We start from the raw sequence: 72,089 nt of genomic DNA on the forward strand, positions 1-72,089 counted from the left end.
ATAATTCGGATAAACTATGCATGAATGCATCGAATTTCGAGCCTAAATCCAAACTATGTTTGTAAGAATTAAATAAACATAACCAGTTCATCAATATAGAATATGCAAAATATTTCGAGCCAAGAAATGTAAAGCATATAAAAGAATAGTTAAAGAAATTGTGTCAGCCCGGTGGGCACAAATTTAAATAACTACAGAAATAAGGGGATGCAGCCTCGATAACTGATTTCTCCGAGATCGGATTTAAGGAAGAAGAGTATCCTCGGCCTTCTCGGCATCAACATCACCAGACCCTTCAGGACGAATAGCATGACTATCCTGCTGGGCCGCCTCTCGAGCAGCTACACTTGCCAAAAGGCGGGCATTCCACCGCTCAACATATGTGGCTTCGAGAGGACCCAGGAAGCTGGTGTCAAGCTCGGCATTGTCGGTCCAAAGCTTGTACATGGCCTGGTCGACCGCTTTCTCCCTCTGCTCCTTAGACTCATTCAGGAGGCGGGTCTTCTCGCTCTCCATGAAATCGAGGGTGGCAGACTTCTCCTCTTCGAGCTTGGCATTGGCCTTCTCGAGCTCAGCGTTTGACTTTTCAAGCTCCTTGAGACGGGTCTTCAATTTTTCAAGTTCAGACTTCGAGTCTTTGAGCTCGTCAGCCATCTTCAGCTCGAGATCCTTCGACTTCTGAGCCAGAGATAAGCTCGTTTGCACCTCGTTGGTCAGCTTGTAGTTGAGTTGTGCTGAAACAACAAGGGCCTGAAACACAAAGAACGAATCAGAATTGTAAATTGAGACATAAATACTCTAAAATAGAGTTGAGAAGGCTACCACGGTGGAGAGTTCGATACTCTTCTCATAAAGAGTGTTGCAGTCCGAGGCCTTGCGCACGAGGTCCCAGTGGTCGGCGCCAAAGCCAGAAAAGCTCTGACCCACCCGAGAAAGGACGTCCGAGCTGAGTATAGCCCCTTCTGTCCCAGCGGCGCCATCAAGTACATACTCTTCAGTATGAGTTCGGGCCGTTGGCAGCTGAACCATTGAGGTAGAAGGTTTCTTCGGGGGCCGAACAACTGTTAATCGGGTTTCGGTGGGAGGCTGCGAGATGAATGCAGTAGGGCCTGACCCATCAACCTGGGTAGTCGGTTCCTTGGAGGTGTTCGCAGTGATCTGGGCCGTGGGAGTCGTCTTGTGGTGTTTAGGTACCTTGGACTGTCGGTCGGGCCTCTTTGGTATCCTCGGGCGTTTGCTCTTCTGGGCGCCAGCTCCCCCATCACTAAAGAGCACAGCGTCGAGGTCGGGATTCATGGCACCTGCATAATGACAGTGAGTTAAACAATGATAATAACTTTGGGAAAATATGTAAACCAGTTGAAGAAAAAACCTAACTGAGACTCTCCCCCGAGCTCGAGCTTGGGGACCATGAAATTCCCCCGTCTTCAGAAGAGGCGGGGGGAGTGCCTTCCCTATAAGTTGGTGATAACCTCGAAAGGTCCCTATAATCATTGGTCCCATACTGCACAGCTATCCCATTCCACACCTCGTCCGTGGTGTACATAGTGTCGTATTTCCCGAGCCCACTATCAAACCTATGGACGCAGTCATCTACCCAACTCCATATGTAGAAGTGGTATCTATCCTGTGGGCACGAGACTAGTCTATTGGGCCTGTGTTTTAATAAAGTGGGGGACCACATTCGCGAAGTAGGAAGGGTTTTACCTCCACCAGAGTCCGAACTCGAGGCTTCGTCATTGGCCTCATTTCCCGACCGCGGACTTCTCGAGCGAATTGGGAGAGATGCTTTCCTTTCTCTCCTCGGAGGAAGGATACCTGTGGGCAGTGGCACTTCCTCCCAGCGTTCATATTTTTTACTGGACCAGTCAGAGGTTGACTGGCCCTGTCCCAACAACCCACAAGCTCGTAGCTTGTCCTCATGTAATAGAAATGAGAGAGACCTCCTGCCGTAGGGGAGTCGGAGCAGGGCTTCTCTGTGCTCCTTCATTGTTTCGTCAGGGGTGGGACGCTGAAAGTTAGCTGAAAAACGAGGTACACTTCAACTAAATATAGATTTTAGGGCTAAAATTCCGAGCTTAAAAATAGAAAGTAACGAGAACACTTACGAATCCGCCTGAACGAACGGTGTCGAGATGGGGACAGACCGTCTGTCCAGAAAAAAGCCTTCTTGAAGTCAGGAGGGTGGTTCGGAAGATCTTCAAAGATCTTTGTCTCTTTGGGGTAGCTCGAAAGATAGTAAAAACCATCTCCTCCCCGAGCTCGGGAGGGATTACTCTTCAAACAAAAGAGATATAAAATCTCTTGGGGTGAAGGCCCTGTCCACCCCAGCTCGTGGAACAAGGACCTCAGAACAGACAGCACCCTGTATGAGTTGGTGTTGAGTTGGAATGGAGCCAACCCAACGAAATCAATGAAGTCTCTAAAAAAGGACTTCAGGGGCAGCAAAGCTCCTGCCCTTATATGCTCCTGGCTCCAGGCCGCGTATTTCACACTGGAATCGCGGCCCCCAGGAGCGAAACAGCTCCATTCATGCCTTGTCGGAGCTCGACACTTCAGTGTGTCCAACGAACTAAGGCCATGGAGGGCCAAGATATCAGTTATTTGGTCGGTGGTGGTAACCGAGCTCTGGTAGAATTCGGCTTCAAACATCTCCCTCCTAGGCTGCGAAGACGAAGGCTCCGCCATTAAGGAAAACTGGAGTTCCTCTGGGTGGTATGCAACCGTGACTTTTAACGCTGGGTCGAGGGGAATTGGCCTAGGTCCAGGGTTGGGCTCCGGATAGATGGCTTCCCGAAGAACTCTTCTCTTCTTTTCAATGACCTCGTCTATCTGACGACGATAGTGGGCTCGAATGTCCTCCTGCTCACGCGCAAGCTCGTATTCTTTTATCCGACGTTGGTTCCGGGCAAAGACCGATTCCGGGCTCGGAGATTTGGGCTCGTAAGGGATTGCTCGTAATGACCCCCACCGTCTTTCCGGATTCTGTGACATCTAACGAGAAAGAAAAAATGGTGAGGGCCATGCATGCAAGAATCACGAGCTCGATGGGATGAGCTCGGAGATCTAAGGACAAGAAACTAAGTATTAAGACCCTCACTAAAGAGTCAGAGCGCGTGTTCCACAGGAAAGAAAAAAGAGCGTGGATGATTTTTTGAAAATCCCGAAATTCAAGGGAAAGAAAGGTGGCGGTTAGCCAGGAAAGGGCATTTTTGAGTTTCACGCAATTGTCAAGAACGAGGGTTTCTTACCCAAAAACTTATTGTACAAGAAACATGGCCTAGAATTTTCAAAACCCTGAAAGTTGAAACTTCGTTCAAAGGACAAAAACTGGGTATAAACCAGAGGCGAACATCCAGAAAGAAAATCCAGAAAACATAAAAGCCTCTCGATTCAAAACCTCCTATCGTATCATTCTAATAACGCAAACTAGCATACGCAACAAGTACGACATGGATGAAAAAAAAAAAAAAAGAGCTAAAAACAAAATGGCATACTTACACAGTGATGGTGATTGCAGCGAAATCGTCGAGTGGAGAAGAGGTTGCAAGAAAGAACTCACTGACTCGAACAAACCAGGATTCCTTTGTTTCTTCGGCCTAGAAAACATGCACTGAGTGTAAACTGTGATAAGAAGTTTAGGGAGTGTTTTTCTTTTTTCTGGCTTGTGATGAACAAATGTGAAGAAGACGAAGAGGGGGTCTTGTATATATAGGTGGGAAAACTAAATTAATCAGGAGCGTTGATTAAAATCCTCAACAGATCGAATGGATGGGGATAGGTGACAAGATGGCACCGAAAAGTTGTCAGACGGACGATCGTGGGCGTGTTCCCAAGGTACTCAAGTACCTAAAGTGAGCAATACCCATCTGGCACGTGTCCATTTTCAAGAGTGTGATGGTATGGTTCCCAGAAAGAGTAGTTCAAAAGTTTCCTTCTCTTAGGATTCGAACAAATACTTTTGAGGGGGCAAGATGTTATACCCAGATTTCGAGCCATAGTAAATATGACCTCGAAAGCTGAGTTCGCAACAAATGGTCTCGTGAGGATTAGAGTGATCTAGGATTGTAAGTCGAGCCTGTAAAGTATGATATATGATCTCGAATGCGGTGATCTCGAAATGAATTCGATCTCGAAAGGTAGCTCTGAGAACACCTTCATCTTCAGGAACTACGGAGCATGGGTCTTGAGCTCGATATCCCATCTCGAAAGCAACGTTAGCTCGGGAGATGTCAGTGGCTCGCACAATGACATGAAACCTGAAATGCTGGAGCCTTGAAGATACGTTATAACCACCTTGAATATCTACAAGTATTATAACTATGAGATGTAACCCTCATTAATTGATGTAAATCCCCAAGAATTGTGGGATATTATTTATTCAGTTATACGCCCCCTGATCTTTGGGGGACGTTTCCTTTTATATCTGATTATTGGCATTTAAAGCCATTTATTTTTATTCACAAAAGAGTAACTACCCAAAATATGTGGGATAGTATTCTGCATCCTTCTCTATAAATAGAGAAGCCATGGACCATTGTAAAGGACCGAAATTCTGATCCTTAAGAGAAAACTCTGGAGAATTCAGGCTAAAGAATTGTTCAGAGATAATCTTGAGGTTAATAACCGAGACTCGTGGACTAGGCAGATTTAACTGCTGAACCACGTAAAAAATCGTGTGTTTGATTCGTTTGTGTCTATTGGCCATTGTCTTTAATTGTTTACGTGCTCTCTTCTTTTATCTGTTGACGAAAAACGGCGTCAACAGGATTTCATAAAGCCATTATAAAATATGGCTGTTGGAGATATGATTTTAACCCCAATAATGTATTTTTGGAGTTACAAAGTCATTTGGGAGGGTTTGGAGCCGTTTGGAAAAACAACACATTTTCAAGTGCTGAAAATGGGCTGTGGCCGCGGCCTGGGGGACAGAAAGCAGTGGCCGCAGCCACTGATGTCCCTGGTCGCGGCCACAGGTGCATTTCAGGCAAAATTTTCAGTTTTTTCCAAATATGTTGAATGGTTCTAAAAACCCAAATAACTCCCAAATCTCAAATTTAATTCCATATTAATCCAATTAAACATTGGTAACAGCCATGGGGGTTGGTGGAATTTGAAATCCAAAGGGTATCTCAAACTCTATAAATAGGAGCTAATTCTCACTTGTAAGACACACCATTTTTCATCCACAAAGCACTTGGCTGAAAAATACACCTTGAGGCTTGATTATTTCAGAGAGCTATTTCCTTGAGAGATCCCTTAGTGCTTAGAGAATAGGGGGAAATAAGCTTTTGGACAAAGCTTTTGAACATTGTTCAAGTTGGTGATCCCTACTACTCTACACTTTGGTTGAGTGTGAGTTTGTGTTTTTCATTGATCTTTTCATTCAGTTGTTCTTCTTGTATTATTATTGTATTGAGTTTGTAATCCTCTTCTTCTATTTCTATTTACATATTTATTGGTATCTGTTGTTTTAGAATTTTAGTTCTAATAATTCCATTCTTTCTCTCTTTTCTACATTTACTTGTATTGTTGGTCATTGAGTTGTAAATCTATTTATCTATCATCTTGTCCATTGTATTTTTTGCATAGAGTTGTAATATTTCTTACCATTTCCATTGAAATAGAATATATTCTCCAACACAATTTACTCTACATCAACAGAGAAGGAAGCAAAAAGCACCATGGATTCATAACTTCCTTCAGCTTTGCGTCACTAATCACCGAGTTGTCTGAATCATAAACAGTGAGAGTCCAACTTGAAATAGAAGCTTCAATGGCAAACCAATGTTGTTGTTCATAGTTCTGGCACCAATATACATCCTCAAATCCTCCCCAAGATGCCAGAAATTGCTACTCGATGCCGGTCAACATGGACAGAGCGTCAGAATCCCACATGAACTTTTTTTTTGTCGGCAATTTTCTTGTACTGATCATATCTGGCAGGTATCACTTGTGAGAAATAAAAATGTTCATCACAACTGCATTTTGTTGATATGTATTGGAAAAATACTTGCGACGCATACGAAGCATGTGTTCTGCCACATCAATATGCTACAAAGAGAGTACAATATCAGAAGTTAGCAAAGACCATGATAGATGGCTAAAAAATGATGCATAAATAAATTGAGTTCTCATCAAGCACTATCAAGCTTATATCAAACTAAACATCGATCTCATAGAGTCCATATTGAGCCCCATCGAGCTCATATCGAGCTATTCTCAGACGGTAAATAGCACCCCTATCGATCTATTATCGAGCTCCATCGAGCTCACATCGAGCTAATCTCAAACAGTAAGCAATAGTTCAACACTCTTATCGATCTACTATCAAGTTACATCGAGCTAGTCTCAAACAGTAAACAAACAAAACTTATGTAGCCTATCGAGCACCTATCGAGCTCATATCGAGAAAATTTAAAACAATAAACAACAACGCTAGTTCAACACCCTATCGATCTACTATCGAGCTCACATTGAGCTAATCTCAATCAGTAAACAACAAAATTTATGTAGCCAATCAAGCTTCTATCGAGCTCATATCGATCTAGGTAACCCCCCATCGAGCTCCTATCGACCTATCATCGAGCTCATATCGAGCCAATAAAACAGAACTTGTAAATTTGAAAACAAAACATAATTTCTACCACTATCGAGTCATTAGGTATAAATGGTTTACCCCATCATTGAGCCACGACCGGGGTGTCTTCCACGTCAAAAACCATGCTGGACCGTGATTCCCAGTCTTTACATCCTTCGGGGTCTTGTTGGGGATTTCTCCAAGCAGCCACTTGGACATTATCCTATACTGTTTGCGATCTGGCTTCTTGAGAGCGTCCAGCACCTGTGTAGCCTCCTATGTAGCCTCCTCTTCTGGTGCAGTTATATCAGTGCGAGGTCTTTTCCTCGTGGGATCGGTATAGTCCTCAAACCAATCTGACTTGTATCTTTGGCATCTAGTCCTACGAAACCAAACCCTAGCAACATCCTCAGGGTGGACAATCATGACTCCCGGAGTCGTAGCATCAGGTGTCACAATGATGGTCAGAGGCATGGTTGGATCATCAACATAGTCCAAAGGAATACCCAGTGACTCTGAGTCTGAATCTTCCTTGGAGTCCCTCGATTTCTCCTTAATTAACGTCAGGATCTGACTGACTGCGTCCAAGATCACTGACTGGTTCTTCAGTAGGGTCTCTTGTCGACCCTCGACTCTGTCCAACCACTCAATCAAGTTGTGCGAGCTCAGGGGCTGTGGCTGGGGCTGGGGTTGGGGTTGAGGCTGAGGTTGGGGCTAGTGCTGGGGCTGAGGCTAAGGCTGGGGCAACAGGAGGGGTAGGACCTGCAATCTCCTCCTCTAGGGAAGCATCATCAAATAACTTGGCTGCCTGAGAAACTATCTCCGTGATTTTCTCAAAAGTCGCATCCTCCTCCTCATCAGCCTCCGAGGGATCCTAGCCAAGCCCAGGATAAAGGGGAAGATCTCCCTCTGTCAACGACAAATAATAGTCTTTTTCTGCTGGTCGAGGCTTCAACATCGGAAGGACGATCAACTGTAAACAACATAAAGCATTTGGTTAACTCAAATAATCATAAAAAATAAGCATATATATAAAATAATTATTTAATGTCTATCAAATATAACTTACATTCTTCATCGATAACATCGGTGAGATGACGAACTTGGTGAAATCCTTGTTCCTCCGATGCGACCAACTAAGCATCCTCAGGACCATGTTTTCCAAGCTCACAACAAACTTAGTCGCAAGCTGCTGGATAGCCTCATATGCCCAATACTATAAGGCCGGGGCATAACCATACATACTATAATTGGACTCTTGCTGCACCTTGACATCCTTCTTGTTGTCATAGTTGGCCTTTTGCTTCACCATGTCCTTCTTACAAGACTGCAATAGCCTTCTATAAGAGTAATTCCCCCATGGATAGCTGAAGAAGTACTCTACGTCCTCAATAATTTTCAGAATATCTCGCCATATGTGCAACTTTCCCTCTATGGCATTCATAACTCTCTCAACCAACAAATATAGACCAAGCGTGTGCACATCTTCCACAACATTACAAGTCTTGAAAGCATGGTCCACCTGTGAGAGCTTTACTTTCTTAGCATCGTTGAAATACTCCTTTATAAACTGGTTGCTGAGATTATGCTCTTCCAACTCTTCTGGTGACGGGATGGTACTGAAATTCAACCTTGTCACCAGGGAAAACTCTCCCATGCCGAATATACTTCGACCCCAAGAAGAAATGCACCTCATCTTCGTTGTTGCTGGCGATTTTCCTCAACAGCAGTTGATGCACCAAGACTCCGGAGAAATTAAACTCCGAACCCAAGAAGAACTGCTTGAAAGGGGATTCCTTAGCCCTTTCAAGCAACCCGAGCTCCACAAACCTAGTCTTAATGTGATTTAAAGTGCTACTACCCCGATATGTCACTCGACCAGGAAAGTGATCACTGAACGGAACAAGCAACTTAGGCATCTACAACAACACATGAAAAAAAATTGGTAAGAAAACTGAATACAAAAAAATTTTAAAAAATCATAAAAAAACTGAAATAAGTTGTCATCGAGCTCTATCGAGCTATAAACGAGCTGCAACATACCCTATCGAGCAACTATTGAACCTATCGAGCAATATCAACAACCTAAATCTATAGAGACTATCGAGCCAGTGTCGAGCCTATCGAGCTAAGCAAAATCTGTCTACATAAATAACCATCGAGCTACAATCAAGTCTAATATCGAACCTATCGACCTATTTATCTAATACCACAGATCCATCGAGCTCCTATCAATCCACCATCGAACCGTTCAAACTACCCTATCGAGCCTACTATCGAAACATAATCGAGCCTATCGAGCTAGTTTCATATATTTCCATAGATCAATCGAGCTTCTATCGAACCTTCATCGAACCTATCGAGCTACTAGTTCAAACCCATAAAAAATGACAGACCTAAGAACTGCCATACCCATTCCACACCACCAGATTCAAAGGGATAAAAACAACAATAATGAGAATATGGGTTCAAGAATTTACCTTAATGAGAATATGGGTTCGACGGGTTTGATGGGTTCGAACTTGGTTCGACAGGTTTGACGAGCTCGGCGAGTTTGGGTGGCCGACTTCGGAGAAGAGAAAGAGAGAGGGTGAGATCGATTCTGGGTTTTGTTTTTTGAGGTTTACCTTCGGTTTGGGTTTGGGTTTCGGGGAGGAAGGGATTGAGAGCAACAAAGAGATAGAGAAAGTGTGAGAGAGTTTGTGGGGGGAAAATTTTGGGTGGGAAAAAATGAGAGGGGTATTTTTGGTACTTGGTGAAAGTTTAACATTAATTTGAAAAACTAATTAGTGCTGGTATTATTTAGTAATTATACACAATATTATGCATAAATAGTGAAATTTCCCTTTCGAAATTTCCTTTAAATTAATTATGATTACTTTTTATTTTTAGAAATATGGAAATAATTAAATATTAATATTTTTAAAAAGGTAATAAATATATTTATAATAAATATTACCTTAATTCACCACAACATTTTATACTTTATATTACATTGACAAATGACATTTTTTAAGAAGTGTTATTGATAAATATCTCATACGACATACTGGTTGTTTTTACATCATTAAACTAATAGGAAATTACATTTTATATGAGATTTTTAATAGAGTGTGCAAAAATATGGTTTTTTTTTTCAAAAAAAAGTTAATCTATGGCTTTTTTTAAGAATTTTCACTTTTATGGGTTTATTTTTCCATATTTTTGTATAAAAGTTGGTTTATGCCATAGTTTTACTCTTAGTCAAGTTTTATTAATTTGGAAGGTTATGTTTGTAATTTGATTATTGTTTTTTTTAGCTTATTTGTTTTTTTATATTGTTTTTATATTAATTTTTTTTGGTTGTTTTGCATTTTTTTTTTTGTAATATGAATTTTTTTTAAAATTATTTTTTATTTATTATAAACATGTTTTTTTTTTTCAAATCCTGGGCAAGGTAACCAGTTACTTGATTGATTTTTGACAGTTATGTAAAAAAAAAAAAATCCTAGAGCTAGGTTAAATAATATGCACCAGGAGGGGTAACTAGTTATCCTAAGATGAGTAATTTTCTACCATAAGAGGAGTAACCAGTTACCTAAGAGGGGTAGCGAGTTACTCATATTAAATATGAAAAGAAACATCACATTTGAAGAAAAAAGTAGAAGAACACTTCATTGAAAAAGGAAGAAGAAGTAACTATGATTTTAGTAACATAGGTAACCAGTTACCATAAAGAAATCATAAATATACACACACCAGAACGTGAAGGTAACAACTTACCCTCAGAAATATACACACAAAGAGTGTGAGGGTAATCAGTTACCCATTCACATTTTCATATTTTTATTAGTTTTCTTTCTAAATTTTGGTATTCCTATAAGTGTTACAGTAAAAAGAAAATGCTGAAAAAATTTGATTTGAATTTTTTATACATATAGTGGAAAAAACTATAAAAAAAAATTACAATAATAAATAAAAAATAGTAAAATAATTATGTAATGTTAAAATATATGTGTGAAAAAAATGAAAATGGAATGAGAAAAGAATAAGTACAAAAATGAAAAAAAAAATATGAAAAAAAACAAAAGAAATGATGAATGAAAAATATTAGATGAATAAATAAAAATGAAAAGAAGAAGAAGAAAAATAATGGAAAAATGAAAAGAAAAAAAATATGAATGAAAAAATTGGTAGAAAAAAATGAAAAAAAAAAGAAATGGAAGAAGAAAAAAAGCTCATATGTGTGTGTTATCCATAAAATTAGCATTGGTGACGTGGCAAGTGATCCCTGGACACGTGGCTGACACCTGGAAACGTTCTGCTAGAGTATCGACCAGAGGACACATTAGAAGCAGTGCAAGCCTGTCTTACCTGCGACCAGTCTGGTCGATAGTTCCGTGTACAAGGCGACATTAATGGGAAGATCTTTATGAATCCCGAATTTATCTCACACAATCTCCTGAGTATCCGATTATTCAGGAAAGAATATTTGTAACAATCTTTTGTAATCCCCCTTGAGCCTATAAATAGCAAGAGATAGCTCAAGGGAGAGGAGATTGATTTTTTCTTGGATTTTGAATCATTTGAGACTATAGTAATTCTCCTAGGAATATTGTATTGTTCTTCAGAGATCAGTGAAACTCATTGAACCCTAGTTCTTTGATCACTCATCTCATTTTTATATCAATATCAGTCTAAGTGGACGTAGGTCATTACCAAATTCTGGGGCCGAACCACTATAAAATACTGTGTCTTATTTACTTTTGTCGTTACGTTCTTCTCATCTCTTTCATTCATATCAAGCATATTCTGACTCCGTGTCAGTTGGCCAAATCTTGGGTCAACATTCTGGTGCTTTCATTGAGAGCTTGATTTATCGTTGTTGAGAAAACTAATGGTGAAAGCTGGAAAGAAAACTGGACAGGCGGCCGCCGCTGCACCGTCAAACCCGCCACCTCCTCCTCCTCCTGCAAGCATGGCAGAGGATGAGCCACAACTGGATTTTGAAGAGGAGGAAATGGATGATGCAACGTTGAAGAGTACCCTAGGCGCGTTGCAGAAAGAACTGGCTAGTCTGAGAGCCAGTCAGGAGACTGCCGCTGAAGTTATGGCGCGGTAGCAGCAGGAGATTAAACGGCAGCGTGCAGAATTGAGCGAAAGGCAGGCGGAGTTGGACCGCCGCCAAAACGAAGCCATGGCAGCCCTTGAGGCAGCCTTACTATTGGCTAGAAATCAGGTCGCACCTGTCTCGCAGCCTGACCCACCTGCGAATAGGCCACCCCAGAGGGGTCCTAACCCGAGCCCACCGATCCATCCTTCGAGTCCGCAAAGACCCGAACAGCCTCAGATGCCCCATGGCGATGTCCCACTAGAGCCTGAGGTACAGCCACTGTCCCAAGCTGCTCGGGATAATCCCCCGTAACAGAGGCAGAATAGGGCCGAGCATCAGCCTCGCAGCCCTAGACGTTGTAGGGATGATGGGCCGAATCTACCGAACAGAGGACAATACCCTCCTGGTAACAGGAGGGACTCATAGTTAGGCTCTGCGGTCCGAGACCCCCCACGGCACGATAATTCACAGGGACACCACGACCAGCGCAGGCCACCCTCTAACGCTCGGGACGGTTCAGCCAGGAACGGACATCGAGGGAATAGTCGATCTCACCATAGCCAGTCAAGGTTCAGAGATGGCCACAGATACAATGAGGCCGACTCAGGCAAAGGAAATGCCGGTGGGAGGAATGAAGAAAGAGGTAAAGGCAGGAGCCAGGTACCTCAAGATGACCAACCCAATAGACAGGATGTTGGGGGGCAGCCCAGACAAAATAATGTCTTCAACCGGCTCGGGGGAAGCGAGCAGCGGAGAAGAGAAGAGGACCTGAGAGATGTACTCAATGATCGCCGTGAGAGGCATGGCGAGAACGTCCCCCCGGCAACGGAGGCCACAGCGATTCCTGTCGCTGTACAGGCCCAGATAGACGCCCTCAACCAGGCAATACAACAGCTGGTCGGGGGAAGGACTTCTTACATCGATCACGATAGGAGGAAAGGCACTCCATTCGTACAAAGGATAGCTAACGCCGAAACTCCCAGCAAATTCAAGATGCCTACGCTTCCAAAATTTGACAGATATGGAGACCCAATCTCGCATGTCAATAAGTTTGAAATTCAAATGGACATTCAGAAAGTGTCCGAAGACGCTCGGTGCAGGATCTTCCTTGCAACACTTTCTGAAGCTGCGCAGGAGTGGTTCTTCAAATTCCCTCCCGCAAGCATTGTTTCTTGGGAAATGTTCGTACGAGAATTCTACGGACAATTATATGCTGGTCGTGTACACCCGAACGAAGCAAACCAGCTAGTCGAAATTCGTCAGCAGGATGGGGAGTCAGTGAAAGACTACATCCAACGTTTTATGCGAGCCGCAGCTGGAGCGAAGACGGTCGGGGACGAAGGGAAGATGATGGCCATAATCGAAGGAGTAAAACGTCGTTCTCCCCTCTAGAAAAGTCTCCGAAAGGAAGAGGTGAGAACTACCCAAGAATTTTTGGACCGGGATGATCGCTACATCAAGCTCGAAGAAGCCATTGCCGACGATGGAAAGCCCTCAGGCAAGGATAGGAAGGCTTCCGAACCCGCCAAAGCCGCCAATGAGCCCAAACCTAATGGCAATGGAAAAGGCAACGGGAACGGCAACGCTAATGGCAAGAATGGTGGAAAACGGCCGTATAACGAGCCTTCCACCTCCGACAATAAACGAGCCAAGGGTAATCGTTATGAACCTCGGTTCACTAACTATACTGCCCTCGTTGAGTCTCGGGGAGAGGTGTATCAGGCCACAAGTTCGAGTGTGCCTTACAAGAAACCTGGCCCCATTCGAAAAGATATTTCGAAAAGAGACACCACCAAGTTCTGTCGCTACCATAACGACTACGGACATGACACTAATGAATGCAACTAGTTAAAAGATGAAATCGAGTTCCTTATTAGACAAGGACACTTGAGAAGATACGTACGGGCCTCGGGAAATTCCCAACGAGAAGCTCCGGGTGGCAACGAGCAGGCGTCCACATGCCAACGCTCGCCACCATTACAGCCTGCCCCCGTGGCTGGAACACTCTTAACCATCTGCGGAGGCCCGCACCTCGCGGGAAATAGCGGAAAGGCCAGAGAACGATATGCTCGGACTCTGCGCCACGACCAGGACATCGAGATGATGACTGTGGAGGACCGTGCACCAAAAAAGGCTCGGTCTAAGGAAGGTGAGATAACCTTCTCTGATGGCGATGCCCAACGCGTCCGGTTCCCACATTCCGATCCGCTGGTCGTGGATATCCAGATGGCCAATATGATGGTGAAGAGGGTACTGGTCGATACAGGAAGTTCAGTGAACATCCTGTATAATTCAACACTGGAACGCATGAAATTGTCCGTAAAAGACTTGGAGCCCTGCAATCAAACGATATACAGCTTCTCTGGAGAAGGACTCGCCCTAGCCGGAATGATCAAACTCCCAGTAACGACGGGTATAGCGCCTGCAACAAGGACATTACTCGCCACTTTTGTAGTGGTTGATTGTCCTTCGGCGTACAACGCCGTTATTGGAAGGCCCATACTGGTTGATCTACGGGCCGTCATCTCTATGTGGCACCTAGCCATGAAGTTCCCAACAGACGCGGGGGTAGGACGCGTTTTGGGAAACCAAAGGGAAGCCAGGGAATGCTACAATGCCTCGATCACAAAGGCGAAAAGTGGAACGTCGAAGAGCACTACCCCTGATAGATTGCAGATGGTAGTTGATACGCAAGCCCATTCAGGTGATGAAGTCACCAAATAGGGTGTTGCCCAAAGTGGGGATGGAGATTTGGATCCTCGCTTTGGGGATTTTGAAGAAAATGTTGGACCCGTCGAGGACCTAGAAGAGGTCCAACTCGACAAAGAAGACCCAACCAGAGTCATAAAGGTTGGGAAAAACTTAGAGCCTACCACGAAGCACGCACTGGTGGAATTCTTGCGAAAAAACCAGGAGGTTTTCAGCAGACAAGTGCGTCCCATTCTTCAATCTACTTAGGGGGAATAAGAAGTTTGAATGGATGAAAGACTGCGAGCAAGCATTCCAAGCGCTGAAAGCTCATATGGCACAGCCTCCCATCTTATCAAAGCCGATCGAAGGAGAAACTTTGTTTATTTATCTGGCGATTACTAAATTTGCTGCCAGCGCGGTGCTAGTGCGGGAGGAAGAAGGCGTACAGAAAGCAGTCTACTATATCAGCAAGAGACTGATCGGGGCAGAATTGAGATATCCACCAATCGAAAGGTTAGCATATTGCCTAATTCTAGCCTCTAGAAAGTTACGTCCTTACTTCCAAGCCCATCCTATCACAGTTTTAACTGACCAGCCCCTTCGGCAAGTCCTCCAAAAACCCGAGGCGGCTGGGCGATTGTTAAAATGGGCAGTCGAGCTAGGACAGTTCGACATAACCTATTCACCGCGAGCAGCAGCAAAGGGACAAGTCTTAGTCGATCTTATTGCGGAGTTCACCGAACTCCCAGACAGTGAGCAATGCAAACAGCCTGAAGCACCTGTGCCTCAAGATAAAACTCCTTCGTGAAAGCTATTCACGGATGGTTCATCCAACGAATCCCATGCTGGAGCGGGAGTGATATTGATAACGCCGGAAGGGCATCGATTTCACTGCGCCATCAGGTTCGACTTCACTGCATTGAACAATGAAGCAGAATACGAAGCACTCCTCGCTGGATTGAGAATGGCAAAGGATAAGAGCATAAAGACGCTTGATATCTACAGTGATTCGCAGCTGGTGGTAAATCAGGTCCTAGGAGAATATCAAGCGCGAGGTTTGAAAATGGTAGCCTACTTAAAATAAAACAAAGGACCTGCTAGCCCAGTTCACGAAGTACACCCTCCAGCAGATCCCGCGAGATCAGAATTCAAACGCGGACGCCTTGGCCAAACTCGCGAGCGCGAAGGATGCTGACACTTTGAACATTGTGCCAGTTGAAAGACTGAGTAAGCCTAGCATACAAGCAACTGAGTCCAGTATGGAGATTCGAATGGAGGATACGTGGATGGCGCCTTACTTGGAGTATCTGACAAATGGTGCGCTGCCAATAGATAGGAACAAAGCCAGAACTCTACAAAGACGGGCTGCTAGGTACATACTGGTCGATGGTGTTATGTACCAAAGAGGATACTCGATGCCACTACTCAGGTGCGTTACACCAGAAAAGGCTAAGGAGCTCATGAATGAGGTGCATGAAGGTTTCTGCGGAGATCACGCTGGGGGGCAGAGTTTGGCAAAAAAGATTCTAAGGCAAGGCTACTTTTGGCCAACAATGAACGAGGATTCGATGGAGTATGTACGAAGATGTGATAAATGTCAAAGGTTCTCCAAGATTCCACGAGCAGCTCCAAACGAATTGAAGCAGATGCAGAGCCCGTGGCCTTTTGCAGTATGGGGGATAGATTTGATTGGATCCCTGCCTACAGGGAAAGGCGGAGTAAATACGCAGTTGTGGCAGTTGATTACTTCACCAAATGGGCCGAAGCTGAACCACTCGCAACCATCACGACCAAGAAAGTTCTTGATTTCGTCATCAAGAACATTGTATGCAGATATGGTTTTCCCAGGAAGATAGTTTCAGACAACGGGACCCAATTTGACAGCGACTTATTCACCAATTTTTGCGAGAGGCATGGAGTTATCAAAAGCTTTTCTTCAGTTGCACACCCCCAAGCAAATGGGCAGGTCGAAGCTGTTAACAAGACTCTTAAGGACACCCTGAAGAAAAGACTAGAAGAAGCTAAAGGAGCATGGCCAGAATAGCTGCCTGAAGTCCTCTGGTCGTATAGAACGTCTCACCGAACAACGACAGGACATACTCCATTTTCCTTAGCCTATGGGTATGAGGCTATGTTGCCTGTTGAGTTAGATCCCCCCTCACATCAGCGCTTAACTTACGACCAGATATCAGAATAGCCAGCTAATGATGGAGTCCCTAGACTCAATCGATGAGATACGAGAGAAATCTCAACTCCGAGTTGCTGCATACCAGCAAAAAGTCGCCTGGTACTTTAACTCCAAAGTTAAAGAAAGAAAATTCAACGTCGGAGATTTGGTGCTACGACGAGTTTTCTTAAATACCCGCGACCCTACCGCTGGAGTGCTCGGACCCAATTGGGAAAGACCTTACCAAGTTGAAGACGTCCTTCCTCTAGGTACCTACAAACTTGCACGCTTAAACGGAGATCTCGTTCCACGCTATTGGAATGGAGAACACCTGCGCAAGTATTATCAGTAAACAACCCTTTTTAAAGGACTGGCTTGTATTAATTTTTTTAATTTTTACAAGTTTTGCAAAGAGGGTTAGCCACGTTGTATGGCTAACTGCTCGTATATGTAAGGTTCTATTATAGAATCACTCGTAAATACATGTTTAGTCCATTTTTAATACGAGATTATAAGGGACTGTGCACAGCCAGTCATTCTTGCCAACCATTGTGAATTTACATTTACAAGTATTTGTTCATTACATGTGTTGTTTTGCTGTATTACAAAGTATCAATTTTCATACGAACAGGAATGTTCAAATAGGCAATGGTCAAGGCAAGTGACCAAGGACCTAAAGCTCCTCGATCACTTGGGGGGCATATAAGGCACATCGATAGCAAAGCATACTCGCAAGGTATGTAAACACATGAACAAAATGAATGAAAGCATGCTACAGTACTTAGAGTATTTTTCAAAATTTATGTTTTGTGAAATCATGCCAAAGTACTATGCTAAGTTCGGTCATATGGACAAATGTTATAATAAATAAAGATATTATAGCATCAAGATATAAGCTTTTATACCGCAAGCATCGCTGCTTGGATGTAACTGTTCATGTAAAAGAAAAAAGATTTGCTGCCCGTGCAGCAAAGTGTAAAAAGAAATGATTGTCTTTACATCACGACCCGTAGGTCGTGTGGCCAAAAAGAGAGAAAAAATAAATGGGAAAGTTCAAGAGGCATTTGGGGCCGAAGGGTCCTGGGCAGCATCCTGGTTGGTTGCGTCCTCGACAACTTCTTCTTCTTCTACACCAACGATGCTTGGAGAAGCAGGGATCCTCAGTCTTGCCTCCTCTTCGGCTAGTTGAGAGGAGCAGCGAGCCAACTCAGCAGTCCTGACTTCCTCCGAAAGATAGCTAAAGTCGGCACCCTGGTTGTGTTTCCAGAAGTTGTAGAAACATCGGAGTGTCGTCCTCTTGTACTTTTCAAGGTTTTTGGAGTTGTCAAGCTCCAGCTGCTTCACCTTGCCTTCAAGAGTGACAATGGCCTGGTCCTTGGACTTGAGTGTCTCTCCCAAATGCTTGATCTCGCTAAGATGGGTTTGATTGGACTCTCGATACTGCTGCCTCAACTTCACCGCGGCATCTTTTGCGGCTTCAGCCTCTGACAGTCTGGTCACCGCAGCATCCCTCTCTCAAGCCAGTGCCTCCAACTCCTTGGCGTGCCTGGCCTCTGCAGCCGAAAGCTCCTCAGCTGCCTTCACTTGATGCCTCTCAGTGGCCTTTGCCTTGGCCTGCTCGATGGAAGCCTGGATACGAGTGCGAGCAGTGATAGCAGACAGTAAGGCCTGTGAACAAAGGAAAAAGTTAGAGCCTGCTGTGAAGAGTAAAAGACTAAGGTTTAAAAAGTGAAGAAGTACTCACACTGGAGATTTCATTCAGGGCCCTGTTCAGAACCTGGTCAGCCCCCATGTTTTCAACCTCGACCATTGCATCTTTGACACGGTCACCTTTACCAATGCGGTCAAGGCGATCCCTGGCTGATCGAAGGGCCCGACTCATGAGTTTGGACCCGAGAGCTTCTTCACGAGTAATTTCCTCTCTAGGGGGCGCAGCCGGAGGATTTGGTAGAGCAGGAGGAGTCTGATTCTCAGTAGGAGCTGGTGGATGAGTCTGCCCAGTTGGCTCAGGAGTCTGCCCAGTTGGCGCGTCCTTGGGAAGGTCTTCTGTTCGACCCTTCTTGGCTGGAGGGTCTCGGCTGGATTCGCCAGTTCTCCTCTTGGATCTCCGCTGGAGTTGGGGAACCTCCTCTTCCTCCTCGGCCTGGTACATGTCAAAGATATTGGGAGTGGCCATATCTACGTGCAAGTAAACACAGGAAGCTGATAAGAATAAGAGGCAGATGAAAATATATTATATGCAACAGAAGAAAGGCAACAAAGTGAATACCCGAGCTACAACTATTGGTCGTTACACTATTGAATCTATTAGTCATATACTCATTATCTGGCATGAAGAAGTCTGGCCCTAAGTTTGGAGCATATGTAAAGTTACCCTCCCCGTCAAATAGATGACAGGGAATTGGCAAACCATTTAAAAGCGAAATGACTTTACCGTTATCATCAGAGGATTCTCCCAAGTCCACAATAGGCTCTTTGGCCTTTTGTTTCCCCTTGCCTTGGGGAGTAGAAGATCTTTCTGCAGAAGGATTGCCCATGGGCTCCCTGATTGTAACCCCCGTTGGCCTCCTCCTTCGAGGAGACACAGGAGGTTGCTGCTCGGGAACCCCCTCGGCAGTGGCTTCGTCCACCACGGACCCTCTAGTTTCATGGCGAGGAGCCAGGAGGCCAGACAGCCTCAAGTTTTCTTCAGTCACCAAGGTCTTGACGCTTTTTGCTGCGTCGGACATCCTGGCCAGAGTAATAGACCTCAACACCATGGCTGGTGTTGGGGTCGGGCGTAACCAAGGGCCTGAAAAGCAGATTACAGTTTGAGAAAAACGAAAGGAGACACCTTAAGTAAAAGTATCGACCAGTCAGAAGCGGCGCTTACCTCCTCGTGCGAAGGCCAAATTGTTGCTGATTACATCCGGAGTAAAGAAGTACTCCTTATGATAATGCCCCACGTTTGATATATGGGTGGTGTCACTCAGGAACGTTCGGTTGGTCTCTTGGTGGCAGAAATGAAAGAAACCCGTCCCGTTGTGTTGCGGGTTAGACTTAAGGTCAAAAAGATAGTTGACCTCGCGGGGCGAGGGTTCTGGCCATTTCTTAAGTTTATACAGGATATAGAGTGCGGCCAGCATCCTATATCCGTTTGGAGTTATTTGGAAGGGGGCAACACCAAAATAATTGGCCACCCCCACAAAAAAGGGATGAAGAGGGAGATAAGCTCCCGCCTCAATATGATACCGAGACCAGGCGCTGTTTGCACCTCCGGGGAGGTTAGCCCTCTGGTCTTCAATAGGACGTATAATGGAAACCCCTGTGAGAGGGAATTTCCTGAAGCAGTTAGCAACCATTCGAAGAGTTACTGAACTGGTTGGGGAAGTATACCACTCGACATCAGGCAAGTTCTGATGGCGAGGGCTGGCCCTAATTTGGATATTAGGGTCAGGAACAAGATTTTCCCGACCACTGGTCGAGGGAGCCCTTGCCTGCGAATCAAGCCGGGCAGGAGAATTTGGGTTGTTTTCAGACTCGGGTCTTTTCTTTCCTGAAGATTTGGAACGGGCCATTGAAGGAGAAGGATGGGGTCTGGAAGAAGATCGCGAGAAAGGGATCTCGTGGACACGGTCAGCTGGTTGTTCTTCTCCCTCGAGCAGTTGGGCGAGAAGGTCGTCGTCAATAGGCCTTTCACCTCCCCACAAATCTGGCATTAAAGTCTGCATACAGAAGAATGGGGAGGTGAGGATAGAAAACTTTTAAAAGCTTTTTAGAATAACGCTGGTCAAGTATAAAAATTAAGTTTTTATACAACAACATTCTAACAAAAGGCTAAACTTTTCTACACGAACAGTTTGAAAAAATGATCAAAGGGTGAAAGTAAAAAGTTTTTCTGGAAAAGCTTTTTCAACTCCCCTTGGGGCGGGAAAAATTTATTTTTCAACTAGCCTAAAGATCGAATTTTTACTTCGATTTTACGTCCTAAAAAGCATGATCCCGGATTTTAAACTAACTCGTAACCCTATTTCGCTTACAAAATATTCTGTCTACAAGCGTCTCAAACCAGAAGCAGATAAACTCAAACAGTACACAGTCAGAAGCATGCATCACAAAAAATTAGAAGCGTGGGAACTTGAAAACTTACCAAGAAAGGTGATCGTGAAGATGGAAGAAGGGTCTTCAGAAATCAAGAAGCTCTCGAATGGGGTCCTGAAAGTGCAAACAGAACGATCTTCAGGAACGTTAAGGGCTCTGGATTTTAGTTTTTCTTGTGGAGACGATGGCGTGCGTAAAAAGAAAATAAAGGCTTCGAAGGTCTTATATAAGTTTGTCTCTGGTAGTAAAAAATATAATCATTCGTTTCCCTTTTTCAAAGTATGGGGAAGCGGGATGGCCGTCGAAATCTTTTCTAGGGAACCGAAAGGACGTGATTGGACAGAGGTAGGTTGCTTTTTTCAAGAACACACGAAGGGTTCTGACACGTCAAGCGGGGTTACCGAAGAGTCGTTCGTTCAAAAGTTTATTTACTGCTCGTGATAAATAAACTTGGGGGCTTATCCATAAAATTAGCATTGGTGACGTGGCAAGTGATCCCTGGACACGTGGCTGACACCTGGAAACGTTCTGCTAGAGTATTGACCAGAGGACACATTAGAAGCAGTGCAAGCCTGTCTTACCTGCGACCAGTCTGGTCGATAGTTCCGTGTACAAGGCGACATTAATGGGAAGATCTTTATGAATCCCGAATTTATCTCACACAATCTCCTGAGTATCCGATTATTCAGGAAAGAATATTTGTAACAATCTTTTGTAATCCCCCTTGAGCCTATAAATAGCAAGAGATAGCTCAAGGGAGAGGAGATTGATTTTTTCTTGGATTTTGAATCATTTGAGACTATAGTAATTCTCCTAGGAATATTGTATTGTTCTTCAGAGATCAGTGAAACTCATTGAACCCTAGTTCTTTGATCACTCATCTCATTTTTATATCAATATCAGTCTAAGTGGACGTAGGTCATTACCAGATTCTGGGGCCGAACCACTATAAAATACTGTGTCTTATTTACTTTTGTCGTTACGTTCTTCTCATCTCTTTCATTCATATCAAGCATATTCTGACTCCGTGTCAGTTGGCCAAATCTTGGGTCAACAGTGTGAAAAAAAAATGGATGGAGAAAATAATAAATACAAAAATAAAGAAAAAATAGAATGAAAAAAATGAAAAAAAAAAAAAGAAAACTGAAAAAATATGAACAAAAAAAAAAACAATACAAATGAAAGAAAAAAAAATAGATAAACGAATAAAAATGAAAAAAAAGAAGAAGAAGAATAATGGAAGAATGGAAAGAAAAAAGAGATGAAGGAAAAAATTGGTAGAAAAAAAAAAAGAAAAACGGAAAAAATAAAAGAAAAAATAAATAAGGAAAAAAAAATTAAAAAAAAAACTAAAAAAATGAAGGAAAAAATTAAAAATTAAAAAAATAAAATAAAATCACTTTCAAAATAAAAAAAAACATACTTATGATAAAAAAAAATGTAGCATTTTCATATTTTAGTTAACTACTAATTATATTTTCCATAGTTTAATTTTTTTTAATAAATTTTTCCATACAAATTAAAAAATATATATATATATAATTTCTATATTTTGGTAGTATAGTATAAGTGATATTTTTAAAAAATTTCCTTAAACTAATACCGTACATTGGGCTTTCAATGGAATGTTGAGTATTAGGGCCCGAATAAAACATATACTGCACATATTGGACTCATTTTACATCATTTCTCTCTCTCTTCGCTCACTCTTTCGGTATCTCCTAAACCCTCGATCTCTTTCTTCCTTTGATTTCTCTTCATCTCCCCAGTGATTTGATTGAATCGTTCATCATTCTTTCTCAATGACTCTCATAAATTCTTGATGGGAAGCTTTGGCACAAGCAACCTAGCCCGGCGTTCTTTTTGCTCCAGTCAACTCTCTGGCGAAGTCTCTCCTATAGAAGTGAGTCCTGAATTTTTTTGACTTTTGATTTGGTTCCTCTTATGTCTTCTATTGATTGAATGTTATAGTTTTTAGATTTCTCCAAAATTTATATTTTAGTATTTTTAATTCAGGATTGAAAGTCTTTTGAACTTTCCAGTATTGGCAACAATCTTTGATTGTACACAAGCAGAACATATATATAGTTTGAGAATCATACGGATGGTAGATTTTGAGAATCATGTTTCTCTATAACTTATACATCTCTATCTCTGTTTGTTGTTTTTGTTTCCAAATGCATAGTGGTCTCTACATCTCTTTTGTTTGATATTGCTGTGAGATCATTTATTCTGTAGTTCGTGGTAACCAACTATGTCTCTCTTGGTGAAGGTGAGTGTTCGTTAGATATTAATCTTATTCTTAATCTCCATTGGATTTATTTTACTTGAGATTAAATTTCTTACATAAAAATCCACACACAAATAAATTTTATTAATCTCAGATTTAGAAACTCTCTTAGAGTTTAATAAATTTAGTAGTTTATATCTTGCTTAGTTTTTCTAAACAATTGTGAGAAGATTCATTTGGTTTCACCTCACCTATTCTGCTCAATAATTTACATTTCTATTGCGCTCAGGGTGTTTGAAAAAATTACTTATTGAATGACACAAGGATAACATGTTTTGCTTTGTTTCGGTTGACCAAAAAATAGAGCACAGAGTCATCCACTGTTGTGCATAAGATGGAAAGTGGTGAGCAAGTCACTTAGAAAATGAATTCAATGGAAAAGAAGAGGAAAATCATAAACGAGTTCCCCAGTCCAAGGTATAATTTTTATGATATATTATTTTCTTTCTACATTTGGGTTCTCCACAATTTCTTAGTTGTATATCATTTAATTCATATTATAATATAATATGGGCTACGTATTGTTCTGTTATACGATCATCATGCAAGAGGAAAAAAGCATAAAAGTTGTGCTTACTCTGTATGTCACAAGCCTTGTAGATAGGGTAAGAACTATTGTTGTTGTATTAGCAGTAATAATTGTAAGTTTATCTCTCGTTGTCTTCACTTTTTCTTTTCTTTAGAAATAAAAAATAGTTGCCTGTATCTTCTTGGTAGGATTCTAATACATTTTAGTTTGTAACACTATTTGTTTAAGTACTGTGAGAATAAAGAAGCATTCTATGTTGTTGACTAATTATTATATTGGAATAAAATTGTAATAATCTGTCTACTACTAAAACACTACTATAGATTGGCATTGTTAAGTTATTGGATAATTATAATGGAGTGGTGTAATGGACTTTGACTAACCTTTTGTTTTGCAGTATGAAGAGGATGACTAAGTGTAATAAGTTTTAATACTCAATTCGTTAAAAGTACATTTTATATTTCTGTATATAATATATCATATTAGATCAAGTTGCATTGTGGAATTCATGATATATTTTATTTACTCTTATTAGACTCTAGTAGTTATCATTGGATTTTGATTTTTTATTATTTTTGCTGTAACTTGTTTAGATAATATTTGAGACCAATTGACTGCTTGGTCCCTTCAAAACTAGTTATCCCGTTGCTCTGAAACTTGAGTTGCTTGCTTCTTATCTTCAGATTTTATTGCATATTATATCTGGTGAATAAAATTAGAGTTACTCTCTGATATTGGTTTTATTTATGTTGGATTTTGGGCCCATGAGGTGCCTTTCATTTTCTTCGCACATTCTCTCTTGGCCCTAGAGTTGCTCTCTTCTCCTTGATGTCTGATTAGTGCCAAAAACTACACATTTATTGATTTTAATAGTCAAAATAAATTAAGTTTTAATTAATATTTTCATCGAATTAATATGATTAAATTTATAAATGAAAATATTTAATTTTAATTTAGTTTGATTTATTTTGTAAGATTTAATTGGTATTTTTGGCACTTGGCAACAAAGAAAAAAATAAATAAATAAAATTAAAGAAAGAAAAGGAATTGTGGTATTTTTGAAAGAGGGAAGCCCAAATAATATCTCAGGCCCAACCTCCTTTTCCCTCACTCCTCAGCAGCCCAGCACCTCACTCCCTCTTAGCACTTCAACCTCTCGGGTCCGTTGCTCCAGCCATTGACCCGGTCAACTCCGCAGCTTCCTCCAGCGACCTCATCGGGTGACCTTCGGCCCAAAGAGCCCAACATCATCAACTCTCCATTAGCCAATGCTTCATCCGAAGCCCAGCAGTCATGCCCAAAGCCAACTCAACTCTCCATTAGCCAATGCTTCATCCGAAGGCCCAGCTCGAGTCCAAGCCATCTCCTTTAGCATCCAGCGGCCCAACAAAGGCCGAACACCCCAGTGGCCTAACTCGCCTCAGCCTTTCTTCTCCTTTAGCCAGCGCCACATGGCGCACTCCCATTGGCTGCCCTTGGTCAAATTTCCAGCTGCAATAGTCATTCCAGCCCAACCTTTCTTGCACCTTGGGCCTTGCAAAATTGTCATTTTGAGCTTTAAAGCTCATCTTTTTTGGTGCTTTAGAAAAAAAATATATTGACCATACACCAAAATAAATAGGGTAATATTTATAATAAGATTTGATTTTTCAAAATCATATTTTATTATTAATATTTCAGATTTATTTTGTAAACCCTATTTTGTTGTTTAATTTCTTTTTAGTCATTTTCTCCCTTCATAAATAAGGACTCTTTCTTCATATTTTCTATGTAATTTTAGGAAGCAAAACTCTACCAAATTTTAGTCTCATTTCTCATATTTTATTTCTAGAATTTCATGAGAATGTCTAGCATAATAGGCTAACCTTCTTAGGAAGGTTAGGATGATCTTATATGCACTATGACTTTGTTTGGTATTTTTGATTCACCATGTGCTTAAAGTTTATATATTTTAGTGATGTATTTTCTTTCATCTCTACTTCTTTATCTTGTTATCTATACTTATGTTTACTAATAATATATAAATTTTATCATGCACTTTCTATGTATTATCAAATTAGTGAAAATAATATAGATAATATTTTTATCATTTTCTCCATCTCATTCGTATATATTTACTTTTGCTAAATCTATATAGAATTAGTCATGCTCTTTCTATGTATTTTATAAATAGTAAAAGTAATATTTGTGTTAGGTTTTATGTCCAATCTCTTATTGCATTATTGTCAATGGTATAATGTCATTTTTAGATTTCTCATAAGATTTATCTCATATTTCCATGGTAAATAATAATAATCACTTGAATACATTTTTGTAAAATATATGTGTGCTTCAATGTTAAATCTTTCAAATGAATAGTTGGGATGTGAACTTCTCATTTGTGTAATTTTTATGAATCAAAGATCCAAATAAATAAGTATGCATATTGGTGACTCTTGATCCTTCTTACTTGTTACCTATTGTTACAACACACTTTATTCTATTTTTATTTCTAATCTATAAATTTAAAAAACAACAAAAATATCACTTGTTCTATTTTCCTCACATTATTTATCTCTAAATTTTATTTATTAATTAACTTTATTTATTTGCCTCCTTGTGGAATCGACCGCCTGATTTATACTACGATTATCGCTAAATGGAAGTCACGTTTGGGCGTTAAACAAATTGTGGTGCCGTTACTGGGGAGGTAATAGTGAAAAAAAAAAGTTTTTTAATAAATTTTGTAAAAGAGGTAAGTAATTCTATAATATTCTTTTTGTGTATATTTCTCTAGGGTTTTTTTTAGATTTGTCTTAATTACCTTTTAAAAAAAGTAAAAAAAAAATCACTATCATTTTCTTTTATTGTTCCGTTTTAGTTAGTTTGTCATTTTTTTTTTTGTCATTGTTGTACAAAAAGAAAAAAATTGCTATCATTTATTTTTTAGGATTTGTTAGTTTTATTCTTAGTTTATTTTGTTATTATTTTTCTTTTGTTGGTTTTCTTTCTCTTTTTATTTATTTTTGTTGTAAAAAAAAAAAAAGCTTGTTGTGGTTTATTTAGTTTTTTTCTTGTTAATTTAATTTTGGTAACTTATTTTTTTATTTCTTTTTGGTGCTCTCTTTCCTTGTTAATTTAAGCTTCTTGTACAAAAAAAAAAATTTGTTGTGTGTTTATTTAGTCTTTGTTCTTGTAGCTTATTTTACTTTATTTTATTTAGTTTTTTTCTTGTAACTTATTTTGTTGTTATTTTTCTTTCTCTATTTTTTTTATTATTGTTGAAAACAAAAATTAACAAAAAAACTTGTGTGTGTATATAGTTTCTTTTTTTTTTTAAATTTATTTTTGGTATCTTATTTTATTCTATTTTTTTTATTGTAGTAAAAAAAAATAATAAAAAAAAAACTTGAAACAAAAAAAAAAATATATAAATTGGTTGCTTAACTATTTGTTAGTTTAGTTTTAATTTATTTCTTTTTTTATTTTAATTATTGGTTCCTTAGTTTATTGGTTGCTTATATTTGGTTAGTTTAGTTTTGTTGGTAAAATATTTCTTTTGTTTAAATATTTTTTTTGTGTTATTTTCTATTGTTAGATTTGTATCTTTATTTTATTATTTTTATTTATTTATTTTTGTTATTAGTTTTTTTTTTAATTTTTAGGTTTTAAATCTTGAAAAACAAAAAAAAAAACAAATCATAAAATATAATAATAAAAACAAAGCTTTTTTTTGTTAACATAAGCAATTTTTGCTTAAAGGCCAATTTGAGTAAAAGTTCCATCCATGCTTACTTAGTAACCTTGGGGAGTTCTAGTAAGTATTGGTTGTAAGATGATCGTTTTTATGAATTGTGACCCCTCTACAATTATCTAGCAACCTCGGGGAGTTCTAGATAAAGTGTGGGTTTTAAGTGGGACCGTTCTAAAAACCTCAAATCGACCTGGGAACAAGTACAAAAAAAAAAAAAAATCATAAAAACAAAATTTAAAAAAAAATGAATGATGAAGAGAAGAAATGTTTCGAGTTGTATTTTTCGATGTATTATCCTTCAGTTAGAAACAACTATAATTCTGGTGCTACTGAGGGTACTAGTCGTTTTAGGAGTGCATGCAAACTTAGTGTAAGAGAATACCGAGAACTTGATGTCTTAGAAACTAAGTTTGAAAGAGAAAATTACGAGGTTCCCGAGGTAGATTATGATGAACGTTATTGTAACTTTGCAAGAGTCGACCATAGGAATCATAATTCTAGGTGGACCAACCCAGTAGATTTTAGTTGGAAGCAGGGCCGGCAAAAAAGTGGGCCTAAGACGGTTTTAATAAATTTGAAAAAAATGGGCCCTTTTGTATATGTAATTTTAAATAAAATTAAACTAATATTTAGTAATTTTAAAAAATGGGCCTTGGGTAGGGGTGGGCCCTAGGCATGGGCCTAGCCCGCCTATGCCCAGGGCCGGCCATGGTTGGAAGCCTGAGTACAACTACCATGCACCGCCTCACATGAATTTTGAGCAAAATTTTCCTAACTTCCCACATGAACATCCAGATAATGTCTGCACTAATACGAATTCCTTAGAGGACACTTTACACATATTTATAGAGGAGCAAAGAGAATTCAATAGACAATTTGTGGAAGATTTTAGGGAAACTAGTACTCAACTTTCAGAATTGACCAACGCTATTATTTCACATAATTTCAGTCAATTCTCGCCCAACCTGAGGCTATAACAACATCCCCTCCTCTCAGTTCTACACCCGATGAGGATGATGTTATTCCTATTTGGAGTGAAACTCTTTCCCATACAGACATTCTTCCAACTACTCCAAAGAAAAATGGAAGCTATTATACTGATGTGATAGATTTAATCGTTGAGGAAATCCTAAACATATTTGCAATGAAACATTCACCCAATTTCCTCCACGATTTTGATACCAAACATTTTCTTTATCCTGAAAATGTTACTAACGCTTTGATTTTTGAGACGCAGGATAAAAGAAAATTCATTTTTGATACAGGATAGCACGCAAATATGCAGTTGGTAGACTTACCTGAGAGCGATGCTTTTGTCTACCAAAGACTGATCAAGTTTTATCTTTCTTTTTAGTGTGTTTTATTTTAATTTGTATCTTTATTTTATGTTGCGATTTTTACTTTTTGGGGTTTTGTTGTTGGTTATCATATTCACTTTTTCTCGCACAATGAGCTTAACGTTAGACATTGATGACAATGTCTCATTTAAAGTTGGGGGTAGTATGCATATTCATGCATTGAAATATATTTTAATTACCATTTTGAAATTTTGAGTTAAATTTTTGCAAAATTCAAAATCTTGGTGAGATAGTTTTTGTTATTTTTACTATTAGGAAGTAATTTTTTTTAGAGTAATTTCATGCACAATCAACATTGCAAAAAATTCACACATTCAATTGAGAAAAATCCTAAAGTTTAAAGCTTTTAATTTTTGTGAGATATGAGAATGAGAAAACAACTTTGAAAACTTCTATGGATCATTTGAGTTGGTAAAATTAATTTTTAGAATTTAAAAGATGACATTTATTAAATGGATAATTTTTGTTTTAAAGAGCCTTTGTTGTATTTTATTGTAATTTTATTCCTATGTTGTCTCTTGTTAAAAAAAATGATAAAAAAAAAGAAGAAGAAAAGAAAAAAAATTATAAAAAAAAGAAAAAAAAAATATAAAAACAAATAAAATGAAAAAAAAAAGAGAACAAGAGCAACATTTTTCATCTTCATCTTTTGTAGTTTTGTTGAAAAAAAAATAAAAAATAAAAAATCAACATTATTACATTTGTTTTCAATTTATGTCATCAAAAACAGAAAAGAAAAAGAAAAAAAAGTTTGTGTATTTTTTTACCTAATTTTGTATTGTTCTTTATTTTGGCTCTCAATATCATTTTGTAAAATTTCGAAGGTTCTTATGTCATTTAGATTCCAACTAATTGATTAACCTATCTTTTGATCAATATTCGTTAACATTGTTTGTCCTAAAACGATAACATCAATTTTTGAGTGTTAATTGATAAATTTCCAACTCCAAGAGTGTCAACCATCTCCCATAAAAATACTTTTAATACCTTTGTGAGAATTTGGAGTTGAGACTTTATTCTTTGGTGATTTTTCAATATTGTTTGTGTTGTAAATTTTGGAAAGAATGATATGATTTGGTGTACACACAAAACTCTTGAATTACAACTTTGATAGTTTTAAATTGCATTTTCTAAATTCTCACTAAACATTTTGTTAAATGATTTTGTATAATTTGGTTCACTAATTCATCTTGGTAATAATTTTTATCCGCTTGAATTGCTAGGGACTAGCAATAAGCTAGTTGGGGGTTGTGATTAGTGCCCACAAATACACATTTATTGATTTTAATAGTCAAAATAAATTTAAGTTTTAATTAATATTTTCATTGAATTAATATGATTAAATTTATAAATGAAAATATTTAATTTTAATTTAGTTTGTTTTATTTTGTAGGGTTTAATTGGTATTTTTGGCACTTGGAAACAAAGAAAAATAGAAATAAATAAAATTGAAGAAAGAAAACGAATTGTGGTATTTTTGAAAGAGGGAAGCCCAAATAATATCTCAGGCCTAGCCTCCTTTTCCCTCACTCCTCAGCAGCCCGGCACCTCACTCCCTCTCAGCACTTCAACCTCTCGGGTCCCTTGCTCCAGCCGTTGACCCGGTCAACTCCGCAGCTTCCTCCAGCGGCCTCATCTGGTGACCTTCGGCCCAAAGAGCCCAACAGCATCAACTCTCCATCAGCCAATGCTTCATCCGAAGCCCAGCAGTCACTCCCAAAGCCAACTAAACTCTCCATCATCCAATGCTTCATCCAAAGGCCCAGCTCGAGTCCAAGCCATCTCCTTCAGCATCCAGCGGCCCAACAAAGGCCGAACACCCCAGTGGCCCAACTCGCCTCAGCCTTTCTTCTCCTTTATCCAGTGCCACATGGCGCACTCCCATTGGCTACCCCTGGGTCAAATTTCCAGCTACAATAGTCATTCCAGCCGAACCTTTCATGCACCTTGGGCCTTGCAAAATTGCAATTTTAAGTTTTAAAGCTCATCTTTTTTGGTGCTTTAGAAAAAGAGTATATTGACCATACACCAAAATAACTAGGGTAATATTTATAATAAGATTTGATTTTTCAAAATCATATTTTATTATCAATATTTCAGATTTATTTTGTAAACCCCATTTTGTTGTTTAATTTCTTTTTAATCATTTTCTCCCTCTATAAACAATGACTCTTTCTTCATATTTTCTATGTAATTTTAGGAAGCAAAACTCTACCAAATTTTAGTCTCATTTCTCATATTTTATTTCTAGAATTTCATGAGAATGTCTAGCATAATAGGCTAACCTTCTTAGGAAGATTAGGATGATCTTATATGCACTATGACTTTGTTTGATATTTTTGATTCACCATGTGCTTAAAGTTTATATATTTTAGTAATGTATTTTCTTTCATCTCTACTTCTTTATCTTGTTATCTATATTTATGTTTACTAATTGTATATAGATTTTGTCATGCACTTTCTATGTATTATCAAATTAGTGAAAATAATATAGATAATATCTTTATCATTTTCTCCATCTCATTCATATATATATTTACTTTTGCTAAATCTATATAGAATTAGTCATGCTCTTTCTATGTATTTTATAAATAGTAAAAGTAATATTTGTGTTAGGTTTTATATCCAATCTCTTATTGCATTATTGCCAATGATATAATGTCATTTTTAGATTTCTCATAAGATTTATCTCATATTTCCATGGTAAATAATAATAATCACTTGAATACATTTTTGTAAAACATATGTGTGCTTCAATGTTAAATCTTCCAAATGAATAGTTGGGATGTGAACTTCTCATTTGTGTAATTTTTATAAATCAAATATCCAAATAAATAAGTATGCATATTGGTGACTCTTGATCCTTCTTACTTGTTACCTATTGTTACATCACACTTTATTCTATCTTTATTTCTAATCTTTAAATTTCAAAAACAACAAAAATATCACTTGTTCTATTTTCCTCACATTATTTATCTCTAAACTTTATTTATTGATTAACTTTATTTATTTGCCTCCTCGTGGAATCGACCGCCCGATTTATACTACGACTACCGCTAAATGGAAGTCACGTTTGGGTGTTAATCAATGTCTCTCTTTGCTAGGGCTCTTTGTAGTTCTAATGGCAGTTTTATTGACAGGAATGTCCAAAGCTTTCTCAAATATTCCACCGCTCTTCCAAACCTTTACGGTATTGCCTGTGTGAACTCTTTCTCTCTCTCTCTCCCGTTCTTTCGATTATGTTTGGGTAATTTGATTTGTATTGTTGATTTCACTGGTAGAGGGTTTTGATTCAATGGCTCTCACTTCACGACCATCACGGGTACCTGCAAAGCTATTCTCGGTGGATGCCGCATTAGAGTCTTAAGGTCTAAGGATTTTGTGGATGACCAAGTGTATCTGATTGACTCCTGAGGACGACCAATATAGCGACTCCAAAACTATAACGGACGATATCGATGTCGCCGAAGTCATAGGAGATGAAGAGCAAAGACGAACGTTATCCATGGCTATTGGTGATATTGGTTCGTTGTTCGCTTTTTAAGTGAAACATGGAAGTTTTTTTAAATTTTAGCAAAAGTTTTTAGCTATAATTTTATTTTGATGACTTTGATTCTCTAAACTCTACTTTTTTTTTTTTAAAGTAATTCGCTTCTTAAGTGAAACATGTATTTGGACTGTGTTATGATATTGACATTTTTGTAAATCTAATTCTTTTTTTATTATATTGTTATCAAGGTACCAAAAATAAATTTTATTAAAATATAATATAAATAAAAATATATATTTTAAAAAATAACAACTATAACAAAAAGTTATCACTAATATAATATAACATGTGCAAAATGTTATAAAAGAATCTATAATAACATCTTTTATAACACTTTAGTATCATGAAATAAGCATAATGTTTGACTTTTGAAAAAATATTTATAAGCTTGATAAATAGATATTGTATGTATTTTATAACAAAGAAAAATTGTTATGAAATAGTTAATTGTAACACTATTGATAATACTTAAAAATTATTATAAAAATGTCCACACTTTTAATAACATGAGCTATGTTAACATTTAGTAAAATGTTATAAACTATTTTTTATAGCACTTTTTCAGAGTTATCCATAATGTTTTTTTTTTTGTAGTGATTACCCAACTCATTTTGTTGGTTGAATATTTATTAATTTTTCATTAGTTATGTTAAGAGATAGTATCAAAAGATACCTTATTAAATTAGTTACAATTTATTTTAAATTAAATATTCAATTTTAATCTCTAAAAGCTATGGAATATGAAGAGTTTTATTTTTTAAATATCATATTAATAAATATATTTATAAAATTAAATGTTAATTCTAATGCCATACATTAATTTCGAAATTGCTTTTAAATTAGTTATGATTACCTTTTTTTTTGGAAATACTTGAATATTAATATTTTTAAAATGGTAATAAATATATTTATAATAAATATTATTCTCTTAATTAATGAACTCATTTCATTGGTTGAATATTTATTAATTATTCATTAGTTACCATAAGAGATAATATCAAAGGATGCCTTATTAAATTAGTTACAATTTATTTTGAATTAAATATTTAATTTTAATCTCTAAAAGCTATGGAATATGAAGAGTTGCATTTTTTAATTATTTTTTTAAATTTGTAAATATATTAAATTTTTTTAATAACTAAAAGTATATAAATTATTTGATCATGACCTCCATATATTCTTTGGAGAAAGTTTATGAAAAAAAAAACATCTATACATGTTTAAAGTTAGTATGACAAGAATACAATTGGACAATAACATTGATAAAGAATATAAATAAATGTAGATAAAGTAGAAGAAGAGAGAATCCAACTCAAGACAATGATCTACAAATAAACAAAATATAAATAATGATGAAGGAAGAAAATAAACCCTCACTCACACCACCAAAGTGAAGAGTAGTGTGAATATTTTCGATTTGAACAATGTTCGAAACTTTTGTCCAAAAACTTATTTTCCTTTATTCTCTTAATACTAAGAGACTCTCAAAGTTTAGGAAATAACTCTCTCAAATTATGAAATCTTGTTTTTTCTAGCCAATAAGTGCTAAAATGTATGGAAAAATTCTATTTACAAATGGCCAAATAGTCTTTATTTATAGAGTTTTGAGACACCATTTGAAAATCAAATTTCACCAACTTATTGGCAGTTATCAATGTTAAATTGGGTGTTAATGAAATTTAAGGGAAGATTTGGAAGTTACTTGAAGTGTTCTAAACATTCAAAGTGTTGAAAATGCAAAAATGAGATTTCGGCTGTTCTAGACCGCGACTTGGAGCACTTGTAACCTCCCAATTTTTGTACTTTGCCACAAAATCCTCCCAACTCTTTTCCTTTTGATTTTGTAACTTCCACATAACTAATCGCAGTTAAAATCAAATCTCCAACAACTATTCAACACAATAGCTCATGAAATTAAATTTGAAAATTACACATTAATAGTTATTGATTTATAAGATATGTAACTCCCAAAAGATTGTTAGAAATTTAGACGTATATATTTGTTACATTTATTTATAATTCTCAAATTATATTAAAAATACTGATAAACTAATTTTATTACATTTATTTAATCTAAAATTATATTATTATAAATAATATAACATTATATATCACTTTTAATAAGTAATTAACATGATTTGTGCATTATATACTCGCCACATTGAAAAATTATCATACTCGAAAAAACTACACATCTGTATTTACACATTGTAATATATTGATATACAAGTTACAATATTTGTGTTTTTTTGGTGCACTGTTATTTTTCTACTCTAGCTACTGTCTCGAACAATAAGAAAATACTTGTTACCTCAGTGGGTCCGCCCAGTCCCAGTCGTAGAAACAAAGTAAACAGATAACAATGCACCGAACGATTACCGAGACGCGAGTGACAAGGCGAAGACTCAAATAGTTACTTCCTCATTTACTGACGCGTCACAGAATGTTACCATGCAGATTGCAGTCGTGTCACTTGGCTCAGCTGCTTCATGCTACGTGTCAAGTTCCAACCTCTCTCGACATCGTCGGTACTGTTAAACGATTGTATTATATTTCACCTTCAGCTTGTCTTACCTAAGTGACAAAAACCGAGAACTAAGAAAACCAAGAAGGAAGGATATGATAAACTTGGTTGCCCTTTCCCTTGTTCTAACTTCACTTGCCACGGCCGGAGTTTGGTCTCCGGCCCCAACCGAAAATACCCCAAATGACCACATAACCAATGATGATCATCAAGTTATTGTCAAAGAAGGCCACCGAGTTGTGGTAGTAGAGTACGACGAAGAAAGGCATCCTAAAACCAAGGTCTCAATCTCACCAGAAGACGAAGCCACCCGCTACGACTTCGCAGAGCCGACCTCAAAGAGGACTTTTCTCGAAAATTCCAAGGATAAGTTTAAAGAAGCTTCTTCTAACGTTATCCCAAACCTAGGCCAACAAGGAGCCAACGTTGATCATCATCCGCGAACATCAAAAGAACTCGTTTGTGACGCTTACGGGAAATGCAAGCATAAAATCGCAGTCGCCATTGACAAGACCCTTGGGTTAGCCCACGATGACATCGATATGAAAATTCTAGCGGCTCAAAGACTTGAAAGGGCCGCGGTGAAAAGCAAGGAAGCCGTAGTAAATAAGGCTCATAAAGTCGAAGAGGCTGCCGAAGAAGCATACGACAAGACTAAAGCAAACGTACGACACGTGGCCCATGAAGTGGAAGAAAAGGGAAAAGAATCGGTCCAAACGACGAAGGCAGCTTTTAAGGGCACCAAGGAGTTGGCGAAAACGATCGGCATCGACGTGGCGAAGAACGTTACTGGATTTTTTGGATATGTGCGGAAGCACGTAGCGAAGAAAGCAGCTTTCTTTAGTGGCCTTGCCACTTCCAAGGCGTTGAGTCCGATTCCAGGAATGATGTATTTGATTGGATTCGCGATCGCGTACGGGACTTGCGTGTGGGTAACGTTCATATCAAGCCACGTGTTGGCTAGAACCTTGCCTATGCAGCAGTTTGGCGTGGTTCAGAGTAAGCTTTACCCGGTTTATTTCAGGACTATAGCATGTAGTATTGGGACAGCGTTGCTTGGTTTCGTGGTTAGCCGTAGAGGGCGGTCCTTCACCAGCGAGTTCGAGAAATTTCAATTCTATAATCTTTTGGGTTCCTTGTCTTTGACTTTGATTAATATGCTCTACTTGGAACCCAAGGCCACTAAGGTAACAACAATCTTTGCAGTCATTTCTTTTTTAAGTGAAAGGCATATAGTACATAATAAAATGTTATTATTGAAATTCATTTTATAGCTTAAATCTTATAAAAATGTTATTGCAAACTCTATGACTAGGATAAATAGATTTTTGAAGCAATTCTTCAGTTTAAATAAATCATATATATAAGCAAGCCATTGTCAATTCTATATTTGTTCACATAACCTTGTTTTTCGCTATATTTTATGACCCATTTGACCCCATTTTAAATATTTTTCCTTAATTTTTTTTTTGTGCGTGATGAACTTCAAAGGGAATAGTGTTTAGAGAGACTTGGATGTAGAAACCTATCAATATATATTTACATTTATATGCCAATTCTTAATAACAATTTTTACTGTACTCCATGGAAAGTATGAGTCTTGTCTGCCAGCTGGCCCAGGAGGGAGAGTTGGTAATAAGATATTTGTAATAAATAACCATTTCCTTTCGATGAAGTGATCAGTTTGAAAAGTCAATTCATTGATTATGGTTGCTTACAATATTGTTTGAAGGTAATGTTTGAGAGGATGAAGGTGGAGAAAGAAGAAGGAAGAGGAAGGGAAGAGCTAACGACCACTGACCACTCGCCAATGTCATCAGCGACTCGCCCTGCACTGGCGGCGGAGGCAACCGAAACGCGAGAGCAGGAGGCGGCTGTTCGGAATCAACTCACGACATTGAATACGATGCTAAAGACGCTAAACACGACTTCATCATTTCTTAACATCCTATGCCTAATGTCGCTTTCTTGGCATGTCTATTACCTTGCTCAACGACTTCACCTGACCTATTCATGAAAGATGGCTACAGTGATTTTGGTGTGAGGAAACTGATTATTTTGGTTGTATTTCTTGTTTCTTTTTTTGGGTGCTTCGACTTTTATTACTAGTAGTATGTTTGGGTTTATTAGTTTTAAGTAATAACACTTGGAATTTTTTTTAGTACAAAGTACATATATTTATATATAAAATGAGCATTTCTGTCGTTTTGGAGTGAACTACTCTCTTTGCGAAGTGTTGTGATATTTGTTGGTGTATCAGTTTTGTAGAATACTATCGAATGAAACGAAAATGTGGAGTACATTAATTCATTTTAATATTTTAGTTTATCCGACACCAATGCAATAATGACACATGCAAGAGCTCTCATAGCTAGGAGAAAATGGGTTCATGTAATTTGTAGAGGTCTTAATTTTTATAAAATAATTTCTTGATATATTTTTATTAATTAATTCAATTATATATATTATATATACAGTGGTTTGAATAATAAAGGGCTTGGTTGGCAAAATTTTAAAAGCAATTATTTATTTTTTTTTTTACTTTTTGAGTCTAAAAGTTCTTTTGAGGTTGGGAAGAATGAGAGAAGCTATTTATCAAATAAATTTAATATAAAATTTTACCTCTGGATTGAATATGACATGATAAAATTATGGGAATATCAATTTTAGTACCATGCTTCTTGTAGAAATAATTTAGTACTTTATTATTTAACTAATATAAATTTTAGTACTTCTTGCTTAATTTTTACATTTTTAGTATCATATATATTAATAGTACCTTGTTATTTATTTTAATACCACCTTATAGTATTTAATGTTTTGAATAAGATATCAATTTAAGATATTTTTACGAATTTTAGTAAAAATATAATTCAGATCATCTTAATATATATATATATTTTAAAATAACAATAATTAACTATAACACTACTACAAAAAACTTGAATTAAAGAAAAGTGGTATAACATTTCAAGACCTTTTTTATGGGTCGTGAAAAATATGCCTGGACCACATTTCATGTCTTTTTTAAAAGGACGTGAATTATACTATTTTCAAGACCCTTATAACATGTCATTAGAGTGTGTTGGGACCACATTTTTTGTCTCTTTAAAATAGACGTGAATTGTTTTTTTTTTTATATAGTACGTGAATCATATATATATTGGTATTTAAATTATCTAATATATATTTTAATTAATATAAATATATACAATTTCTAAAATTAATTTTTTTCATTAATATGAAACAGTATACAATCAATAATTTTGAACTAATATCCTGTGCGTGTTCTTGTTTTATCTCATTAAGTTGTTCTTTAATATATCTGCGTTTGTTGAGCTACAACAAATAAAATGAAAATACATTAGTGAAATTAATTATTAATTGTTACTAGTTTTATATTTTTAATATAATTATAATCTTTGAACATTTATTTACTCCTTCAAATAACTTTTACGGTCTGAAACTTGAATCAAATCCTTCATCATTCTCATTATGAAGAATCCACATTTCACATTGCCCTTTTGTTGTGGACACTAATAAAAAATGAAATGATTGAATTAAATAATTTCATAAAATTTTAAATTTTAAACCATTGAAATTGAATTTAAAGTTGCAAGTACATACTTTGGGTTGCCGAATAGTGGATTTAGGTGGGACTTGTAAGTTCTTAGATCTTAAGTAGTGATCATAAGTGCTAATAATTGTCTCTTGAATTTGTGGGCGATTCTCAAGGGGTGTATTAACCGGATCCATAATAAAACAAATGTAATACGCTTTAGGCACCAACAATACAAACATCCATTGCTCACTATATATACGAAAAACAAGATTAATTAGATCAAACACAATATCACAATGTCAATATCAAATTTTAATAAAATTAAGCTTACCTATGGTTCCAAGGAACAACCATATATTGATTTTCTAAAACTAAGTTATTCATTCGCTTGTACAAATATGCAACACGATCTTCTAACCTAGTTGTTGCAATGGCTACAACATTAGGATTGACAAATAGAAACAAATGTTGGCGACACTACTACAAAAAAATGCCATTTGAGTCAGTTCCCAACTACCACAATTGACTTTTTGCGTCAGTTTTAAAAGTGACGCGAACTCCTATGACTCAAACCAACCCGACATTAGCGTCAATGGAGCACTGATGCAAACCTAGCATTTGAATCAGTGGGGCACTGACGCAAATGTCAGGCATTTGAGTCAGTGTAGCACTGACACAAATGCTAGGTTTGCATCTCCACTGACGCTAATGTCAGACATTTGCATTAGTGCTACACTGACTCAAATGTCAGGTTTGCATCAGTGCCCCACTGATGCTAATGTCAGGCTTATTTGCATTAATGCTCCACTGACACAAAAGCTAAAATCGTGATTTTTTGTGTCAGTTAGGAACTTCCATATAATGTTTGAACCAGGAAGACTGCAAATGTTTATGCCAATTCCTCTGGCCTATTTGATAAAAGAAAAAAAAAAAACAGCCGCAGGAATAGAAAAACAACAGTGTAAACATTTGTATAGTTAACATTTGTGATTAAAATCTACAAAATTAATTCAGATTTCAAAGTTAATCATTGTATGTAGTTATTACTATTGCATTCTAAAATTCTAAGCATTAAACGCTCAAACTAAAGTTTCCTCACCAAACTTGCTAATTTGCTAACTGAGATACGCCAAAATTGATTCAGTCCACTCATCCCGTATCTCATTGATTTCGTCAGCCATATATGGTGATGTACTCTTAAACTATTTAAGAAATATTTAAAATAATAAGTTAGAATTAATTCATCCAAATAAAATCATAAGCAATAGTTTAAATAAAATTCAAAGAGTAAATAATACCTCATTTTTCAAGTAGGTATTCGGTCTAGGCTGTGAAATCAAATCTCTAGCAAAATTCATAATATAATAGCCACACTCAGTAGGCCCAGTTTGGTTTCGACACTATTACATCATAGATATACAAATGTAAGTATCATATTTGGCAAGTTATTATAATAAAAATATATCCAAAACTTTAATAAGATAAATAATAATTTACTTACTTTAGGAACATAAACTTTTAGTTTAATAGACTTTTTTTGTCTTCAGTGTGTATCATATTGATCTAATGCCCTGCACAAAATATTAATATTTATCCAGATGTGAGTCCGGATGAAATCGTAAATTGATTAAGTAATATATATAGCTTACATGATAATTATTTCCTTGATTTCCGGACGGAAATATGAATTTACAGGATCCAAAAATGCCACCGAATGAATGTGTGGCTGAATCAATACTACATCCAGTGAAAGCTACAACCAAAAATATTTTTTTGTAAGATATTTATCAATAAAAAAGTATATGGATATAAAATTAAGATGACTTACTTGTTATTCCATGGAAAAATTAAAAATTGAGTCTCTAGTTCCATCTGCAGAAATCGTTCGAAGAGATTTTTAGCTCGTGTTTCATTGGTTCCTCCATCAGTGGACACTAAAGCAGGATGCATGAAAATGTACATGTGGTTCAACCCCTTCGTTTGCACTAAATCATCGAGCATCCTGCATATAAAAAAGTCAATAAACTAATAAGTTTCAAGTTACACTAATTAAACTATAAATTTATAAATACCATTGTACCTCATATATAATGTCAGCTCAGTTTGTCCAATCATCTCATAGCTGCAAAATGGAGGATATCCTCTTTCAATAACTGATCATCATTTGAGAATCCAAATACCCTTTCTACAATCAGAATTTCTACCACGTGGTCACTTTTCCACCGATCAATAAACTTCAACAAACATTTCAACATTTTTGTCATAGACACTTCTATAGGCTCCTGTGTCAATGCCTCTATTCTTTGCCTTGATTGTCTTGGTTGTTGAGTAGAGGGCGCAAGTGACTCTTTAATTTGTTGATTAGTAAGGACCCAATGTTGTGGCCATCCAACATCGTACCCGACTGCTTGACCAACCAAGGTATAACATTCCATTGTAAGCGAATGCGGTAAACTAGTGTTCTCTTGTATGGCTACCTCAACTCTCACACGATAATTTTCTGGAGGCAGTTGAACGCTATGTATTTTTGTGCAACGAGTACTTAAAAGTTTCCCCTCTGCAACTATATTTTGTGTCGAACCAAGAAACAACTTGCAATTCATCTATGACATTACAAAATAATCAAAGTCAGCCTTTTAGAAAAACTAATTTATTTTTACCTTATCCAATATATATGCAGTAATGAGTTGATAAGAAAATATTACCTCATCATGAAATTTTGACTATGGTGGTGGCGGGGAATATGGTTCCTGTGAGGGTGGTCGATGAGCATATTGTGCCTGTGTCGGTGGTGGAGGGGTATATGGTGCATGTGGTGTGTTTGAGGCTCCTCTAACACCCGAACCAGATGCATTTGATGATCCAAATGCACTGTTCTGTTGAGATTGAATATACACCATCAATTGGTAACTTTTCCTCCTGTTGACGTGCCCTTTCTTCAGATTGACGCCATTTCTTAGCTTACCATCCTTTAATTTATCTTTGGTATGCCAAATTAAATTTTTAGCATGATCATCATTTCGGTACAACCGAAACCAAACGAGGTATTGGTGATAGATACTATAAAACCTTTGCAGGGACACATTTTCTAATTCATTTGCCATCTAGACTCGCCACATGTCGGACATGAAATTACATCAACAAATCTTTTTCGATATAAGATGCATTCGTTAGGACAAGCATGTATTTTTTCATATTGCATGCCTAACGAACGCAACGTCTTCTTTGCCTCATAAAATGAAGACGACATTTCATTACCTTATGGTAATAAATCTCCTAAAAATGATAACAAATCTGTCATTCCCTTATCACTCCACCCATGTTTGGCTTTTAAGTTATACAACCTAAGTAGTGTTGACAATTTTGTGAACCTTTTACAATTAGGCAAAATGAGTTTTTCAGCATCTTCTAAGATGGACTGAAATTTAACTGGATTCATATTGTGCATCATCAATCAATTATGCAATATCATCAACTTCATTATCCACATCAAAAATACTTATTATTCTTAAATGGTCCCTCATCAGTGACTTTCATTCTTTCTTCGTGCAAAAACCACACTTTATAACTTTGGTCTATTCCGTTCCTAAATAAGTGATCTTTTATTTTAACAATTGTCATCTTGACAATGTTACCACACTTAACACAAGGACAAGGAATGATATTAGGAGATTGAGTATTCCTTGCACAAAATTGCAAGAAAAAATCAACTCCATTCCTATATTTCACTGATAACCTATTCGCTGACTTCTAGTCTCTATTTATTTTCAAACTTCACACACAAAAAAAAAAAAAAAAAAAAATCAAATAAACAAAGCAACAAACCTTAACAATTAGGTTCATGAATTACCTAATTGACAAGTAAACAAAGGAAACAATATGTCCAAAAAAATTTGGGCAACATTTCCCTTATTTCTATCACATTTCCCAAATTTTAAAATATACATGTATACAACACATAATATACACAAAAGTATTCAACATATCAATCAAAAATACATAATTCTCGTATTACTAAATCTAAAAAAAAATTGGGCAGCCTTTCCCCTATTTCTATCACATTTCCCGAATTCAAATGAATCTATATTCATCACATAAACACAACAAACCAATTAATCAATCAAACATGCATAATTCCAGCCTTATATCATCGCATCACACAGTCCCAGAACCTATCTCCACTATTTTATAATTCCTACATTCCACTAAGTTCAATATCTTAATTATATATTAAGGTCAAAAATATTATTACCTCCAAAATAAAATCCTCCAAAGCTTGATCTCACCAAAAAATTCATCAACAAAAAACCTATTCAAATATACAAATAAACAAAAAATAAATGAAAAAGTTATCAATATATATATATACATATTCAAACTATTAAACCCAAATTTTTTAAAAAGAATTAAAATTTAACAAAATATAAAGAAAATTTTACTAAAAATATTAAAACTAAATAATTAATAAAGTAGAACTTATAGAAAATATATAAACTAATCTATATAACCATTTACATAATAAAATCCAAAATTAAATTTAATAAAAAAAATTGAAAAAGTTAACAAAAAATAAAAAAATTATTATAAAAAATTTCTAAAAAAATAAAATATTAAAATGCAAAGTTTAAACCTAAAACAATTACATAATCTCAATATAAAACTAACCAAAACTTTAAAAATTTGAAATATAGCTATTCAATAAAAAAAATAACAAAAATTAAATTTAATTCATAAAAATTAATAAAATTGCACTTACTTGTGGTAATTGAGTAATGTGGGTTCTTGAAGTAGCAAACCCCAACAAACTAAAGAAGTTTTTGAGTTTTTAAACAATAATCTTCAAAAATAAAAAATCTACACAAAAAATAAAAAAAAAAACTATGTAAAAGGTTCATAAACATATATAAATCATCATTTTAACCTTAAAATTGAAAAAAAAAAATGAAGAAAACTTACCAAAATGTTCGGAAGTTTTAATGGCCTAACTAATTCTAAGACATCAGACCATTAAAAACTACTATGACATAGCTACTAATTTGAATACATACATAAGAAATAACATAACTTTATTTAAAACCCAAAATATTGTGCCAAAAACAAAGTAAAGTATGAAATATAAAATATGGTATGGGTACCCATTGTTTAGTACATAAAAACATAAAAAACATCATAACTTTAATCAAATGTTTAAAAAACTAAGTAGGGAAAATACATAAGAACATAAAGCAAAAGACTTAAAATTGACGTCATCCTCGATCTTCCGGCAGTCCATTCATTCCATTCATCCTCAACACACATGCCAAGCTACCACGAATCTTTCCCGCCTCCCATATTCATTTTCCTGCATCAAGCTAAAAATAAAGAAATGAGCCTAATGCCCAGCAAGGAAAATCTATTAACAACAGATATCATAAATCATAAATCATAAACATAAGATTATATCATATACATATACTATAAAACATATGACTATAAACACGTATATCATATAGGACTACAATATTAATCGCCATTAACTAATTAACATGGTATGTGATAAAACCATCTAGGTCATCTGTCTACTAATCGAGGTAGGTTAGATCACAAGGTAGTATATGATAACCCATCTAGGTCCTCTGTCTACTAATCGAGGTAGGGTAAATCATAACTCTAAACCATGAAAATGATAAAAATTCTTGGGGCTTGCTATCTAAGCAAGTCATATGCCCAAGCGACTACAACATAAATTCTTGGGGCTTGCTATCTAAGCAAGTCATATGCCGAAGGACTACGAAACATATTTATACATATACATATTATAGCATAAAATATATCATAACATAAACATATAAACACATATAATCTATCCTATTTTCCTTACCAAAAACCGGGATATGGAGACAAGAATGGGATTTGGAACACTCCTAAAACCAACAGTAAGAATGGTGAGCTTAAAGAAAAGAGATGAAAAGAAAACTAAACCATTCGAGTAGAAAATTATCGAAAAGAACCTTAAGTTTCAAGAAACTTATACACCTAACCAAGAATCATAAACAAGAGTTAGGATCTGAAAGAAAATAAAAGAAAACTAAAGAACTATGAAAAACTGAACTTAAGGATAAGAATACCTTGATGAACTATGACTTGATCTATACCTCGATACCAAAATAACATTATATCTTTCTTCCCAAGTGCTTAAAAAAGCTTAGATTGGAAAAGCTTTTATCCCAAAACCCAAGTGTTTCTCTCTATAATAAACTTAGCAGCTTGGAGGCTCTGAACGATGCTTGAATGAATGAAGGAAATAGCTGAGTACTAGGTTCTATTTATAGAGTTCAAGGAGTGAAAATAACCCCTTTTAATTTGAATAAATAAATGAATATAAAATGAAAAAGAGTTGAATTGTCGTTCGACAGATGCCTAGAACTCGCTCAAAATCGTTCAAAAGCAGGTCCAAGTGGTTAAGGCCGTTTTTAAATTTAAAATCCTAAACTTTCAAAAAAATGCACCAAGGGCAATATATCGCCTAGACCATTTTCCCGAGCCCTGTTCATTCGTTCGTTCATGTGAAGTCGACGTGTTTTTCTTATCTTCCGTAGGCTATATATCGGTCCCTATAGCTGCGATATATTGGCATATGCTGATATATCAAACACGTATTTGCACTTTTCAGCATATTTTGAATTGATTAAACATCTTTGACTGAGTCAAAACGTGATCCTAACAGCTGCTGGAATGTTCTAGATCTTTCTTTTAATTAAACTATTCATCAAAAATACTTAAATCCTTAATAAACATGATTATGACAAGTGTCACATTCTTAATAATTCTATCTAAACCTTAGGTTATAATAAATAATATTTCTAAGACCATCAATATTAATCAAACCTTATGTTATAATTAATATTTCTAAACTATATGTGAAACTTATAAAATCCATAACTGTTGCTATGAGTTTTCAACTAAGTCCTGGCTTGAACCAAAATCCATGGAAACTAACATACTACAAACTATACTAACTATTACTACTATCTAGCTAAGTAAAAATTATGGGACACTACAATTCTCCCCTACTAACAAGAATTTCGTCTCTGAAATTTACTTACCATTCCGGATACCGTGCCAACATGTCTTCCTCCAACTCCCACGTTGCCTCCCGTTCATAACTATTACTCCATAGGACCTTGACTATTGGAATACTCTTAGACCGTAATTCCTTCATCCCTCTATCTAGGATCCTAATCGGTCATTCCTCGTAACTCAAGTCTTTCTGGAGTGCTATCGTATCGTACTTGAGGATGTGAGATGGGTCTGACACATATCTACGCAGCATCGAGATGTTAAACACATTGTGGCTATCTGCTAGAGCTGGCGGTAGGGCTAATCTATATGCAAAGATTCCCACCTTCTCCAATATCTCAAAAGGACCTATAAACTGGGGACTAAGTTTGCCTTTCTTCCCAAACCGCTTCACACTTTTCATAGGAGATATCTTTAAGAAGACTTGATCTCTGACTTTGAATTCCACATCACACTGCTTGGCATCTGCATAACTTTTTTGTCAGCTCTGAGCAGCGAGCATACACTTTCTAATCAACGCTACTGCATCCTGAGCATCTCTAATATCTTCAGGTCCAAGAAGTTGTCTTTCTTCTGCCTCGTCCCAATGTAACGGAGATTGAATCCTCCTTCCATAAAGTAAGTCATAGGGTGCCATCCAAATCGTTGACTGGTAGCTATTGTTGTAGGAGAATTCTATTAGTGGCAAATACTTACTCCATGATCCTCTGTAGTCAAGTACACAAGCGAGAAACATATCCTCTAAAATCTGTATGGTATGCTAGGACTGACCATCGGTCTTAGGATCAAATGCCGTACTAAGACTTAACTTGGTACCCATTGCTTGCTACAAGCTTCCCCAAAATCTTGATGTAAACACCGATCCTCTATTTGATACTATGGTCTTAGAGATTCCGTGTAGTCGTACTATTTCTCAGACATAAATGTCTGCGTACTGGTCGGCAGTGTACGTAGTCTTGACAGGTAGGAAGTGAACTGACTTGGTTAGTCTATCTACTACTACCCAAGCTGCATTGTGCTGCTTATGTTTGTGGTAGTCCTGTCACGAAGTCCATGGCTATGTCTTCCCACTTCCATTCTGGAATACTAAACGGTTGCAATAAGCCTGCAGGCCGCTGATGTTCTGCTTTCACTTGCTGGCATACTAAGCATTTAGACACATATTATGCTACGTCTTTCTTCATTCCTGGCCACCAATAAAGTGCCTTAAGGTCATGAGTCATCTTGGTCGACTCTGGGTGAACTGAGTATGGGGTATTGTGTGCCTCTTCTAAAATCTTCATCTTGATCCCATGGTCATTCGGCATGCATACCCGTCTCTTATATCTCAAGAATCCCTGTCTTGATATAGAGAAATATGTGGCCTTGCCTTCTTTGACTGCAACTATGTGAGATACTAATGTGTCATCATGCCCTTGTCCGATCCTTATCTTCTAACAGATTTGACTAGACGGACAAGTTAGCCAGTTTACCAATGACTACTTCTATTTCGGCATTGATCAGCTCTTGCTGAAGTGACTTTTCTATTCCGGATTGCTAGGTTCCTGTAATTCTTTCTGCTTAGCGCATCAGCAACTATGTTTGCTTTTCCTGGGTGGTATAGGATTTTGCAGTCATAATCCTTTACTAGTTCTAACAACCTGCGCTGCCTCATGTTGAGTTCTTTCTGTGTGAAGAAATACTTTAAGCTCTTGTGGTCCGTATAAATCTCACACCGTTCTCCATAAAGATAGTGGCGCCAGATTTTCAATGCGAAGACTACCGCTACCAACTCCATATCATGCGTTGGATAGCATTGCTCGTATTCCCTCAGCTGCCTTGAGGCGTAGGATATCATTTTGTCATTATCTTAGAAAAGCCCTCTACAAACCTTCGATAATAGCCTACTAGCCCCATAAAACTTCTAACCACTGACACATTCTTAGGTCTTGTCCAATCCTTCACAACCTCTACCTTAGCTGAGTCTACTGCAACTCCATCTTTGGATACTATATGGCTAAGGAATGCTACTTTGTGAAAGACAAAATTCGCACTTCTTAAACTTGGCGTAAAGTTGATGCTCCTTTAATCGCAGCATGGTCATTCTTAAATGTTCCTCGCGCTTGACTTCGTCCTTGGAGTACACCAAAATAGCATCGATGAATACTACGACGAATTTGTCCAAGTAATCCTTAAAGACCCGATTCATTAAATCCATAAATGCCGCTGGAGTGTTGGTAAGACCAAAAGACATAACTAGAAACTCATAATGTCCATATCGAGTTCTAAAAGCTGTCTTGGGAATATCCTCTTCCTGTACCTTGAGCTGGTGATAACCGGACCGTAAATCAATATTTGAAAACACGGTTTCTCCTCGGAGTTGATCAAACAAGTCGTCGATCCGGGGTAGCGGGTATTTATTCTTGATTGTCACTTTATTTAGCTCGCGGTAATCCATACACATTTGTAACGCCCCAACTAATTCTAAGACTTTGGACCATTAAAACTACTATACATAGACACTATTTTCAAGAAAACATACATAAGAAATATTCACAACTTTATTAAAAACTCTAAAGTAAAAGTTGAAATACATAAATGCGGGGTATGGGATCCCATTGTTTAAAAATAAAATAAAACATAACTTTAAACTTAAATGAAATTGTTTACAAAACTAAATGCGAAAAATACATAAAAACATAATAAAATGACTAAAAATAACGTCGTCCTCGAATCGTTCACGCAGTCCATCGAATCCCTTCATCCTTAATACACAAACCAAGCTGTCAAGAATCCTTCCGCCGCCATAACTATTTTCCTAGATACATAAAAATAAAGGAATGAGCCTAATGCCCAGCAAGGAAAATCTACTAGCACATAAAACATAAACATAAACATAAGACTATATCAAAATCATATACAATAAAACATATGACTATAAAACATCTATTACAGCTCTAACCCATGATCACGGTAAACATTTGAGGTTTGCTAGGTAACAACTATAAGCCTCAAAATACATTGAGGTTTGCTAGCTAAGAAACTATAAGCCCCTAAGCAACATAAAAACATTTGGGGTTTGCTAGCTAACAACTATAAGCCTCAAAATACATTGAGGTTTGCTAGCTAAGCAACAATGAGCCCCAAGGACTACAATACATAATCATATATCATAACACATAACATCTTATAACACAAGCATATCATAACATATAAGCATATAAACACTATCCTATTTTCCTTACCAAAACCGGGATATGAGAACAAGGACGAGATTTGGAACACTCCTAAAACCAACAATAAGAATGTGAGTAATTCTAAAGAAAGAGATGATAAAGAAATGAACTAAACCACCAAGATGAAACTTACCAACAAGAAACCTTAAGTTCAAAGAACTTAAATACCTAACCACGAAACCATAAACAGAAGTTAGGATTTGAAAGAGACTTAAGGAGAACTAAGGAATCATAAAGAATAGAACTTATGAATAATATTACCTTGGATGAACTAGAACCGATCTAAACTTCAATATCGAAAACACACTTTATCTCACTACCCAAGTGTTTATAAAGCTTAAGATGATAAAGCTTTTATTCCTCAAAACCCAAGTGTATCACTCTATAGAAATCCTAGCAGCTTGAAGGCTCTGAACACAACTTGAAGAATGAAGAAAATGGCTGAGCACTAGGTCCTATTTATAGAGTTTGAGGAGTGAAATTATCCTATTAAAAAATACTTAAATCCTTAAATAAACATGATTATGACAAGTGTCATGCTCTTAGTGGTTCTGGAAGGTTCTAGAGTTTCTAGTTCTTTCTTTTAATTAAAAAAAATACTTAATTTCATTCTAACTATAATCCAAATTTAAATTTAAATAAAATAGAATCCTAACTTCTAACTTCCTAAATCTTGTAACTCTAAACTCACCTGTAGTAAAATCAACATAACTAGAGCTGTAGGATTTCGATTTAGACCATTTTTATACCGTTAGAAAGATAATTCAATTATCTACAACTTTCTAGAAATACTATTTTTCGAAATTCATAACATAACTTGGTCAAAAATAGGTCGGAAGTTACAGTACCTTAAAGTTACAAAAAATCTATTTAATTATCTAAATAACAACCCAACCCACAAATAAACAAGATTGTGACAAATGTTATGCTCCTAATGGTCTTGGAAGATTCTAGAGCTTTATTGAACTTTCTTTTATTTAAACTATAATTAAATCCTTAAATAAACATGCACACGACAAGTGTCATGATCTTATTAATTCTATCTAAACCTTATAGTATAATAAATAACATCTTTATAATCAGCTATATTAATCAAACCTTATGTTATAATTAATATTCTTAAACTATAGGTTAAACTTATAAAATCTATAAGTGTTGCTATGAGTGTTCAACTAAGTCCCGGCTTGAACCAAAATCCATAGTAACTATCATACTACTACTACTACTAACTACTAACTACTACTACTACTACTGGGACTCTACAACATTTGCATGCTTCCATCCTTCTTTTTCACAAATAGAACTGGGGCTCCCCATGGCGAATTCCTTGGTCTAATGAAACCCAAGTCCAAGAGTTCTTGTAGCTGCGTCTTCAATTCCTTGAGTTCAGCAGGTGCCATCCGGTATGGTGCCTTTGAGATAGGCTCGGTTCCCGGTACTAGTTTGATTGTGAAGTCAATTTCTCAAGTCGGCGACAACCCTAGTAAGTCGTCAAGAAATACTTTTGGGAATTCTTTTGTAATGCGGATGTCTCCAACCTTTAGTGGTGTTTCCTTTACCACATCCGTGACGCTGGCTAAGAATGCGTGACATCCTTTTTCTATCATTCTTTGAGCTTTGAGAGATGAAATCAGTGATGTTCGTAGTCCTGAAACCTTGCCCATAAAACATAGTTTCTGACCGTCAGGAGTTTCGAACATCACTTGCTTGTTTCTACAGTCGATGGTTGCGCCATGCCTTGCTAGCCAATACATGCCCAATATTACGTCAAAGTCTTTGATTTATAGTTCTATTAGGTCTCCTTCTAGTTCTACGCCCTCAATTTTGATCGGTACGCCTCGTACTATCCGTGATGATAGGACTACTTTGCCCGAAGGCAATTCTATCACAAACCTAGTTCTAAATCTTTCATAAGGTTTGTCTAATTTCTCTATCATTCCTAACGAGATATACGAGTGAGTTTCTCCCGAATCAAATAATACTGAACATATATTATCTAGGATAGGAATCTAACCTGTGACCACTTTGTTACTAGCTTCAGCTTCTCCCTGGGTCAAGGCAAAGACTCTGGCTGGAACCATCTTATTGTCCCTTTTCTCTTCTTTATTGAGCTATGGACATTCCCTCTTCTGATGACCTTCCTGGCCACAATTGTAACATCATTTAGTGTTTGCACGACACTCCCTAGGATGTTTCTTTTGGCATTTGGAGCACTGCGGGTATTCTACATAACCCAACCTATTATTTCCATTGCTCGTTCGTGATTTTTTGTCATTGTTGGATTGCTTATTGTCAGGATGCCTTCTCTTCTGACTATTATTGTTGCCATGTTGATGGTTGTTGTTGTGGTTCCGACCATTCTGAGGTTGATTTTGCTGCTTAGGTTCAGGCTTGCTAGCCTTCTCCTTACTAACATTCGCCTGAAGCCTTTCCACATCTATAGCCATTTCTAGAGCATTAGCGTAAAAAGTGGTTCCAGGATTTGCTAGCTTGACTCCTAGCTCAATCTTTGGTCTGAGTCCTCTAACAAACTTGGTGACCCTAAAAAAGTTGGTTGGGACCAACTCTGGCGCAAACTTGGCTAGTCCTTTGAACTGACAAGCATACTCTACTACTGTCAAGTTGCCCTATTTCAGACTGGTGAACTCTTCTACCCTCGTAGCAATGACTGCCGAGTTGTAATATTTCTTGTGAAAGAGCTCCACAAATCTAGTCCATGTCACGGTGGCGACGTCGTGAGTCTGCTGTACTAAATCCCACCAGATTCTAGCATCCTTCTTTAGAAGAGAAGAAACATAGGATATGCGATCTTCGTTTCCAAGGTTCATGTGTGCTAGAATCAGCTCTATATTCCTGAGCCATTCTTCCGCCTCGAAGGGGTCGGTTGCCCCTTCAAAGTTTGGAGTGTGTTGCTTATGAAACCGCTCGTAGATTGGCTCCATGTACTGAGCTGGGTAGGGCGCATAGTTCGCCATTGGCCATCCCCCATTAGGACCTACTTTTTGGGGTGCTTGAGCCATTTGCTGAGGCTGCAATTACAGCTGAGGTTGAGTCTGAGGCTGTGGCTGAGCCTGTTGTCGTTGTTGCTGCAGCAATTCTTCCACTTGTTTCCGTAGTTGAACAATCTCAGCGGTGTTGTCAACTGGAGGCGGTGCACTTCTGTTAGCAGTAGCATTGGTAGCACGCGCTCCCCTTCTTTGGACTGGAGGGGCTTCATTAGTCTCATTGGCGGTGTTGGGGGCATTTCCGGCTATGCGTGCAGATCTTCTAAGCGACATCTTCAGCAAAGTTCTAACAGTCGAGAAAAACATGTTAGAACTTACCCTAATAGGCTCTAAGGCAAAGCTTAGTCTAAGCAAGCATAACTCAGACCTATTTGTTATGATTTCTTCTGAAAAATTATGTGAGCCTTCTTTATAATTAAGGTGTATTTCTATACTTAGAAAATTAGCCATCTTTATTATTTCTAAGTCTATTTCTAATCATCCTATATGACTTAATTCTCAGGCTCGAAACTCGTCGTTGTTCCAAAGTTAACCATATTGAGGGAGGGCTGGGATCAGTAAAATCGTTCCCACTACTATGGCCCCCTAAACTCTCAATATAGAACCTTGTTCATTGATTTGTATCCACCCTCACTGAACTTGGTCATTATTTATTTATTTAAATTTATTATGATTGTAAAAAAATAATCAAACTCATACATGTCATTCAAAAATAACAATAATATTCATTTGGAAAAATGTTTTTACTAAGTACAATCATAAATGCAAAAATAATAAATAAACTAACATAACTAGGGTAAATCTAAAAATCTAGATCTTCTACGTCTGACCCTTCATCTAACATGTCATCATCTATTTCTTCATACTCATCATTATCTTGAGCCTCAAAACTACCTCGGGAAAGATTCATAAAGATTCTATGCTTTTGCTCATTAGTGAATTGAAATTCCAACTTAGAGGTGAACCTAAGTATGAGAAAATAATTCTCATGGCTATTGGTAAATCATCATCATCATCTATAGTCTCCCATATTTCTCCTAATGTTGAAATTATTGAAGGAAAATCTTTAAAAAGCGTAATTACTAGGACATATTTCTCAGTAGCTCTCATCATAATTTTCTTAGTAGTCTGAAGGTGAACTATCTCCTTGTGCAATAAGATCAATCTCTGAGTGATTATTTCTAACACTCCTACTGTATTCCTTGGCTCTCAAATCCTTTTCAATGCCTTAATGGCTCAGATATCCTCATAGGTCAAGGCTGCATCCATTTTTAACTGAAAACATAAGGGCTAAAACGTTAGCTAATAACATAAACATAAGCATAATAAACTACATTGGCGATTAGATTCAGAGCTTGTGCGTGTGTATCAAGGAGAACTTCATGCATATGAACTATTGCTCTGATACCAACTGTAATGACCCGACTAATTCTAAGACATCGAACCATTAAAAGCTACTATGACATAGCTACTAATTTGAATACATACATAAGAAATAACATAACTTTATTTAAAACCCAAAATATTGTGCCAAATACAAAGTAAAGTATGAAATATAAAACGGTATGGGTACCCATTGTTTAGTACATAAAAACATAAAAACATCATAACTTTAATCAAATTTTTAAAAAACTAAGTGGGGAAAATACATAAGAACATAAATCAAAAGACTTAAAATTGACGTCATCCTCGATCTTCTAGTAGTCCATTCAATCCATTCATCCTCAACACACATGCTAGGCTACCACAAATCTTTCCCGCCTTCCATATTCATTTTCCTGCATCAAGCTAAAAATAAAGGAATGAGCCTAATGCCCAGCAAGGAAAATATACTAACAACATATATCATAAATCATAAACATAAGACTATATCATATACATATACTATAAAACATATGACTATAAAAACGTATATCATATAGGACTACAATAGTAATGGCCATTAACTCATTAACATGGTATGTGATAAAACCATCTAGGTCCTCTGTCTACTAATCGAGGTAGGTTAGATCACAAGGTAGTATATGATAACCCATCTAGGTCCTTTGTCTACTAATCGAGGTAGGTAAATCATAACTCTAAACCATGAAAATGATAAAAATTCTTGGGGCCTGCTATCTAAGCAAGTCATATGCCCAAGGACTACAAAACATATTTATACATATACATACTATAGCATAAAAAATATCGTAACATAAACATATAAACACATATAATCTATCCTATTTTCCTTACCAAAAACCAGGATATGGAGACAATAACAGGATTCGGAACACTCCTAAAACCAATAGTAAGAATGGTGAGCTTCTAAAGAAAAGAGATGAAAAGAAAACTAAACCATCAGAGTAGAAACTTACTGAAAAGAACCTTAAGTTTCAAGAAACTTATACACCTAACCAAGAATCATAAATGAGAGTTAGGATCTGAAAGAAAATAAAAGAAAACTAAAGAACTATGAAAAACTGAACTTAAGGATAAGAATCCCTTGATGAACTATGACTTGATCTATACCTCGATACTGAAATAACACTATATCTTTCTTCCCAAGTGTTTAGAAAAGCTTAGATTGGAAAAGCTTTTATCCCAAAACCCAAGTGTTTCTCTCTATAATATACTTAGCAGCTTGGAGGCTTTGAACAATGCTTGAATGAATGAAGGAAATAGCTGAGTACTAGGTCCTATTTATAGAGTTCAAGGAGTGAAAATAACCCCTTTTAATTTCAATAAATAAATGAATATAAAATGAAAAAGATTTGAATTTTCATTCAACAGATGCCCAGAATTCGGTCAAAATCTTTCGAAGGCAGGTCAAAGTGGTTAAGGCCGTTTTTAAATTTAAAATCCCAAACTTTAAAAAAAATGCACCAAGGGTTATATATCGCCTACCCTTGGTGATATATCGCCTAGACTATTTTCCCGAGCCCCGTTCGTTCGTTCGTGCGAAGTCGACATGTTTTCTGTGTCTTCCGTAGGCGATATATCGACCCCTATAGTTGCGATATATCGGCATAGGTTGATATATCAAACATGTATTTGCAGTTTTTCAACATATTTTGAATTGATTAAACAGCTTTGACTGAGTCAAAACGTGATCCTAACAGCTGCTGGAAGGTTCCAGAGCTTCTAGATCTTTCTTTTAATTAAACTATTCATAAAAAATACTTAAATCCTTAATAAACATGATTATGACAAGTGTCACATTCTTAATAGTTATATCTAAACCTTAGGTTATAATAAATAATATTTCTAGGACCTACAATATTAATCAAACCTTATGTTATAATTAATATTTGTAAACTATAGGTTAAACTTATAAAATCCATATCTGTTGCTATGAGTTTCTAACTAAGTCCCGGCTTGAACCAAAATCCACAGAAACTAACATACTACAAACTATACTAGCTACTACTACTATCTAGCTAAATAAAAATTCTAGGACACTATAGAAGTGCCGCTGGTTTTAGAGAGAAAATGCAGTTTTCTTTTTTCCTGAAAGTGTAGGGTATATGAGCTCTCTGGAGGGGATGAAAGGGGTTTAAAATGCGCAGGGGCATTAGCGTTAGTGTCCCACTGACACTAACGGGATGTTTGCGTCAGTCGGGCCCTGACGCTAATGCCCAAGTAAAATGCGTGTTTTACTTGAGCGTTAACGTCAGTGGCCCACTGACTCAAACGTCCTGTTCGCATCACTGGAGAACTAACGCAAACGCCCAAGTTAAACGTGCATTTTACTTGGGCGTTAGCATCAGTGCCCCACTGACGCTAATAATACGTTTGAGTCAGTGGGGCACTGACGCTAACGTCCAAGTTAACAACGTCAGTGTTCTAACTAACACAAATGCCCTTTCATTTGTGATAGTGGCCAACTTGCACAAATGCTAATTCTCAATCAACGCCGCAATTGACTGACACAAAAGGGGTATTTTGGTGTAGTAATATGATGCTCTTGGAGCCCATTGTACATTAACCTAATATAAAAAATATATTAAGAGTGTTAACTCACTTTGTATGTCAAAGAAACAAACTTTACCCAAGTTAAAAAAAAGAATGTTGATAGCTTTGGTGGCACATGATAACAACTTGTCCAATATTTTCACCTCTAATAAACTGAAGTATGTCTTCCTTACATATAAAGCAATGTGACATATCATCAGCAAACACTTCATCTTGTATGGATGCATTTACACACTCGTCTTGAGGCCACTTCGATATTATATCATAAATATGTTCCAAATGACCTCCTTTCAATGTGCCTTTGGTCACTTCTTGAGTTAGAGATTCACTTTGAAAGTGTATGTGTTCCTGTGGCTGTTGGGTCAAAGGTGGTGATGGTCGATGTGATGTTGGTCGATATTAGAGATTCACTTTGAAAATGTACATGTTCCTGTGGCTGTTGGGTCAAAGGTGGTGATGGTCGATGTTCTTTGCTCCTACTTTTTGAGACAGTCTATACAATAGAGTTACCAATTAATTAATGAAATACACACAATAGAAAAATATTAATAAACACAACTACAATATCACATCACCTGTTCTTTCCACTCAGTAAATATAACAAAATGTTTAGGCCAAGCTACAAGTGTCCCAATAGCTTGAGCAACTGTGCATAGCTCCAAGTCAAGGACAGGGTTAGGGAGTGGAGCAACTCCCTGAAGAGAGTATTTTATGGTGACACGGTAATTGATGTCTCTTAATTGCAAGTTGTGGAGTTGTTTGTCTCTAGTGTCATTAACGTGTCACCATGCAACAACATTCTCAATCGACCTAATCGCCAAATGACATTTACGTTCCTGCACCACAATGTCTAAATTATACATATTTAATATCATATATTAAATTTGACAAACAATATTTAAAATGCAATACCTTATGCACATGTGGTTGTGGTGCATAAAATTTCATTGGATCTTCTGCTTGTGGTGGTTCTAGTACATAGTAAGATCCTGGAGGCTCCGGTACATAGTAAGATCCAGTTTGAGGATGTGGTACCTCATGCATATGGGGCTAAGGATGAGGATGTGGTACTCCAACGCTGGGTCCAAAATGGTCTGCACAAGTGTAACGCCCCAAATTCCCTAATGTGGCTTAGTGCCTGGATTAGGGGGTCGGGAGGCAATAATTGTATTAATTGTGTGCTTATGTGTTATGAGCAGGTTATTATGTGAATTATATTATGATATGATTATGATTGCATGTTTAGGGGTATCAAATATGCATGTGGGCCCGTTTCTTATTAGAATGGCTTTTTTGTAATTTTGACTCGCTAAGGGTATAATTGTAATTATATGTGATGTACGTATGCGACCACCGTATTATGTGGATATATTTGAGTTACTCGTCATGAGGCAATCCTAGGGAGCTAGTTAGCGGAAAAGTCACAACGGGGTGAAATACCCGGCTCGGGGTGAGCCCATGGGTATTTTGGTAATTTGGTAAATTATCGGAAATTATAGAGTAACAGGTATTAAGTGATGAATATTTTGGGTTGATAGACTTATTTGGGATTATATGGGGTAGTTTGAGATTAGAGGAAATCATGCCAAAGGACGATTATGCCCTTGGGGGTAACTTTTGAAGTAAAAAGGGTGAGGGGCACAATGGTCATTTGACCACTTAGGTTGGTCAACTAGCAGCTGCCTTTGGGAAGGGGTCTTACACGTTTATTGCCCCATCTTAGCCTCTTATTGCTGAAGCATTTTGGGAGCTCACTCAAGGGCATTTTTAAGCTTGACACAAGTGGAATCTTGGAGAGAATTAAGCTTGTTGAGGAGTTAGAACTACCAAACTAGAGGATTCCAGCCAGGATTCGGTTTGGGGCAGGAGAAATCAAGGTAAACCTTTGGTTCCCTCATATTTCAATGGTATTTTGGGTTTTTGATGATTTTGATTCTTAGCTTGGGGTTTCAAAGGGTGCTGTGATTTTTGAGGAAATAGGCTCGGGGATTGAAGGTTTGGTGTTTAGGATTGAGCTAGGGGCAACTTGGGACCATAATTCAGCCATTGGAGGTAAGAATTCATTTTGTTTTGAGTTGAGTTTTATGTGGTTGAAGCTTTTTTCTAGAATTTTAGGCTTTGATGGATTCTGAGTTTTGGTTTGAATTTAAGTTGGTTATTGGGTTGTTTGTGATGCATATTGTGTGTGTTAATATTTTTGGGACTTAATTAGGGCTTTGGGGAAGCCTTGGGATGGTTTTGGAAGGGTTGGATTCGGAGGAAAAATTTGGGTTTCAGGTAGAGCCACGACCCTGTTCTTGGGTGCCGCGGCTCAGGTTGGAGAAGGAGAAGCAGTTGGGCTGCTGGGCTATTTAAGCCGCGGTGCCAGTGAGGAACACCGCGACGCTAAGTTCAGTTAGAGAGGGTTTTAGGCTCCTGACTTGAGCGGGGCCGTGGCTCAAGAATTTTGGGCCGCTGCTCAAAATGGAAAATTGACCAAAACAGGGTTTTAATGACGGGAACTCAAACCTGAGGGCTTGGGGTCGATCCTACTACCCAGTTTTGTAGGATTCGACATCCCGGAGGCTAAGACTTGGTCTGGAGGCCTTTATTTATTCATTTTGATGGGATTCTCTATGTGTTGTGACTAGGTCATCTCTAGGGGCTCAGATTAGGGATCGTACTCAAGGGTTGTTCGCTAGTAGCTTGCATTAGGACCACAGGTAAGAAAACTGCACCCAGGATTTGATATACATGATTAGGGCTTGGCCTGAATGCTGAACATAGTCTTAATTTCGACATTGGCCGGAAAATGCGCATGATTATGATTATGCCTGTGAATATCTGTTTGCATGTATTGGAATGTATTGTATATGTATGAGTGATAAATGGATTATGTGATTGTGTGTTTTGACAAGGGGGATCGATTTATAAACCAAGAATTTGTTGTTGTATCTAGTTAAAGGTTGGCTTACTAGTCAAGGGCATACTTGATTTAAGGGGTCTCGACTTATAAGTCGAGAATCTCCAAGGATTGGCTTATAAGTCGAGAGTCTTAAAAGCTCGACTTATAAGTCGGGGGTCTGTGAGGCTCGACTCATAAGTTGAGGTTTTGCAAGACTCAGCCTATGAGCTGAGACCGACATTATGCACGTTGAGTGCATGCCGCTATGGCTAGGACACCTTGGGAGTGCACCAATCACTTGACTGGCTCGGATGCCATAAGAATAAAGGGGAGTGCAACATGCACTTGGGCAACCCTATGGCCGCTGATCCGAATAGTGTTTACGCATAGTTTCAGTTATTACTGCTAAGTTTGTTGTAATATTCCATGTGCTGTCTGATCATGTGTTTCTTGTTGAGTCTTTAGGCTCACGGGTGCTTTGTGGTGCAGGTAAGGGTAAGGAAAAGCTTGTCCAACCATGAGTTGGAGAGCGATGACGGTGACGTGTACATATGCAGTCCGCTCGTCCGCCACGACCAAGAGATTCAAGGATGTTAGGGTTGGACCTAGTTTCGCCTAGGTTGACTTATTTTATAACCTTGTTGTTGTAACTGACTTTTGAACTTGTAGTTCGGGATCCCATGTAAAGATCGAAGTTTTTATTTAATGAAAATGTTTATAACTTGACCAAAATTTTAAATACCTGAACCCTTAGTGGCTTAATCACATGTTTAGTCCAAATGACTCATTTAGCGAGTCCAACATTATTTTAAACACACGTGGTAACAAACCCTAATTAGCAGGGTGTTACAACAAGATCCATGCCAACTTTGTTGGGCTCTATTTGCTTCGATGAGGGATTTGAGGAGTTCTTCTTGTCTATGAAATCATTCTTCCTATTCACGATATCGCTCTTCTTGTTGATGAATTTGTTGATCGAAATTATAAGTCGAACTAGTTTGTTTCTCTTTCAATTTTGTTGAATGAGGTGTGTTAAAAAATATTGTTTGGGTCACACCTTGACCTATACCCCGAACCTTACCTCTAGCTTCAGGGGTTCCCAACACCATCGTGAGCACATCCTTAGTGCCTTCAGACTCCCATTTACCTTCTTCGAGTTGTCAATAGTAATCCTATAAAATAATATAAATATATATGTAAGTAATTAAGATATAACAATTTTAATAAATATTGTAATTTCATATATTTAACCACTTACAATGTTTTTTCCTTTCTCTATTGCCTTTCCAACAAACTCTCATTTTTTATTCTTCTAACCTAGTGCCCAAAAATAAACTCTATCCAAGTCAGACAATTGTTTTCCACCTTGTTCCAGAACATTCTCCTCAACATGCACATATCCTCCTCTTGAAAGGTTGTGATTATATTCATTCATTGCTCGTTTCTCTTGCATCTTTTCTCTCAAAGCTCGCCATTCAGGTGTCAACCTCGAACTCACAAATGCAAGCCAAATTTCTGGATCTATGATATGCTCATATCCATTTGGTCTTCTAGGAGGGAATTCATTTGGTTTTACTTTCAATCCCATATCCACCCATTCTTTGGTTAGATAAGTCTTCTAATTTCTAAATAGTCTAGTTGCGTGAGACATCAATTGTTTTCTATGTTTTGAGTCTAACACAAATGTTTGCTGCAAGTTTAAAATAAGAATCATATTATAAAATATTAAGCAACAAAAGAATTTCAAATTATGAACTTAAATGAAAGATAACCTCATTGTATCTCATATTTGTCTTTTATTATGCCCAGGGACTTCCTTCCAAGTATTATATTTGATTGACACAATCCTACGTACAAGAGTCCCTATTGCTGATGCAAAGTCTACCCTTCCAGTACTAGTTGCTTGACCATACATATTGTATTCAACCCCCATAAGTTTTCCTTCACTTCTCAATTTGATGATTCTAGGCAACCATGATGGTCCCCTCACTCCTTTGGAATCATCCCCAAAACCTTCTTCACCTTCATCCATATTATCTACTCTTCATCCTCGTCATCATCGCCCAAGGGATCATACGATATCTATGGTAAGAACAAAGAAATAATTACCAAAACCTTTACATGATGCAAATTGAAAAATATATTCATAACAAATGACATCATAAAAATAATAAAACAATTATGAATATCTACCTAAAATCTTATGAATCAATCCATAATCCTTCACTATTTTCACAAAAGCAAGTGTTATCATCATCGATTAGATCATCATTTTCTGGTTCAGTGAATGTGACATGTTCTTATGAAAGATGTATATCGTGCAAATCAACATCTTTGGTATTCCAATCTCTTGTTTGTGTGCTAAGCACGACTAACCATTCGTGATCTGCTGGATCATTCACATAAAAAACTTGTGTGGCTTGTGCGGCCATTATGAATCGATCTGTTTTGTGCCCTATTTGATTTAGATTCACTAACACGAAACCAAAGTCCTATTTCTTCATTCCATTGTCACTCCTCACCCAATCACAAAGGAAAACATGTATTCATGTAGTAATATAATCCAACTCCCAAATTTCATTAATTACTTCGTAAAAAGACATATCACATTCAACTGGATGCCTATATTTTGAACTAGCTGTTTGAACAGTTCTTGTGATAAGGATAGCACCACTTTTTAGTGTTGTTCTTTTACTATCAAGCTCTATAGTGTTAAACTGTGTACCATCGATCATATATGATGAAAACTTTGTGACATTAAAAGAAGAACCACGAGAAATCCACTTAGCGATGTCTAACACATTATTTGGTGTGTTTCTCATTTCATTCATGACCTATTGAAAGAAAACTAGTCAAATAGCATACAAAGAAAAATTCATATACATCATACTTAAAAATGTTTCCAAAGAATTACCCTTTGCTCGACCCAACTACTAAAGGAACAATAATGTTCATCTTGTAACCATTTTTTGTTCCTTGACTTAGCTGGAAACTTTGTCTTGATCCAATTTAAATGTTCTCTTCAAGGAGACATATTGTTAGAACAACAATTATGTATATTGTACCAAATATATGAAGATATAAAATTACTCAATATATGGTTGAATCTCATTAATATTATGCAATACAAGGCGGTGTGCTTCATCATGTTCGTCTCGACTAATAGTGCAAACAACACTACCTCGACGACTCTAATTCTCACCATTCATCACCTCAGCAATCCCAATGCTTCATACACTCGACATGTATTCAGCTAAAATTCTATTGCCTCTTCTACAACATAGCATTCAACGATACATCCTTCTGGTCGACTTCTATTTCTGACATATCCCATGAGAATCTTCATATATCTCTCAAATGGATACATCCATCTAAAGTAAAGTGGCCCACAATATCTCACTTCTCTAACCAAGTGAACTGTTAGATGAATCATTATATAAAAAAAGGCAGGTCAGAAGAATTGCTTAGACTTACAAAAAATATAAGCGATTTCATCTTGTAGCTTGCTTAACTTAGACATACCCACCACTTTAGAACATAGGGACTTAAAAATCAAACACAGCCTTGTGATTATCTCTCAAATTTTTTTTTGTAGGTAAGACAAATCGAATGGCCACTGGTAGTATGTGCTAGTTAAATTTTAAGTTTTCATGTCTACCAATGACCTTATATTTGAACAACACCCATATGGGACTTTGATATTGAACAAACAATTGCAAACTTCCATTGTTTCATCCTCAGTCAGTGTGTAACAAGGAGGAGGCAAATATGTCTGTTTGTTGCCTTTCTTTGGAGCTAAATTTGTACACAATTTCATTGCAGACAAGTCTTTTCTAGCCTTAATTCCATCTTTACTCTTACAACGAATATTCAACAAAGTTCCAATCAAACTGTCACAAACATTCTTCTCTACGTGCATAACATCTAAATTATGATGTACAAGAAAATGTTCCCAATATTCAAGCTAAAAAAATATTGACTTTTTTTGTAACAAATTTTGGGTTCCTCGTCATCCTTACCCTTTCCACGTCCCTTCCACTTCCTAGATGTATGGACTTTTGTCTTCCCTATCTCTAAAATAATCTTAGACATTTTCTCAAGAACTTTGCTTTTGTAAACAGCTTAAGGGGCCTCCCCAAACTATTATTTACCATTGAATGCCTTCATCCAAGTTCGAAGTATATGACCACTGGGAAGAAATTTTCTATGTCCCATATAACAAACTTTCTGGGAGTGTTTCAAGTATTGAGAACATGTCTTTTATTCACAAATGGGGCAAGCTTTATAGCCTTTTACACTGATTCCAGATAAATTTCCATAAGCAGGAAAGTCACTGATTGTCCACAATTATACTGCTCTCAAGTTAAACTCTTGCAGGTTGTATGTATCGTAAACCTTAACCCCTTCATTCCACAAAGTTTTCAAGTCATCAATAACTAGAGCTAGATAGACATCAATGTCATTACCAAGTTGTTTAGGCCATGATATCAACATGTTCAATAAAGTAAACTTCCTCTTCATGCACAACCATGGAGGTAGATTGTAGATAATAAGCATAACAGGCCAACAACTATATTTACTGCTAAGATTATTATGCAGATTTATCCCATCAATAGAAAAACCTAGATGAATATTCTGAGATTCAAGTCCAAAAGATGGCCACTTCATATCTACTATCGTCCAAGGTAAAGGGTCAGCTGGGTGTCTTGATTTACTGCCCTGCAACCTCTCGTTAGTATGCCATGTCAAAATTTTTGCATGTTCGGTATTTCTAAATAACCAAATAAAACGAGTAATAGGTGGAAGGTACCACAAAACCTTGGCGGGTACTCCTTCCTTGACATCCTCACCATTTCTTTTCTTTTTCCATCGTGAGTCACTACAAGTAGGACATGATTTTGCATCTAAAAAGTTTTTTTTCCGATATATATGGCATGCATGGATTTTCTCATATTGTATGCCTAATGAACATATTATTTTTTTTGGCCTCATAAAATGACATCGACATCTCATTACAGTCAGGCAATAAATCCTTCAAAAAACTTAGTAAATCTGTTACACTTCGATCACTCCAGTCGTGTATAGCTTTCAAGTTGTACATCATAAGGAGTACTGATAATTTTGTAAACTTTGTACAACCTGGGTAAATCGGTTTCTCAGCATCACTAAGAAGTGTCTCAAAATTAATTGGGTCTACTGATAATCTATAATGTGCATCATCAATCATTTCATCTAATGGATCCTAATTCATATCTTTTATGCCATTCCTCATTGTTTCATTAATCCTAGAAGGGGGCTCTACTCTGCTAGGGGGTCTCTCCCTATGACTATACCAAACCGTATAGCTTTTGTCGATACTGTTGATGGTGAGAACTCGTCAACTAAGTTAGGTTAGAAAAAGTGCAAAGTAAAGATTATCAAAAGAAAAGCTTTAGAAATCTAAGTATAAACTCCAAGAACAATTGCAGAAGAACAATGGTGAAATCAGTTCGTATTCATTATGGTGCACTTGCTACAGTAAATTTTCCAACCCCCTTCCATGTGGAATTGGGGTTCATTATATAGTGGGCTCTAATGGCCCTAGATACACTGTGGTCCAGGGGACCAGGTGGTACATAAGTACACTGTCAAGAGAGTGGTTTCAGTGGTAGTGGTGTTGCAACCAGTACATGGACAGATGCCTGGAGGATGTCTCCACTACTTTACCATACGAATGTCAGAGGGGTGGCTCCAGGCGTAGTGGCACTGGTGGTACTGATGCATGGTTAGAGACATGCAAGGAGTGCCTCCACCATCGGTACTAACTTGTACCATCTCGGCCTGTCTAGCACGGATGTTCAGAGTTACGCCCCTAAGCTCCTCACCCTCGCATACCCGGTTTCCGTATGCGTGTCTTGTATCTAAAGGTTGCTCTCATGTACCCATGAGCGAGATAAGCGTGTGGGTATCGTGCCCCGCTGGTGGCACCCTCCTTAGAAAATATAGAGGGGCTTCATCAGGGAGGGCACCTGCTTATACCGTAGTGGCGCGCCTTGCGAGATGGCGCGTGAGACCTAGGCATGGCCGAGACATGGCCTCGTAGATCATAAGGGCGCCTTATGAGACAGGGCCCTGTACCTGGTGGAGGTGTGGCCTCATGGAGCCTGATGGCACCAAGAGGAGGCCCGATGTAAGCCCCTGCGAGACGCCTCCAACGAGGCATGGTGGCTGGGCACAAGGCCTTCGTGAGACGCCCCCTGCGAGGTGAAACACCCACTCGGCATGCCCTTCGCGAGGCGCTCCCGGGGGCCATGGGCGAGGCGCTCCTGCGAGCCGTGGATGAGGCTGCGTGCGAGCCGCCTCCAGCGAGGCATGCGCTGGACACCACGCGAGGCGCTCCTGCGAGCTATGGGCTAGGCTGCGTGCGAGCCACCTCCAGCGAGGCGTACACTGGACACCACATGAGGCGCTCCTGCAGGGCCGTGGGCGAGGCGATCTTGCGAGCCGCCTCCAGCGAGGCGTGCGTTGGACACCACGCGAGGCGCTCTTGTGGGGCCATGGGCAAGGTGCTCCTGCGAGGCGTGCGCTGGACACCACGCGAGGTGCTCTTGCAGGGCCTTGGGCGAGGCGTTCCTGCGAGCTGCCTCCAGCGAGGAATACGCTGGACACCACGCGAGGCGCAAGGCCATGCCACGCGAGGCGCGAGGCGCTTAGGTGCGCTGAGGGCCACGCTAGGCGCGAGGCCATAGTGGTCCGAGGGCGTCGTGACTCAATCACTTAATTAGGCGCTTATGGGACCTTGGAACTTGTTTTGGGCCTTCTCCAGGCATGAATTTTTGAGCATCCACACTTGCCCCCCAGTCTAGGAGAGGACCTTTAGGTGCTCTTGTAGACTATTCTCCTTGATTCTTATAAATAGGCCTTCATGCGAGGCTTATTATTTTCACCTTACTTCCTTGGCCTAGTGGTTTTGAGAATCCTTCCTCTTTCAAGAGGTAAGGGGTTCAATCCCCCACCTCCTCATTTTTTCCATAGTTTCCTTCATTTTATTTTTTCATTTCATTTCATTTTTTTTTTTTTACATATGAGCTAATTTTTGGTATGTCTATTTGGAGGCTAACACATCATTTTTGTTTATTTCTGCAGACGCGTGCTTTCGACCACTTAGCTCTTTTTTTTTTTGACCCTGCCGGCGCGTTTGGCCCTCGACCTCCTATAGACCACGACTGCACTCTATTTTTTCTACTTGAGGTATATTTTCTTTTTCCCTCATATTCCTTGGGTCCAAACTAGCATTACTCGGGATGGGGTATTTTGGCCTGAGCTTGGCGTGAGTTAGCCCAATTGCATGCCCCCCTGTTTATACCCTGTAGTGGATCATTTAGGGCGCTTGCACCTAGAGGTTTTAAGCCCATTCCTTTGTGTTTTGTAGCAATTCTCTCATTTACACGTGAACCCCTTTTTGCTTTCGAGACGAGGCCTCATGCCTAGTGAAGGTCCGTTCGACATACCTCCGGGGGTTGAGTTTATTGACCTGTCCTCAGACTCAGAGTCCCCTGAGGAAAACCCTTACTAGGACAATGACTCCTTAAGGCAGGCCCGTATCCGCCATCTTGAGCACATGGTTGAACTTAGGCATAAAATATGGGTGATGGAGAGTGAAATCGACTCGGCGCTGAGAGGAGACAGGGCACCTTTCCCCCTGTCCTTAGTGACCATGCAGTGAGCCTTAAGGTGACCCTTTTAGAGTTGCAGAGGGAGTTGAAGTTTATGGAGGGACACCTTCCGCCTGAGCCCTCCAGCCCATCCTCACCTGATGACTGTCATGGAGCCGCTCCCATTTCTCCTCAGCCCTGAGTCTTGATTTTCCCTAGCTTAGTGCTTTCGCAGTCGGTCCACCGATGGAAGACTCTTGCTAGGAAGAGAAAATGAAGGGTCAAATGTTCCGTCTCTTTCTCACATTTTTCTTTTGGTTTTGCAGATATGCCGAGGGAACGATGACAGGTAGCTTCCAATGAACTGGATGATGCTCCATTACTGGCATCCGAACTAGTGTCGCATGTGTCAGAAAACAAACTGAGGGAAATTGTGAATCACTATCGCATCCCTCAGGGGACATCCCTCAGAGTATGCTTTATACATTCCTCAGGGGACATGCCGGGCTGACTGCCCTAGGACTGGCTTTGTGGCCCTCAGTGAGTACATCTTGAAAGCGGGTGGTACCATCCCGTTACATCCATTATTTGTTGCGGTCCTCAACTACTTTGACCTTGCCCCGCTTCAGCTTGCACCCAATGGCTGGTTGACTTTGAACTGCCTTTTCGTTGAGTTTATGAAACTGTTTAAACGCGCTCCTATGGTGACATAGGTGCATTTCCTCTACAACCTGATGCCTACTCCCAAGTCAAAGGGCTTTTACTATTTACAAAAATCCAACAGCGAGGCCTCTTTGATAGAGGGCTCGGTGTCCAACCCGGGGTCCTGGAAGAAGGACTTTTTCTTCGTGCAAGGCCCCCTCTCTGCCCGCGAGCATTTTTTAGCCACTCCCAGTAAGTACCCTAAGCATCACTTTCTCTCTTTTTCTTTTTTGCAACTTATTGCTTCGCGACTTACGTTCGTGTCGACCGTGACGTGTATTACGCAGAGCAATTCGCCGAACCCACAGTCGTCGGGTTGGAAGTGAAGGATATGAGGAAGTTCCTCAGCGCTGACCCCGCTATGAAAAAGGCGGTGCACCTATTCACCATGAGGAATCTGAACCTCCACAAGCTGTCCCCCGTCTCAGATCCCAAGTTGCTGTGGACCATCTCTGGGTCCAAGAAGATGAAGGGAGTATCGGCCGAGCCTTGCCCAGACGACGATGAGGCTAATGAAGAGCTGGAGGAAGCCCCCCTTGAACACGGGGGACCTCACCAGCTGCCTTCATCTCCTGGGGGATGCCCTCTGTGTGCCTCTTATGATCCGGACATAGCCTCTCATTCTCCAGACCAGCAGGCTATTCCGGGGTGTTTTGTCTGCCCCGACCCTGAGGGCTATGACGCTTTCACTCAAGCTCCCCTCGACCCTGGACCATCGGGGGCTTATTTTGCCGATCTTTCGGAGCCTCCCTTTGATCTACCGGGGCCTCACTTTTCCACTTTCACCACGCCCCCTCCCGTTTTGGCGAGCGAGTCATCTGTCCTCATCCAGCCAGGTGCCCCTGGTGTGGATGGGGAGCCCTGGGTGACTCGGATGGTGACGTCGTACGGGTAGCGATACGTCCAACTTGCCTCGGGCCTCCCCGTATCTGACTAGAATGGTCTTGGGAATGTTGCTTTGTCGGACCTTGGGGAAAACCTAAGGCGCACCATGGCTTGGGTGAGTTCCTGCACCTCGCGTCGACCTTATTATGTATAGATGTACATGCATATTTTTTTTTGTTACTTATTGTTGCTGTTGTTAACTTTCTTGTGCAGGCCTATACTGTGGCTCTGCGATTTGCCAACTCGGCTGGCAACCTCTCCGCGTCTAGTACTAAGAGGGACTGTCTCACGGCCCGTGTCCAGGAGCTTGAGAAAGATCTTGAGGAGACCCAGACTGAGCTAAAGAAGGTTCGGACCAAACTTGCTGCCTCGTCAGAAAGGAAGCTGAAGGTGGTTGCCAAAGCCACGAAGCTGTGGGGCCAAGTTACCAGACTGAAGAGTGAACTCCAGGAGACCAAGGCTATCGCGGCGGCGTCGCAGGAGAGAGTTAATTATTTAGAGGCCGAAATCGAGGCTACCAGGGTCGAACTCCAGGCTGCTAGGGCCAATGTTGCCTCGTTGCAGGAGAGAAATGCTTTCTTGGAGGCGGAGAAGACTGCCATTGAGTACAGGTCCATAGACCGCGCCCTTTACAGTGTGTGGAGGCAGGATCCCAATTTTGATTTTTCTTCTTTCGGTGAGCACGCCGTTTCTCAAGCGGCCGTGTGGAGCGCTCGTGGCAGGAAGCCCTGAAGTTGTTATTTCATAACTTTTGTCGGCTAGCCCGCTATGGGTGTATGCTCTTTTTTTGAGCCTTTGTAATATCATTATCATTATTATTTTTCTTTTGTAAATCTTGTCATGTCCTCAAGAATCCCTTTTTTAATGTATATATACATGTGTGGTTATTTATCTCTTATTCCACTGCATTTGAGGCCCTTTTAAGCCTATATGACGGGGTTTGGCGGGTTCCCCTCTTTTATTTACCAGGCTAGAGGTCCTTCAGAGCCCATGTGAAAGGGTTCAATGGGACCTCTTTTGGTGCCTCTTGATTACTTTTATAAGGATATTTTGACCCCTTGGGTCCTAGCTATCCTTTTATATATTCTTGCGTGCGCTTATTATTTTTTGCGAGAAGCGTCCTTCTCGTCGTTATTCATAGTACTATTTTTGCAAGGGTATCTTTTAGGACCCCTTTTGGCTAGACGGCTGGTGGCCGCTCTAGACTTATTATTGTTGTTACTATACTTTTTTTTTTTATAAGTCCCTTTGGCCTCCTTGATGTTCACAAGGGTAGCTAATCCTTGTGAACCCAAGGAATGCCTTGCAAGGTCCTCTCCCTGTTTTCTATATATAAGGACTTCACCTAAGGCCCCGATATAAGGGGTCCTTCTGGGACCCCCCGTTAAAGGGTCCTTTTTAGGGTCATGGTCCCTTTTGGGTCCTCCTGATGGAGGGTCCTTTTTAGGATCCTCCTGGTGCATAGGGTCCTTTTTAGGATCCTCATGACAGAGGGTCCTTTTTAGGATCCTGGTGCAAGGAGTCCTTCTTTGGATTCTCCTATTTGTTGTATGCTTTATCTTCACGGGCCACTATTGCCCCCCAAGTGTCTGGTGAAGTTTACTTCGGCAGGCACTTTGATTGATGCCCATATAAAGTAGAAGAAATAGCGTGCGAAAATGTGACCAGTTTCATTCATAGAATTCAGGTTACAACGATACATATAGGAACTTACACCTACTTGGGAGGTTATCTAAGTAACCTCTTTGATTTTTGCCTATCGAACTAAGATAAGATGCAACACTTTGAAAACATGTCCTTCTAGCATTGGGTGTGGGCACCTCACTGGTAGTATTTCCTAAGGTGCTCTGCATTCCATGCTCGAGGTATGATGGTGTCGTCCATGCGCGCTAGCTTATAAGTGTTTCGGGGTATGCATTGAGCGACTTGGTAGGGCCCCTCCCAGTTCGCCCCTAGTACTCCCGCCCTGGGTCTCGCGTGTTGGGGAGTACCTTTCTTAACACCAGGTCGCTAACTCTGAAAGTTCTCTCACGCACCCTCGAGTTCTAATACCTTGCCGCGCGCTGCTAGTATACCGCCATTCTCATCTTTGCCTTTTCCCTTTTCTCTTCTAGCATATCCAAGCTCTCAGCCAGAGCTACGCGGTTGGCCTCGTCCCCGTACGCCTGTATCTTGCAGGAATTAACCTGCATCTCAACTGGGAGGACGACCTCGCATCCATATGCTAAGGAGAATGGGGTCTCTCTAGTGGTCGTGCGCGGGGTGGTTCTGTAGGCCCACAACACATTAGGTAGCTCTTCCACCCAGGCTCCCTTCATCTTCTCTAGCTTGGTTTTCAAGTTCTTTTTAAGAGCTTTGTTAATGGCCTCCACCTGCCCATTGGCCTGTGGGTGCACTACTGCTGAGAAACTTCTTCTTATCCCTCTTCCCCTACAATATTCCTCGAAGGCCCCCCCTCAAACTGGGTGCCGTTGTCCGAGATAATTTTGTAGGGCACTCCGTACCTATAGAAAATGAATTTGTTGACGAATGAGGTGATATTCTTAGCCGTTATCTTCACAAGGGGTTCCGCTTCAACCCACTTGGTGAAGTAGTCCACAGCTACCACCGTGTACTTTTCTCCACCCCTACCCGCGGGAAGAGCGCCGATCAAGTCTATCCCCCAGATAACGAAGGGCCAGGGGCTGCTCATGCTAGTTATCTCATTTGGGGGCTTCCGAGTGTAGTTGGCGTGCCTCTGGCATTTGTCGCATTTCTTGGCGAAGTCGTTTGCGTCTCTCTCCATGGAGGGCTAGTAGTACCATTGTCTCATTGCCTTCCTTGCTGTGGAGGGTCCACTCTCATGGTTGCCACACTCACCCTCATGTATCTCATGCAATACTTTCAACGCCTCCTCCTCTTCCACACATCACAAGAGTGGCATCGAGAACCCTCTCTTGTATAGAACCCCTTCTACCAAGGTGTACTTAGTGGCCTTATACACCAACCTCCGGGATTCTTTTTTGTCCAAGGGCAAGGTTCCTTCCTCCAGGTATCTCTTAATTAGTTCAGTCCATGACTCCTTTGGGGTGCTGACCATGTGCACGTCCGTGCTGACGATGCTGGGCCTAGGTAAGTATTCCACAGGTATCGACTCCAGGATATCCCCATCTTTGGTGGAAGCCAGTTTTGCGAGGGCATCGACATGGGTGTTCCTCTCTCTTGGGATTTGCTCTATGATGTATTCCGCCAATCATCCCAGATAGCCCTTCACCCTTTCCAAGTACGTGGCCATCTTTGGGCCTCTTGCCTGATACTCACCTTTCACCTGGTACACCACCAGCTGTGAGTTGCTAAAAATACATAGGCATGTCACCTTTAGCTCCAGGGCTAACCGCAAGCCTGCCAAGAGTGCTTCGTACTCTGCCTCGTTGTTGGAGGCCTCAAACCCAAACTGGATTGCACAATACATCTTGTGTCCTTCAGGCCCCGTCATCATGATACCAGCTCCAGATCCTCCTTCATTGGACGCCCCGTCCACATGCAGGCTCCATTCCTCTAGATCCCCGTGCTCCTTTTCCATGACTGTCCGCCCCCCTTCTTCACTCCTTCCTTCATTCGGCTGATTGGTGAACTCCACTATGAAGTCTGCCAGCACTTGCCCATTGATGGAAACTCTCGGGGTATAAACAATATCGAATTGGCTCAACTCGATCGACCACTTCATCAGCCTTCCTGAGGTCTCAGGTTTATGCAGGACCTGTCTCAAAGAGCTATCAGTGAGAACTTCGATTGCATGAGCATGGAAGTAGGGTCTCAGCTTCCTCGAAGCCACAACCAATGCATATGCCAACTTTTCAATTTCAGGGTACCGATTCTCCGCATACCAACCGTTTACTGATATAATAGACGGGTTGTTGATCCTTCTTCTCCCCTCTTACCAAGGCAGTGCTTATGGCATGTTCCGACACTGCCAAGTATAAGTATAGCTTTTCCCCTTTTTCAGGTTTTGCCAAAACGGGTGGCTTCCCCAAGTGCTCCTTTAGCTTAATAAATGCCTCTTCACATTCCTCATCCCAAGCGAACTTTTTGCTCCCTTTTAGGATGTTAAAGAAGGGGAGGCACTTGTCAGTTGACCTTGAAATAAATCTATTAAGGGCTGCCACCCTTCCCGTTAGACATTGCACTTCCTTCTTGTTCTTTGGTGGGCTCATTTTTATCAGGGCTCTTATCTTATCAGGATTAGCCTCGATGCACCTAGAGTTGACCATGAAGCCAAGGAATTTCCCAGAGGATACACCGAAAGTGCACTTGATGGAATTCAACTTCGTTCTATACTTCCTGAGTGTGTCGAACATCTCATCTAGGTCCTTGGTGAGTTCTGCGGCATTCTTGGTCTTCACCAGCATATCATCAACATATACCTCCATGTTTCTCCCTATCTGGTTGGCGAACATCTTATTAACCAACCTTTGATAGGTGGCACCCGCGTTTTTCAACCCGAAGGGCATCACCTTATAGCAGTAGAGTCCTTTATCTGTTATAAATGACGTGTGCTCTTCATCAGCTGGGTTCATGGGAATCTGGTTGTACCCAGAATAGGCGTCCATGAAGCA

General features: G+C 38.6%; 1 protein-coding gene and 1 long non-coding RNA gene across 2 annotated transcripts; both read left to right on the forward strand.

Annotated features, from left to right (window-relative positions):
* Positions 1-22,237: 22,237 nt before the first annotated feature.
* Positions 22,238-24,176, forward strand: LOC133804068 (uncharacterized). The gene is made up of 2 exons (XR_009878285.1): positions 22,238-22,513; positions 23,205-24,176. It is a non-coding gene; the product is annotated as an uncharacterized LOC133804068 (long non-coding RNA).
* Positions 24,177-34,400: 10,224 nt separating this feature from the next.
* On the forward strand, positions 34,401-36,896 carry LOC133803995 (uncharacterized). Its single transcript, XM_062242132.1, has 2 exons — positions 34,401-35,781; positions 36,327-36,896. The coding sequence occupies exons 1-2, from the start codon at positions 34,690-34,692 to the stop codon at positions 36,609-36,611; spliced, it is 1,377 nt and encodes a 458-aa protein (XP_062098116.1). The 5' UTR covers positions 34,401-34,689; the 3' UTR covers positions 36,612-36,896.
* Positions 36,897-72,089: the final 35,193 nt, after the last annotated feature.

This window comes from Humulus lupulus, chromosome X (assembly GCF_963169125.1).
Source record: "Humulus lupulus chromosome X, drHumLupu1.1, whole genome shotgun sequence".
Classification (NCBI taxonomy): domain Eukaryota; kingdom Viridiplantae; phylum Streptophyta; class Magnoliopsida; order Rosales; family Cannabaceae; genus Humulus; species Humulus lupulus.

Coding starts and splice junctions, on each gene's coding strand:
- LOC133803995 (XM_062242132.1), top strand. CDS start 34,690: ATGATAAACTTGGTTGCCCTTTCCCTTGTTCTAACTTCACTTGCCACG. Junction 35,782..36,326: donor TGGAACCCAAGGCCACTAAG/GTAACAACAATC, acceptor TATTGTTTGAAG/GTAATGTTTGAGAGGATGAA.